This window comes from Crassostrea angulata, chromosome 7, assembly GCF_025612915.1.
Source record: "Crassostrea angulata isolate pt1a10 chromosome 7, ASM2561291v2, whole genome shotgun sequence".
Lineage (NCBI taxonomy): Eukaryota > Metazoa > Mollusca > Bivalvia > Ostreida > Ostreidae > Magallana > Magallana angulata.
The window spans coordinates 15,471,021-15,543,109 of record NC_069117.1 but is presented as its reverse complement, the minus strand read 5'-3'; the positions used below and the strand labels follow the sequence as shown (position 1 = coordinate 15,543,109).

The window sequence follows — 72,089 nt, the reverse complement described above, 5'->3', positions numbered from 1 at the left end:
GTTCAAAGAAATGCTAACGAACCAGGAATGTATGTCAGAGGAAACATAAATGATATTCCTGCCATGACGTTAGTTGATACAGGGGCTACAGTTACACTAGTGTCTCGGGAAAAGTTTGAAGCGATAAATAAAAAGTGCAAAATTGAATTAGCTGAAACGAATCAAAGTATTCTATCAGCGTCTGGTACGCCTCTTCAAATTTACGGTAAAGCACTTGTCAAATTTAAGTTTGGCAACAAAATATTATATCAGACAGCACTGGTTGCTGACATGACTGTTGATGCTGTTCTGGGCCTTGATTGTTTGAAGGCTAACAAGGGCATAATTAATTTGCAGGACAGAACACTGACCTTAGGAGATGAAACTCACTCACTAGAGTTTGAGGGGAGAATTGGAGGTTTTAGAATTGTAGCACTGGAAACTGTTTCCATACCATCCAAAATGGAAATTGTTACAAAAGGAGAAGTTGTTGATAACCAATGGCCTGAACATTTGATGAGATGCTCGGGAGGCAAGTTTCCTTGCAAAACGTGTGGAAAATTATTCAAGAAGAAGGAATATTTGATCAGACATGAGAAGAAATTCCATGAGAAAGAATCAGTCAATCAAAATGACAATGGTGTTGACAGCGGCGATGAAGGGTGGCTTACAGAGGACCCAGGTGATTTGCTTGGACATGTATCCAGTACAGATCACAGTTCCAGTGACGAGGGAGTCGAGTCCTGTGAAGAAAATTCAGAGGGGATCAAAGAGCAGTCTCAAGTAGCGTCAAATGAAGATAAGGGTGAAAGTGAGAAAGAGAAGCATAGTGCAAAACCAGAGAGCCGTAGTCCTTTGGAAAAGGGTAGAGTTATGCGAGAGCGTACAGAACCAGCTCCAGTGTTTGCACCAAAGAGATCAACACCATTGGTTTCAACCCAAAGCAGCGGGGTCTGCCCATCTTCCGTTCCGAAGTTCAGTTTTGGAAAAACGTACAAGTCGTCGAGCACACAGACGGAGAATCAGTCTAGTGATGGACAAAGGAGAATTTTGAAGAAGCGGAAGTTGCACAAAGTCGTGTCAACCTACACCAAGGATGACAAGCAGGTTGAAGAAATTGTGGAAGAGGAAGAATTCGAGTACGTGGAATGAAGGACATTGATTGATGTGAACAGGCAGAAACCTGTTATGCTTCTAAAACATTTTGTTTTGTTGAATAACTTTATCGAAAATGTATTATAAAAAAAGAAAAAAGAAAAAAAAAGAGTTCGTATTTTGTTTTACTTCATATGCAGGGTCGCATATATTTCGGAGGCGTGGGTAATGTAATGAAAATTCCTTTGATTATGTAAATAGAGCAATCAGGGTCAATCAAATATATTCAATCATAAGCTATTCCTTGGGTGTGGTTAACTGTCTCAAACGTTTTGATGACCCTGCGATGAGTCAGCAGAATTGACGTAGGGTATAAATAGGAAGCGCGTCTGCGCATAGGAGTTAGTCTGCTGATAGACGCAGAGGAGAGAAGACCTCAGAGAGCAGAGATACAGCGATTATAGTGGGTACGCCTTATGTTTCATTTGCGGGACCCCAAAATACTGCGGGTGGACCATTTGAAACATTACGGTATATCATATAGTCCGGGAGCATAGGCTCAGAAATAAATAAGTTCGGACTAGGTTCAGCACAGGGTCTGAAACGGTGGTCTGAAACAGTGGTTTCAGACCAAGTGTTGTACAAGGATAGCTGAAGGAAAATAATTAGTTATAAATCAGTTAGAATCATCGTGTTTGATTTAATTTGATGAAAAGTGTTTAAGAGTTGATTTTACTCCAATCATTTAAAAACGTAGGAAACGTTTGGGGGAAAATTATTATCCGTGGTTTGAACCCACATTACACGTTACACTGTTAATGCAAATACATAAATGTGAAAATTTGATAGAGTATTGCTAATACCTGTTAAAAAAACTTTGCATATAAAATGCAGTGGTATTAACTTTGATTTTATTATAATAATACGACCCAACTTCTTTGATATCACATAATCTTTTTAGTCTTGAATTCAGATTTATAAGGTACATGGGCAATCAAATATGTATAAAAGACCTAGTTCTATCCTCTATGTAGTTCTATTGACCTTTTCATGTCTGACGTACGTCGACTGAAGCAAGAGAGAGAGAGAGAGAGAGAGAGAGAGAGAGAGAGAGAGAGAGAGAGAGAGAGAGAGAGAGAGTTGCTTTACTGAAAATCTTGGATCTATTGACCTGCTATCGATATTGATTACAGAACTACACATGTTACCCTTCTCTGTGTTTCTGTTTTGGTATCGAAGCCAGGTAGTTGCATAGTTGACGTTTCTGGGACGTCAGATATTCTTCCTGCTTCGTGTTATGGTGCTATATAAGCAAGTTTCGCCCAGCGAATATGGACACATTTCTACGAAAAAGATGTGTCATTATTTTATGAAATTGATATCATATAAGATATTTTACGTAATAAAACAGGAATTGTACACTCTTCTGGTGGAATCACAGAAGATGGCTTACTACACCTTGAACGATTTTTCTCAGATCAGCAGAGTATTACTTGATTATGAAAGAGAGCATGATGCATAAAAGTACTGATACATATGTAAGTCAGATAAAAGAAAAAAATATGCAAGTGTGGATATTAAACATTATGATTTTCAAAAATTGAATTCATTAAAAAGGAACCCCCAGGCGGATTCGAACTCGTGATCGGGGGTCCTTTACCCACTTAGCTTTGGTTATATTATAAGTCATTCTACATGTATGTTAACATTTAAGAAAAACCATTTGAACCATCTTGTGACGTCTTGATGTAATGACCTACCTTAACAATCCTGTTTAATTATAGTTTTTTTTAAAATCCCTTATTTCGAAATTATATCAATCATCATAGGGAGGCACTTGCGTGCAACGAACTGTTTTATGTAAATATACAATACATGTAGTAACATCGTCAAAGAAGGGTAGGGCCTGCCCTCAAATCCTGACGATAGAAAAATAAAAAGTTAAACATTTACTTAACCAAACCAAAATTAAAATTTCTTATCCAAAGGGAGGGGGTTACCTTCTTATTTGATCTTTACATTAACTTTCTATTTTTACACAATTTCTGGAAACAATTTTGGAGAGGGTTCGTTTAGATTTTAATTTCTAAATTAGCACAGTAGATCGTCGACCAAATTAGGACCAGCTCCTTGCCCTCTTCCTCTGTTGCTACGTGCCTGTATACGACATGTAACCAGATCAAGAAAAACCATCTACAATCATACTTATGTACGCTGCTTGTGTGAACTGACCTAAAAACCAAGTTAAACTACAAGCGTCTCTTTTCTAGAGCGACCCGTAAACAACAGCAGAGTACCAATGACTCTATTGTGCATACCGTAAGAATTGTTATGCTTATTAAAAATCTTTAGTAGTTATTGATTTGTACGATTTAGTCGCTTTCCGTGGCATACATGTCCATGACCAACGTTGTTGTCGATATCGACGATATCGACAACAAAATGAGAATATCGATGTCGATATCAAATTTTGAAAAATGCTAGACCAATTATGATGTCGATATCGACGATTTCGCACACAACTAGACAATATCGACATCGATATCGACACACACACACACACACACACTGATGAAGTTGCAAAATCAATTATATTGTCGATATCGTACACAAAATGACGATATCGGCATCGATATCAACACTAATAAATTTCAAAACAGACTAACTATATAGGCGAAACACAAAATGACGATAAACTAAACAATAGCGAACTCTATAATTGCATTAAAAGAAATATAACAATATCAATAAAAATGACAATATCAATCAATGTATGAATATCAATAATAATGAGAAGAACGTTCAAATGATGGTATCTAGGATTGCAAAATGATATAATTGCGATCGTCTATATCGTCAAAACTTCAAATAAGCATGGTACAGTTTTCCAAAAAACTTGATTACATTCTGCACAAATGCAAGTCGATATCGATACGATATCGTCGATATAGACGATATCGACAATAAATATGGACAGCATTTGTTGTATACATATGTCAATCGATTTCAATACGATATCGTCTATTTCGACGTTATAATAGAGTGAGTTGTAGTATCGACGATATCGATCTGAAATATGGACAACTTCAGTTGTAAACAAAGGAAAACGATATTGCATTAAATGTGGACAGATTTAGCTCTGTACTTATGCAAATCGATATCGATACGATATCGACTTTAATATGGACAGCTGTAGTTGTGTACATATGCATTTAAGTTCTATAATATTGAAATTAGTTAATCGATATCGATACTATATTGTCGATATAATCTATATCGGTACTACATCGTGTCTTCTTTCGTGGAACAGCAATTCTTTAGATTTGGCCAAGAGAAATATTTTTTATGTCATATTGCTGAAAGGGGATGAAAAAATACAATCTAGTAGACATACAAGGATTTTTTCGTCTTTATCTTATTTAAAAATGATTTTTTGCACATACATGTAATGCATGTAACCTGAAATAGAAAATTGATAATTTTCACTTAAAGCAATATGAGCTGCAATTTTCACGAATAACTTTTTTTTAACGAAAATGTTATTTTCTACTAAGATGACAAAAATATAATGGTTTTTAAATTTCTTTTCGCCAAATTTTTGTAAAAAGGGCCGTTCAGGAACCTACATTGGAGCGAAATTCAATTATTGTCGTCCTGTACAAAAACTGATTTGCTTTATGTTACTTTGAAGAGGTATCTTTCCTCTGACAAAAATTAATGATGTTTTCCAACCTTATTTATCATAAAAGCTGAAGTTTTAAGCAGACTTATCGTACTAGCAGGTTTTTGCAGCAAAATAAAATTCTAAAATATACAGCTCATATTGCTTTAAAGACATACATGCTATGGAGTTACATCAAGATTAAAAGTGATTCAAGTACATATATGTGTAAAGGTGTTGATAAAATGTTAATATCAAGATGTGATCATGTGGTGTCCAAAGATTTCTATAATCCATCCCTTTTAATGTACCCACTTTGTTAATTTATATATAGGTGCTGATTAATAAAGTAATACATGTATATAATTAGTATACAGTTGGATATAGAAGTATATGTAGTTCAAATTGGCTATAGTGACAAAGCATTCCCCGGGAGAGTAAATGGGCGGGTGTCATTCGTAGATTGGGGCTTTTAACGTCCCCAAACTACATGTACATTCTGAGTAGGTTTTTATGAAGCTAATTATAAGTATTTCCATTACGCAGTTTGCATGCGCATGATATTAGTATATGGCGAGACAAGGATAAGTTGGAATGTATGTTTTAAATTCATCGCTTTGATAAGCTATGGTCTTCTACGAGTGAAATATGCAGACAGACAGACAAATATAAAACGTTGTATTTATCGCTTCCCATTCGCTCCCTGCACTGACCTTTGAGATAATTTAGATTTGCGGCAGCACGTACAACCCCAAAATCACGGGTGTTGCTAAAACGCGGAACGGTAAGCGGAACGGAAAACGGAAAATCTTATCTTATGTTATTTACTTCAAAGATTTGTTAATCATGCTAAAAACGATATACTTTATGTGATTGTTATTTTTCGAAAGATTAGTAATGATAAATTATTTATTCAAGAACAATTATTTCCTCAAAATTAACAGTACATGCATTGACCACTAGGCTATATTCTGTCCCAAAATATTCTCGATTCACATTTTGCAGAATAACTCGATATTTATATATACCTCAGAGTTCAAGCGATTCTCTTTCAGAAGCATTGAAAATTCTCATTATTCTTTCTTTTAAACGTCCTCTCTATCTCATCAGCTGGTTTTAACACACGGCTGAAAATAAAGAAGTCTACGGGCTTTTGCATTTCAACATCTATTTCAATTGCATCTTTTACAGGTATGTATTTTTTTTTTAAATCGTCCAAATGTGCTGCATGAATATTTTGGGATCGGCAGACTATAGTCCAAATTTATAACGGAAAATCAAACCAGGCAAAGTCTAGAGCTCTCTATTCGCATCATATTTTATAGCTGCAGGAATGAACAACTGCCAAGTAATGCGAACGTTAACAAAATTGCATTGCTTAAAATAATAGTTTCACTAAGTACAGGGTATTTTAATGTTTAATCAGAGACATAAATAACATATACTTTATGTCTCTGGTATAATGTATTTTAATTTTAAATGTCGTCAGTCGTACGGGTTATTTTTCTTCATCTCAAGGATACTGTGTCGTCTGTATGATTTAAGATCGTATGGAATACCGAAAATTCAATGTTGATGTAAGTATATACATCATATTTGAAATATAAAAATACTCATAAAACACATGAAACGCGTTCACTAACTGCGTACGTTATGCTGATATGCCAGCAATACCATATAAGAAAAATGAATAAAAAGTTACAGCTAATTTGCTTGTTTAATCGTGTTAATATTTCACAATTCGTATACATTTGATTTTTTCCGTTTCATACTTACCTAAAGCCAATTGAACACAATGCTATATTTGATAGACATTCATAAGAATATCGATAAGACAGCCACATGTTGATAATCATTCATTAGAGATATGAATAAATGAAACAAAGTAAATCGTTTCTGGCCAGTCTATACCCTTTTAAAGCGATAAACGTGATATGATATTTTCTGTTCCGTTCCGCTTTCCGTTCCGTTTTCCGTTCCGCGTTTTAGCAGCACCCCAAAATCCCAGTTTAAACCGGATAGATGAACACTTATCTAATGTGACACCCTATATATGATGGACACAAGTCAATATTAGTTTTTCATTGAGAAGTACTTGATTCCGTTTACCTATAGATGACTAAATATTAATCTACGTTTTAATCATTCACTAAATGTGGTAAGTAGTAAGGGTCACTAAATGAAAACCCAACAAACGATGGTGCATGGCCGAGCTCTCTCTCTCTATCTTTTTCTCTCACTTTTGCTTTTATCACGCCCCGAGGAACGTGAAAAGGATAGATAAACGAAGAGCAAGGACCAAGTGTGTTCATCTCGTGGGTAGAATATCATATAGAACAAACGATATTACGTATATTATAATCATTTTGAATTTGAACCTCAGAATAGAGTTTGCGTCCGACTAAACTTAAGCTTAAGTTTTTCATTCAAAAAGTCCTTTTCCTCGCAATTTTCATTCAACTTTTCGTTTTTGACATTGCGCTGCATGTCGAATTTATGATATAGCATGCTTTCAATTCACTAATATAATTTTAAACAGTATTTAATTTCAAAAATTTACTTGAATGCAAATTAGTTAAACCCTTTGTTGCACAAGTTTCATCTTCCAGTGTCTTCGATTAACTGAATTACACCACTTGTCTACGCTATTTTGAGACAACCCTCGTATATCTGGCACTGCGGCATTTGTACTATATGTACTAAAGGAGGTACATGTACTAACAAAAAGATTGACTATCAATCGTCACAAGGAAATAAATTTGATTAAAAAAAATATCTTATGAAATTATTGTAACTTTCTAAATGTAAATAAAAAAAACCCTTCAAATTTCAATACCATTGCAAAGAGTTGACTTATAATAAAATAAACAAAAAAGGTTCATGTTTTTATCATCTTTGAACAGGGTTTAACACCTCGAGTAATCGTACTTCTTGGCGGAAGTTGACTTATAATAAAATAAACAAAAAAGGTTCATGTTTTTATCATCTTTGAACAGGGTTTAACACCTCGAGTAATCGTACTTCATGGCGGTAGAGTAAGCAAAAATGCTTCGATATGCTTGTTACATACATGTATATACTTTCCATGAAGTGAAAATTATAGCCACACAATTGTAAAGGTTGATATCACCTTCATTTTCGAACAAACAATGGTTTTCGAGGGTTGTCAATTTCAACTATCCTCCCAAACACTGGGCAAACAGACACTATTTATTTTCATTATACTGAATGTCTTAGTTTGAAAGAAAACTTTACTGCAACGTAAATTCTACGGAGAACCGTGCGCGCATAATTTCGTTGTGTTACCCGTTGCCAAGCGTGTTGCTAACGCTGAGGGTAATAAAACGGAATGTAAACTGCATCTTAACAAATTAGATATCAGTATTTAACATGAAAGTAAGTATAATAATATTATAGTTACTACTATCATGTTTACTGCATAAAATAATCTTTAGCAGATTTCAAGCCATGACTGAGTGCAGGCCAGCAATGAAATAGACAGGCCTACGTCACATTACTGTTTGACACCAACAACCCAAAAGTCCAAGCTCTTGTGAAAATGTTTCTAAAACACTAACGCGTGTTATGGAGTCCAGCAACGGTCCCAGCAATACTTTATATATACAGAATGATGCTGCTCAAGAAATATTCTTGTGAGGAATTACGATGAATAGCAGTTGGTCTTAAAGTAACTGACAGTGGCGATTTATTTTGGATTAAATTGATACAAAAGTCATTAAACTCTCCAGTTTCCCCAATTCATATAAATGTATACATATACACACTCTTAAATCCGGTAATTGTGTGAAATTACTGTGTGTTAAAAATGTCGACAGATGAATGACCTCAGCTAATAACGCTATATAGATAATTCCATTGCTCTGGGGTCTGTAGAACTCTATGCTTGTACTTGGCATTTATTTTATTTCAAATGAGATAATCAAGCATACGTTGTAGTCTACTTATGTACGAAATAGTAATAAGCCTAGCCAGAAGCCAACATAAACAGCCCCATACTGAGAGGATGTAAACTATCTCTCCTTCTCTCTCTATTTATTTATACATGTATAAATGTGGTTTTAGTCTTTGAATTTTAAACTTTAATGAGTCTATAACCATAAGGACAATGGTATTTTGGTATTGTCCTTTATAAATGGTCAGAACTCGCGACATGGTTAGGACAACGACCCATAACCTGGTCAGTCAGTACATTCTATAGCGGACGTAATGAGTCAATGACCAGTTTACGAGATATATCAAATGGTAGCGCATTGTAAATCGAACATTGACACAGATTAGAATTTAAGGATTTTTCGAACTCAGCTTATGCCAGCGGGGGTTTCCGGATCTGTTTGTACCAAAACACACCGGTGCTCGCCAATAGTTGCCCATAGATTTTAATAATCTTTGTATATTTAAACAGACACATTCACACAGGTCATTACAGTATATATAGCAAATAATTTACAAATTTTTTCATGTACAAACGATTTCATTAAGGTCAGACGACACGTCCCTCAATTTTAGATAACTTTTTCCAGGAATTTGTTAATGGTTTACTACTACTTTGACAAGTTTTCTTGCAAAAAATTAGGGTACCTTACCAGGCATTTCTGCAAAATACTAGAGTATGCAATTTCCTATATAATCTTCTTGAAAATACACTTAAATTGCTGATATAAAAATAAATACATCTTCAGCACAGCGATATGCACTATATTAGAACAATAACTCCGCCGGAGCGGGGTTTTGAACTCACGACCTCTAGAATCTACACGCTTTTGGCGGTGAGCGGCCACGAATATAACCACTCGACTATCTAGGCATATAACCAAATCCAAGTAACTTTTGATCATTTTTAAAGCAATTATAAAATTATTATTTTTTATTGGAACTCTTTCTTACGAGGAGATACAAAAAAGATTCTCGAGGAACGTGTCGTCTGACCTTAAAGACAAGAGGCCAATATTTAGGCCTCAACGGTCACCTGAGTACCATTGCCCATACACAAAGTTGTCAAGGAGTCTCAAGGAGTCTCATAAATGCATTTAATTTAGTTTCATTATGGAGTAGAAGATGTAACGACATCCACCTTCCTGCCTGAACTCTTTCAAAAAGGACTTTTAACCCCATAGTTTAGCACTTAACTGTTATAATCTTCTTCCCTGAACTCTTTTCAAATGCTTTCACAAAATCTTATCGGTAACTATGATGGTGAGCATCATTATTTTTCTTTTGTAAACATATGAATTAACTCATTTCTTTAATTGAAATTCCTGAGCAGATTAAAATAATGAGAAAAATACATACCCCCTCCCCCCTCTTTTCAGCCATAACCCTTGTCTTACATGAAGGTGGCATGAAATATTATAAGACACAGGATAATTTTAATTCTAAATATTCAGTTAGTTTTAAATATTCTGTGTTTTGTGTCTGTAAAGAAGAAGATTTTTAAACATTATATGCATTAACACTATATGGCCATATTGCCCCCCCCCCCCCCCATCCCTATGACCTGAACCCCTGACCCAAGGGCGATGAATTGCACAATTTAGGTTGAGGACTTTGTAGACATCATAACCATGCATTCAATTTTTACCCCACATGTGTGGGAGTAAAAATGAAGATTTTCTAAGATTTAATACATTTTCACTATGTGGCTAAATTCAGGCACGTAGCATCAGGGGGGGGGGGGGGGGGGGCAGGGGGGGCCTGGCCCCCCTACTTTTTCTCGCAGCAACAATTTTTTTAAAATTTACATATAAAAAATGGAATTATCATAGAGTTGGCCCCCCCACTTTTTTGGGAGTATGTAAAAAATTGATATGAAAATAAGGAAATGAGAAGTGAAATTCAAAGCCAGCTCCCCCCCCCCCCCCCCCCCCCCCCCCCCCGGATTAGGATTTTGAAGATTTTGGAAACATAACTTTTTTTCTTTTTTTTTTTTTATATTTGCTTGTCAAGATTTTTTGGATGAGTCTGGCCCCCCCACTTTCAAAAACGATGCTACGTGCCTGAAATTGGCCCGGCCCTAGGGCCTAAGCGCTGTCCAAGGGGTCATGAATTTCACAGTTCAGTTAGAGGAGTAGTCCGTTGAAATCATAACCATGCACTCAGTTTTATTCAAATATATATGGGAGAAGAGAAGATTTTCTAAGATTTAATACATTTTCACTATATGGGCAAAGTGGCCCCTCCCTAGAGCCTGAACCCCTGACCTAGGGGCCATGAATTTCACAATTTTAGTAGAGGGCTTCATGGAGATCATTACAAAGTATTCATTTTATTTCCTTATGTGTGTGGGAGTAGAGTTTTTGAAAATTTGTTTTTTTTTAATATTTGGCTCAACCCCTGGCACCCCAGGGGTGGCATCGTCGGAACCCACGGATTTTCTATCCGTTAAAGCAGTGTAACGGATAGAAAACCCGTGGGTTCCGACGATGCAGGGGTGGTAGAGCCATGAATTTCACAATTTAGATTCTTCATACCATAGAGCTGCTTCATACCAAAGATTGTAACAATCGGCCTCGTAGTTTTAAGAAGAAGTTAAAAATGTATAATTGTTAACGCACGACGACGGAAGAAGACCAATTGCATTAGGTCACCTGAGTGACTGAGGTGACCTAAAAAAGGAGAAAGGACGATATAACCTGCATATAATGAAGGACACATTACATTTATAAACGACGAACTATTGACGGGTAAAGCGCGGACCGGGTAAGCTAATAATTGAGAGCACCGACTCTGATCGTGATACAGGATACATCGTATACATATACCTCAGTCCAATATACCTTACTGATTAAGACGGTTGGTCGGGTCATTCATAGATCTAAAAAATCCGCCATATTGTACCCTTCCGTCGTGTCCGAGGTTAAAATTTCTACTAAACGCATCGATCTCTACTGAAACTTTATTTACTGGGAACAGCTGGTGGTTCCATGGAAAGAGGAGGACAGGCGTGGTTGAGAATTGATATTAATGCTTTAGATCTTTCCCACTCTATCAGTTTTACAAAGTAAATACCAGTTGAATGTCACGCAGAAAGTACTAGTATCCTGTTGGATACAGCGGGATTAAGCACTAAAATTTACCCCGAGCTTGTTTGTGAAGCCCTGTGATTTCTTGTCCCTTGCCACATGTTGGTTTTTCGGTCAACGACCTTTCAAAGAATTACGTGCACGTCTGTTATTATAAGAGTTATCCCTTGTTCAACATTACAACAGACCGTGTTGTTGCAATGTCCAAATTGCATGGTGGTCATTGCCATTTTAAATTAGTCTTCCTGCAAAACAAGTATGTATAAATATACAAATTAAAGCTAACACATTTTTTGCTAGAAAATTCACTTAATTATAGCACTGAATGATTTATTTTTGACGTCGTCGTGTCAATAACTGCCGTCAGGTGAGCAGAAAAATTGAATAACGCGCGTTAGCACGTTATGATAATTTGTCTGCTCAACTGACGGCAGTTATTGACACGACGACGTCAAAAATAAATCATTTAATGCTAATATTTACATTCCCTTAGTGATGAAGTCAATTATTTACTTAAATAAATCAATATAAATTGTAGCTAACGGAGGGAGTAAATTAGTAACAGCAAGAACAGCTGTTTTTCAAAACCGGTTTAAGCTGGTTACTGAGTATCACATAGACTGTTGAGTTGAGATCGACGAGCATGAAAATATAACCCATGAAAAATAACAGTTGAAATTTTGCTTTTAACAACAAAGTCAACTTTTTTGTTGATTAATAGTAAAACATGGTGTTTTGTCAACACTCATAAAATATATTTTTAATCGATAACTTAAAAATCACTGTTTGAGAACTACTTATGTAAATTACACGTAAATTCATACGCAGTGATTAGCTATTGCATTTAGAGGCATTTAAAGATCACAAAATTTAATGGAAAAACACAGTAGAATGTAAATATAAGGACATAAATACGGTTTGGTTATTGGATCAAATCCAATGGATCAAAAGCACGTATATTTGATCACCTACCAACCTGCATTTGGATAGTAATAGTTTGTAACTAGAAAAATCTTACTTCATATTTGAAAGGTGGGCTTGATAAAAAAAATTCGTGGATTTCCCAATTATTCTCTTTTCTCTCATTATAGGACGGAATAAAAGAAAGATTGGTTGTTTGGACCGTGGAAAAACGCGAGTAAGCAAAGAATATTAATCTGGTGCTATACAAGTCAAACTTATATAAGAATAGAACTGGCACAACCGCGTGTATTCCGACCGATCCAAGCTTAGCATCAGATCTGTAAATGATGGTAAAAAAAAATGATACTGCAAGTATGTAAGCTTATACAATAAACACATATTATGCGGCTGTTAATGGGGAAGGTGCAGGTTAACATTATTATAGCATGGTGACTGATTCTTTGCCAAGCATTGTATCGACACACTGTAATAATATGATAGTAAAGACAAGCGAACTCTTGTCCGTTTAAGACTGTCCAAGTCAGCCCCCCCTCTCACTATCTCTCTCTCTCTCTCTATACACTAAAGTTTCTTCGTGTTGTTAGAATATTGTCAATGAATTTGAAAATGCAATTAATATCATCGACAGTGATCTTGTCCAAGCAGAAGCTATGTATGTAGAAAATACTTCTAAATGAAATATAAGTACAGCCCCGATCAGAAAATTTACAAAAACTTGTACAATCATTATACTTCACATAGAACACGTAGACCGATATCAGGGCTGCGTTCAAGATCGTAGCTGCTAGGTAGGGCTACGTAGCGGCTACGTTGTTGAACGGTAAGCTAGCCTAGCCGCTAGGTAGATATCCGTAGCCTAAATATTTTATGCTAAGCATCGAATTCAAGATGGCCACCTTAGTTACCACTTTGTAACGTTATAATGAATCTTAACATATATATTTCCGCTTGAAATTAACAAATTATGTCAATGTAATAAGTCTTTAGTTGAATATTTCCAACTTCAAATCTGAGACCTAGCGGCTAACCTAGCGGTCCGTTCAATAGACCTAGATATTTACGACCTAGCGGCTAGGCTAACAGCTACGATCTTGAACGCAGCCCTGCTTTGTTTAAAAACAATATTATCTACAAGTCTGAGTACCTGCCAATGCAACAAGTGCACTAGCTGCACATTCATATTTTATAGGTCGCCATTATCTTATCCCTCCTCGTCATAACACTGTGATTATATCTGTAGGTGGCCGAGGTTGACTGTTTAAGTTGATAATTAACTATGTCAAGGACAGTTTCCCCGACTACATTCGTTCTATTTTCGTTATGGGTAAAATATTTCTGTAAAATGAGGTAATATTGAAACTAACGGTGTAAAAATATTGCTTTGTCAGATTCTTTCCAGATCACACTCTGACATATTCTCTTTTGAGAAGTCGAAGTAGGCTATGCCTTTCCACATCTCAAAAGAGAATAACTCTGACCCACCGCCCCACACAATCCACAAGTCACCGTCAAAGAAAGGACAAGAGCGTACAAGGCCTGACAAATCCCCCGTACCCAAGATTTTGAAATGGCATATGAACATATAAAAAATCTTTACATTTGAAACTCTGCATCACATGTATAATATAGAACTGCATTCTCTGACAAATAAATGATATAGAATAATACATACACTTGGTACTTATCTCCTTTGTTTTATCTGATGCTTTCTAAGCATTACAGCATGATTTCAGATCTGTTTTAGCGCTATTTTTATCCGACATTGTATGTACAGAACATGAACATTACGTAATTGTTGTCATTATATAAATGGTATTAGATATTTTTCTCATAATCAATAAAAAAGCAAAACACGTTTTACTTAAGGGCAAATGAATTAAAAATAAAACTCCGTCTATACGATTCGAACACCCTCTCCATGGAGAAGGATGGACTATGAGCCTCCGCCTATCACAGTGAGCTACGTTGACACATTGGAGTACGGGTGAAAAAAATTAACTTTTTTGACAATAATTAATTAAAACGTTTTTGGTGAAAATCACAAATTTGACCCTTTATGGGTCTAGACTCCATTTTAATAAATCAATAATAAAAATCAAAATAAACTTATTCTTTATATAAAAGTACTTTTAAGATGGAGTCAGGACCCAGTCATACCTAATTTTGCAATTAAGAACTGCGAATGACCCAAGATTTAGGCAAAAAACGATGTGCATCTTAATTTGGAAACCAATGCCTGTCGTGTTTATAGAATGAAAGCACAATATTGACTTCCATCGTAAAATTTATAATGAAAACAATCCATACAAGTCACAATCTAATTAAAATTAGATCCTTCACGCTCTCGTATTTGATATGTCGCTGTGAGGTGACCCCGTATGGGAAGTTGGTAGATCCTCACAGCGACATATCAAATACGAGAGCGTGAAGGATCTAATTTTAATTAGATTGTACAAGTCAAAAATTAAAATTCTAACTTGAATTGAAATTCTTTCGTCTCCATTGCTCCGAGTGGGGAATATACAACGCCTTGTACGCCCCTGTTCTTTGAGCGTAATTGAACATCTTTTTTTATTTTTATTTTTAGATATATATTTCGTATGTATTACCAAAAAATAAAATTATGGAAGGATCCGGATTTTTTTTTACCATGAGGTGGGTGGGTAAGGGTAGGATGGGGTTCGAGGGATGGGGTGGGTGTTTAATTCATAACAACACTCTTGCAATTTGATTTGTAAATTCGTTTCTGGTGATAATTAAATTGTGCTGAACGACATCTTCTTAAAGATTACAACCCATATTGGTAATACAGATTCACATTAAGCCAAGAGAGATAACTGAAAAAATTCACTATTACTTGTACTAGTATTAAATAAGATTAACAATTATTCTACATTCTTAAAAGAACATACATTTCCTCACTAACATACAGTGCAATAGGTAACAAGAGGCTCACAGGCCTTGACGGTCACCTGAGTACCAAAGCTGGTCTGAGTCTCATGTTTTCATTTTAAGCTTCATTTTGAAGTCTCAACCTAACTGCAGGTCTGAAAAAAATCGGGTGGACGACTTGGGAGCTACAGTGCCTCCAACAGTAAAAAAAACTGCAATTAATGGTGCAGTTTGTTTACTTGTAAAAATCGCAATGCTTCACACCAAAAATGGTAACAATTGTCCTTGTAGTTTTCAAGAAAAAGTTAAAAAAGTAAAATTGTTAACGAATGACACACCATGGATGAAGACTGACGAAGACCAATTGCAATAGGTCACATGAGTGACTCAGATGACCTAAAATAAGTCTCTGTTGCTAATGTTTTTATAAAAAAAAATTTAATCATTCAGATCCTAACACAATATCTAAACGTGTCTGGAGCCATTCCACCTCTGCTTGAAGACCATGGGAGCTCCAGAAATCCATCATTTTCCTGTATCTCTTCTCAATGTCAAATCTCATGATAAAGTACAGCTTGTTCAAACAAAGTGGACACAGAAATGATGGTCTTTTGTCAGCTTCTTGTAAATGGTTGGAACCATTCATCAGGCATTCAAAGTAGATACAGTGGCTCAGTCCATACATGTGGCCGATTTCATGACACATGACTTTACAGGCCCTCCTTATAATGGTTGGCTCTCCGTCCTTTTCTCTGTTAGTGTGTAAAAATCAAAACTATTATTTTTTGTTTTCAAAAGCACGTCTAATGGAAAATGTTCAATTCTAAAGGATGAAATCTACTTTTGAAATTGCTACACATCATTTTCTATGGAGAAGTTAGACATTTAATGAGTTTTGGTGACATAAGATTAATTAAATTAAATCATTATCATCATTTAAGGATAACATGCTGAGTGCACCTGTATAAAATGTAGACACATATGTTCATGGAAAAAAACTTTCCTTTTGTATTACATATATAATCATTACATAATACTCAGTATATTATTAGATGTTAACTTACTCTTCTGGCTTATATACAGTGTTTTGTGAGGACCCAAAATTGGATAGATATCTAGCTAATGAGTACACTCCGCAGCTATTGGCCAATTGTGCATGACCAAAGACAAAGTTCCACGAAGGTTTTGGGTACAAATCACACATTGTTATTCCTGCCACACAAAATGCATCTGATGGAACCTCCATTTTATCTAACACTGCAGAGGCATCAACTTGGAAAGTCTTTGAATCTTCATTAATTCTGTTAGGTACAACTTTAAGCATATTCTTTTTCTTGCCAATTTTGATTGGCACATCAAAAAAGATGGCAGCATATATTGACAGTGATTCAAGGATGCTCTTTGGCACCGGTTCCTCATCAAATATCAAGGGGGTAAGGTAAATGAACTTCTTGCTATAGGTTGGTCTGTTTATAGTCATGCCAGTGGAATATCGTTTGAAATTTTGACCTCTTTCTTTGTGCTCTGCAAGCCATTCTCCTGATTTGGATTTCTTTTTCTGTGTGAATGAAACTGGATCTTAAATAAAATAAATTATAAAAAGAATTTTGAAAAGGGAATTGGCAAAGTCAACAATGATTAATTTCAAGAAAACTTTACTTTTTATTTGCAAATTAACCATATTCATACACCTAGAATGCAAATGCAGTTACACTAACATAAACATATATATGTGTTCTAACTATCAATACACCTTTTAGTAATTTTAGTAATAAAAAAAAATATAAATATTCAATGATACATGTACCTAAAAAGGCTATACTTGTTAATGTGCTCTCTCTCTCTCTCTCTCTCTCTCTCTCTCTCAAACTTACCAGGATACATGAATCTGGCATTTTTCTCATTTGGAATTTTTTCATGTGCAGTTTTGCATTTAATGGTACCATTGCATGCAGTACTAATATCTTTCTTTTTTTCCTAAAATTTGCAAGGAAAAAAATCAAGGATCTCAATGTACCCATTTTGTGTAGCACTAATCTCTTCTAAATCAGTATAATAGTACATGTATAAATATCTAATTTGTTCAGTTATTTCATATACCTGTATCTTAATTACATGTATAACTGTGTTGGGGACCTGATGTTTTGTTATTACAGTGTATACATATATATGAAATACTGATTGAAACATGAAGTTCCTTAGATGGGCTTGTTACAAGCACTTTGTTTACGAGATATAGACTTTACTGAAGAGTGTATCAACCTAAGAGAAAATGAGGTCCCTCAGTAAATCTAAAACCTCTTGAGGATCAGTCTTGCACAATGTGTGTTTACAATAGAGAAGGATAAAAAAGCTGCATTTAATGTACATCTATGATAAACTTTAAAAATACCATATGATGGTTTTTTCTTCAAATGTTCGCACTGTAAATTCATATTCCATTTGCAGTTATTCTTTACCAAAACTGCCTATTATCACCATTATGGTGATATCTGTCCCAACTTAAACTCTATTTTTCCTTTCAATAAGCCAATAAATTGAATATCACAAAATATTATGTTTATAATATCCCATTTTTTATTGATATAAAAATTACCATAGTTGAATCTAGTCAACTGATTGGTTAAGAAATATTTCTGTAATATTTATTTATCAGTCTCAATGACCAATGTGTTTCTGATAATATGCGAGATTTTTAAGTCGACTTAGAAGATATTAACTTTCAGACAAGGAAACTGTGACTGCAGGTTTGGGCAGTATTTCTCCCGGGTACTACTAAACAGAGAACTCTAGAGAACTTTAGAGAACTCTAGAGAACTCTGGGGATTTTTTCATATTTAAAGTATTTAGAACCTATTTTTGCATTTTATATGATAAAAAAGTTGTATTTTAGTCGAAATATATATTAAAAATATTTGGATTTAAGTAAATATTAATTATTTCATGCAAAACATCAAGTTGGGGGAGACTACCGGTAAATTATTCAAAGGAACTCGATCCCGAGCAGTTTACAAGTCCATTAAAATTACTCTTTTTAAAATTCTTTCAACATTTAATATAATTCTTATTATGGATTTTATTTAAGGTTAATTATATTTTATAATTTGTAGCGTTAGTGTCTTTATTCTCCGTTTGTGATTTGTTATGATTTTAATAAAGATACTGACTTTTTGCTTGTCGTCAACTTCAAATCTTGATACTTTTACGGCTGAGTGTAATAAAACAACTCTTCTCCATGAATATGCCTTTACAAATGGACAATCGAAAGAATATCCAAGATCCACTATGACACTAGAAATTGTAAATATTAATTAAGATATAAAGGCTTTAAAAATAGTGCATAGATTGCCTTTTCCTTACAGAAGAAATTAAAGGGGCATGTTCACGATTGTGGTCAAATTCTATATTTCTGTTTTAATTATTTACAATATGCTTTAGGAATACATTTTTAATGATCAAATGAAATTTAAGAGTCATTCGTTAACGGTAAAAAGCAAGATACATTTTTTCTTTACAATGATAATAACGTACGTAAGTTGTTATATTTATAACAACAGAATATGATCATTGAAATGTGATAGCTTAATATATATTATGTTGTGTTTTTACGTGCATTATTATACCAATGGCTTGAGGTAACCTGTATATAGAAACAATGTCTAAATGACATTAGATCGGGATCGGAGTTTGACGATCACGCCGAATAGATTTCCTTCGGGAATTTGTCTTTAATTAGTTTAAAATCAACTTTAATGAGATAATGTATGTAGAATAACATGTTACTGAACAGATACATGCATAATAAAGCATTTATTAGCCCTTTTAAATGAAAAAATCCCAGAGTTCTCTAGAGTTCTTTAGAGTTCTCTGTTTAGCAGGACCGATTTCTCCCACCCCATTTCATTAATTTATAGCTGACTGATCAAATAAAATCTGAGAAGTCAATTTACCGTAATTATCTGGCAATAATATTCCACCACAACTAATCAAGTATGACTGTTTTTTATACATCCAAAGAAATGCTTCAATTTTACAATAAAAAGTAACCAATTAAAATTATAACGTTTTAATTGGGGCCTATATCATATGGGCTCGTTGCGTCCTATTTGTCTTTTCACTTTTTACCATACCTATACTAAACAGTTTAAAACCTGAAACAGTGTTAGATACAAATGGGAGGAATATAAACAAAACATATGATGGTCAAAAAGTAAGAAGACAATAAGTTTACTGATAAATGTGTATGATTTCTTACGGACAAAACTTCAATTCCTATTATTTGCAGTAATTTAGCATCAACACTGGCGGTCGACGACTGTGCCATTTTTGTTTATTCAATATAATATTCTGTTCATTCAATCATAATCCAAACCCGGGGTAACGTCGTGCGGAACACCTTGGTTTTTTTCCTTTACTTTTATTTTGTCTCTGTAACTTCGATCCCGACGTTATTAGAGACCCATGGGCATAAATGGTAACCGTAGTTTATGTAGTACAGTTCTGTGTAAAATAAAATGAGTAGAGATAGAAAAATTCAGCTTTTGGTAAATACAATTTTTATATAATATATTGACAAACAATTATGAAATAATATATCATTGAGAATGGCAGTATCATTCAACATTCCATGGGATTTATATGATGTAAAATAAGACAAAGTATACAAAATTCAAATTTCATTCAACAAAATATAAAAATGCTTAAATGAAACTTTTTTGCTTATTTGTCAAGCGACTGCCTAGGCACAAGAACTCCTGACCCTTGGATCATGAATTTTAGTGGAGGCCATCTTGCTATCATAACAATAGCACGTTAGATTGCCATGTACAGAAAAAAAAATCAAAATGCTTGATTCTCAGCAATGTTTGATATCTCTCAATTATCTGAGAATTTTTGATAACTTTTAGCTATCTAAGATTTTTTTATATAAGTACATGTAAATATATTATATTTTGTAGAAGGTTGCAATACCTTATTACGATGAAAAATAATTCTTTACTTTATTGAATGGTATGTAATCATTAGAGTCATTATACTTATAATACATGAAATTTAGCAGGCTAAAAATTGGAGAATTTTACAAGCAGGAATAAAGTTGTGATTAAGAATAAAGGCCTGATGCCATAGATTCTCAATTTGCCGTGTCCTGCCCTTTCCTAATGCTAGACATGGCAACATAAACCAACTACAGCAGATTGCAGTAGATCAGCTAAATAAGCTGCGAAATCAACATGAAATTTCTCATTTTCTTTCCGACCAAAGGTCTTTTCTTTTTATTCTTCAAATGAAATGGCTTGTGGTAGCTAAATGTTAAAGGTTTTGGAGACATGAAATGAAACCATGTTAGAATTACATGCTAATAATTATGATTGTTTAATTCAATTTAATTACAATTAGATGTTCTGAATCTGCTACCACATCTCAAATTAAGAAGAGATAGAAAATTTGGATCATCTAATTTTAATAAGATTGATGTTAATCATGATTTAATTTCTTTGTGACAAACTGAGAGTAGTTTTAATATAAAGTTGACATACAAGTAGACTAATCGAGAATAACCCAAAGAATTTTTTGAACTTAAGGTTTTATTACAAACTATTGTTTTTGTACACTTTGATTTGCACTAACTAATGTCACAACATACAGAAAGTTGATGAGAAATTACACATCACAAAGACATGTGGGAAAACATTTACAAAAGTAATAAATTTGTTTCCTTTTTTCACATATAAAGATTTGTCTTTCCTTGTTTTCATTTAAAGAAAACATCAAACCTGAGAAATAAAATCAGAAAATTTAATGAATATCTTTTTGTTTGAAAATAATACCGGAAGAGCATGCTTGAACAGGGATAAAAATAAAGATAAAACAATAAAAATGTTTACAAAATGTAGAATAAAAAATCAGCATCATGTGTATTTTTAATATTTGCCGTTAAATAACAAGTTTTTATTTAAATGCTGCTAGAATCAAAAAGTCTAATACCGGGTAAATTACTTTTTCTCCTCTTGAAAAATAAATAATACAAAAATTGTACAAGTACATAATTTCAAACAGATTTTCAGATCTGGAAGAAAAGAAAATTTAATGAACAAATTTATTAAAATGATGCACCATCGTGAAAAAATATTATTTACACACACATGCAGTCAAAAAATTGATGTACATTTTTTACAAAACTAACTACTGGTAAATAAACTGAAAAAGACTCCTCATATATAAATTAAAAAAGTACTTTCCTTCAACAGTGGGCATGGAAGAATATCCTATTGCACTCGCATATGTACTTTAGCCATCATTGATTATACATAAATCAACTCCAAAATAGATTGTTTAATTCATTAAAGCCTTTTGATACTGAAATCTAATACAAGCCTGATAACAGTTTACTTCTTTAGGGTTACAAAAAATAACCAATACTAGCAACAGGTATAGCACTAGTTGGAATGTAACAAAATCAAATCGTATTTTTGGGGAGTCTGATTAAAGTACATTTTCACACAACATTTTGAGTATAATTCTGGAAGGGCCATAACTGATAAAAAAAAATCCATACAAAACACTTAACAGCAGACTATCTTGCTTATTATTTGTAGAAAAAAAATATAAAGGAACAAGTTATTAAATGATGATATGGCACCTTTAATAACTGGTGATGCATGCTTCTTTGAGATTACAAAATGAAACATTCACCCAAAGTTTGGAGTATGAAAATGAAATACTGCAATCAAATACTTTTACAAAACATATTGGTGGTCAATTGGGCATTGATGAACACTGTGTGTTCCAAACCACTGCATCCACACTCTTTTCACCTTTTCTCAGAACCACAACATTCATCATCAAATGGACTTGTTCAAAGGACTTCAATGAAATTATCACAAAAACAGAAAAAATAAAATGAACTTTTAAAGCAAAAATTAAACTACTGATAATGAATATTTGTTCACAATGCCAAGTACATAGACATTTACTGCATATTCATTTGGCCCCACTTCTCTTTCAAACACATCTCTAACTCTACAGAATAATGATGAGTACAATGTACAAGGCAAAATTAACACACATTTTTTCAGGGACACAGGATATTAGCTTGGAACAAATACATGTTTTAACACTATTATACAATGACACAGGGACAAAACAACCAGATGCCACATTAATGTTGATTAAACAGAGGTTTCTGAATTCAGGCGCAACACAAACTTGTTGGTCTTTGGATTGATGACTTCCTCTGTGAGGTTGAAATGAGGCAGTCTCTTTACGGTGCATAACAATGAAATGTCATTTTGGCGCAACTGAAACATGGAATTGTGCTCCAGTTCCCGCGTAAGTAGCTGATCTGAGACGAGAATCCACTTCTCCACCTCTTTGTATTCTTTGTCGTTCATGATCACAACACCTTGTGCCAAATACCGCTCTACGAAGGCTTTTGGCGTCATGTCATGGCTTATACAACTGGCCAAGTGGTTGAGCACGGAATCCATGGTGTACCTGGGTTGTTGGCGGGTTATGCGAAGATATTTCTGTAGAGCACGTGCCATCGATGGAAACACAGCTTGAGCGGCCTCATTGGGGTCCATAGGAATGGCTGCTCCACCTGAAAATAAACATACATACTGTTAATGCAATCATCTGAATCTATATTAATAACACACCCCTTTGACTGTGATATTTCATTTTCTCACTGACAGCGATTACTGGTTACGTATACCATACAACAATAATTATTTCCATATATAAATGCATGGATGAACAAATCTTTCAATAGGTATGACTTTGCATGTTAGAGGAGATGCAAATATTCCTGTCTGGGTCACAATAATGTTATGACGGTAAAAGTATGTTCAGAAAAATAACATCTGATGAAGTCAGACACTGAGCTAACCACATTTATCAATATCACTTAAAATGAAGATAGGAAGTCAGATAATTTTTATGTCTTGCACACTTCTGATTTCTGACCTTTCACTTAACGTGTATTGTATTGCATTAGGGCTGAAATTTAATTCCTTTCTATTTGTAGTTTAAAAGTCTGTCTAAATAAAAGCAAGTGCTGGATGGAATTTCTTTATATCAACCCGATCAATATTTAGCATAGAAAGAGAATATAAAACTGTTAAGTGCCCATTAAGCGATCCTAGCATTTAACTTCAGGGTTATTAGAAAATTTTTGCTAGGACTGGGTGCCTTTATTTCAAGCATAAAACTTCTTTGGAATTTATCAAAAAAAAATTGACTGTAAAATTATACAAAGAAAAAAGCCCCTTATATTTGTTGATCCGACTTCTAAATTTCCCTACAATTCCTCCACACTGCTTCAATACAACCCTTCGGGATCCTTCTTCCACTTACTTATAAGCGGGAGTGTTATCACTATGAATTACCCTGATATTCTTCCTATTTGTATGTTAATTCAGCACACAAAGTGAGTACATGCAGAGAGCAGCATTGCCTAGCCCCTGGTATTCCCCCAAAACCATGCGGCACTTCTACAACACTCGCATTCTACCTGTGCTGGGGCTTCTTTGAATGTCAGACGTATCTAATTAAAACCCCATCCCTTTATGTCTTGTGTTTTACATCCAACTTCATAAAGCTCCATTGCTTTCTAGAGTAAAGACGTAGTATATAATGAAGTTGAACCTTTGTGGGAGACAGCACACTGTCAGACTCCAAGGCCAGAATCAAACAGAAAGGAGGGGGAACTAATTATATCTAACCATATCAAACATTTCTCCAGCTTTATGTGGATCCTACATTGGGCTTCATTTTCATCAAAACAGGGTATGATGAATTTTCACAAGCCTGCCCTTCAACAAAAGGTCTTTGACTTTTCATGCAATATTTTTGGCCATCTTCTCATGATTCATTTTAATAATGTTAGGTAAACATGTCTCACACTCATAGCATAGCTTATAGTTATAGGAGCTATCTTGAAGATGTAACGTACTTAACTTAATAAAGCTGATTTTTTTTTATCAACTAGTCCATCAATTGCAAGATTTTTTTTATAACCAAGTAATTTAATATAAAGTAAATATGATGATCCACCATGAAAATGTGCATGTGGGGCTTTGTTTTGGTCATAGTTTTACTTCTTTTAAACTATCAATTAAAGTATAGAAATAATAAACAAAAAAACATGGAAAATTTTAGATAAACCATGTTATATATGTTAATTTATCTGTTAATACAATGTACTGGTTTAGGGGCTATTGAATAAAATGTATAGAATTAGACACTTGTATTTCCTTGATAGAATTCCTCAGAGAGATAAAGTGTCTTAATCAGATCATAAACACTTCTAAAGGAAGTGGAATTGTCTTCAATTAAAATGAAAACAACCAAAATCAAATCATATAAACCATCTGCATATTCTGAGCATAAAGGTGCATAAACCTTGTCAAGCTAACAGGCCAACATTTGCATGACCAGCCTATCGATAACAATGAGTCATAGGCTGTTTTCTTGGAGCCCAGCTAAGCCACTCTGTTCTCCTCCTGACTCCTATTTGCTCTATCACTGAATCTTGTTGTCATAGACAACAGTTGGGCCCTTGTGATGCCTGTACACGACCTTTTATTTTTAATCTTCTAAAACACCAAGGCACGAAGGAAACAAAATCCCAGGATGCTAATGAGTCTTATGTTTTTTTGTGTCTCTTTTTTATTCTATGGCAATATCAGGTCTACCGCAAAGATGCTAATGCACAGAGCAGCAAATATCAATCCATGCTGTCAGAACAGGCAGGGTCTGCATTTAGCTTTCATTATTGATGGCAATATGGTGATGCTTTATATGTGTTTTGTTTTTATTACTCTAAACCACATAACAATACTGCCCCTAATTTAACGTTCTATTGCAATAATTTAAAGAATGTACACTGTTAAGTTAACTCTATTCTTATTTTAAGTGTCATTTTCAATCTGGCTGTGACCAGTACAAGGGATTCCTTTCTTTATCAAGGACTGCCTTTCCTGTTTGACCCTAATTACCACTTGACTGGACACACCACTTGTGCAAGTTCTACCCCTCCATCAAAAGAAATACAGAGAGATTTAGATGTCACTTCCTGTGAATCAGCACATCATCAGGTTTCTCCTTGTAAATCTTACTTATCTGACCATAAACCTTCCTGTCCTTCAACCCAAAACACTGACCACAGTAACACAAATGTTTACCATGATTGTGTTGAATCCCCTCAGCACAGTGTTGAGCATATCTTTAGTAAGTTAAAGAAATAAGACTGTGCTGTTGATATTCTATACAGAAGCTGGTGTGTACAAGCATTCATTCAATACCTGTATTGACACGATTTAGCAATCTTCAATTTATTTTATCGAACAATTCACACTTGCAAGTGTGTGAGATTTAAAAGTTTTTATCATCTTTTTGCCCCAATGCCAGCATTTAAATCAATGTGTTCAGTTAGCAAAATTAAGAGTATCTGTACATAGACGTATTTATTTGCAATGAATTAATGAAGCAATTTTTGTATCCTTCTGTTTGCATATTCTGTAGACATTGTTCATGATTATATATTAAGTCTTAGTCCATATAAACATGATAAAAGATAACAGATTTAGGACACCACCAGAGCCAAAAAGTACATTAACTTCCCTTCAAGTCATATTTTGATAAACTAACATATATATCAATCTTATTATTATGAATAGCAATTACTTTCCTAGAGTGCTTTTACCCCATTTAGCATCAGCAGAGGTTAGAGCAGAGGGCAATTTAGTACTACCCATTACCTACTTTACAGTCCAAACAAATCTGTTTCCGATTGGCTTGAGTTTCAAAATATTACAAGTACTTAACAACAGGCTTATTGTAAATACCTGCTTCCTCCTGCATACGCTTGATGTGGGTAAACGCCTCCTCTGCTGCCACTATCAGACGAGCCCTTCGCTTTCGTACTCGTCTGCTATACTCCTCTTCTTCATGAAATCTGCAAATACCAGAGAATTCAATCCCATTAATCTGTGTTTAGAATTTTACTGAAATTTCATGATTTTTTCAAAGATACTTAGCCATAACATTCAATTACCGGTACTGACATAACAAAATAGTTCTGCTATAAAAGTGCACTATGATTTTACAGGTACCTCTGTCAATTCATTTCAGCAATAAATGCCGGGTTTTTTTACTTATTTTTTCAGTACATGACTATGTACATGTAAGAACAAAATTAACAAATCCCACCTGTCATTATGACTTGCGTCCCTCCTTCGAGCTGCTGCAGCAAATATTGCCCTGGATCGACTCTGTACATTCTGTGAGTTATTTCCATCTATATCATAGAACTTGATTCCTGACATTTTGATCGGCTTTTTGTAGGCGTTTTCTAAGTATGGATTGTAGACAATGAAGTCCCTGTAGTATTGCTCCAGAATCCAAGCAGCTGCCCTCTGAATACTAAGAGCACCGATGCTGTAACACTTGGACTCTCCGTCAGGAGAGCGGACAACTTTGACAACAAACATAGGCTGCAACTGACGAATTTCTAGCAGAATGACTGCAATGTAATGGATGAATAAAAGTGCATCGACAAACGACACAGCGAACTGAACAATCTCTTTATACTCTGTCATGGACTGAGATGTTGGAGTCCTGGCAGAGGTTTGTTCCTTGATGATTCTGACACCATAGAAAAGCCAAAAGGCAAAAGTCAGGACAAACACGAGAAATAAAACTACTGCTCGGAAAAGAAACACACGAGGCATGGTGGCTTTGGGTTGCCTGAAAAACAAGGCAAATGTTCCCATTGCCAAAATTAAAAGTTTGAAGGCAAAGCTAATGAGAAGTCCTTCACAGTCTGGTTTACAGGGACCAGAATCCCAGTCATTGATACCAAGTTTTGGTAAAATCACCATAGCTATTGGTGAAAGGAAAGCTATCACAGACAAGATACTGGCTAGTGTGGTGCCAACATATCGTGCACATCCAATTCCAATCGTTTCTTCAAAGCTTTCCTTGCCAAACTTTCCCCTCATGTCCTCCATGGAAAATCCTGTTTCACTTGTATTACCTAGAGAAAACAAATCATGTCATTAATTCTTTGTATGTTTTTTGTTTAATTAGTTCATTTATAATAGAAGAAATTTTGGGTTGCTGTTGTTTTCTCATAAAACATCTTCAAATATTTACTAAACCTGTACAGTTTCAACTCAGTGATTTATGGTTAAATGCATTTGTAAAAATTTTTATGCATTATTACATTATGTCATTTCAGGAAGGTCCTTTTTAACAAGAAAAACTCTTAAATTTGATAAAGTAAATTTCCAATGGAATAAATCCTACCTGTAATAGCTGTGGTATTGTCTCCCCAGTTGTCGTCCTGAGGGATGACCTGTACCTCTATTCTCTCCTCTCCCATCATCCTGTCCTCAGCATCCGACATGTTGCCTGGAGTTTTGATGGTCACGGAACGCTCATCCATGCTCCGTTCCACAGGGCGGTGACCTCCATGGTCAGAGCTGGTGCCACGATGGCGACTTCCGTGATGTCGGTGATGATGGTGGCTACCATGACTACGGCGCGACCTTTCTGACCTGTCACTCCTCCCTGAACGAACTGATTCTGCTCCATCCATTTTGATTGAAATTTTAGTTCCTGAAAGATTTCATACAAATATACTAGCATACACCTCCTTGCCAAAGTCAATAAAGTAAATTTAAACAATGAAGTGTGTCAAGCCTGTAGCTGCACTGTTGAAATTTTTTTCTAGGGATGATGAGAATACAGTATACCATTCATCACACACTTTTCAACAGGTTCATGAAATATAATCAACATTGAAAATAAATATTTGGGTAAATGATTTACACATGGGGTATAATGCATAATAACATTTTTCCCCTCGGAATATTTTTCTTTTTCCAAACTCTCTTTGTCTGCACAAAAAGCTTGCAGATTTTTTTATTTCCCTCGGTGAATATGCACCGACTATACAACATAACCGTATTAACTGTTGTTACATCCCAGCATGCATGATACCTTAATAGCTTTTACAACATCTAAAGAGCATACCGACTTCTTGTACTTCCCTAAACTTAAACACATTTGACTGAGGGTGTGAAATGACTAACTACAAACATCAGAATGCCAGTAATCTTATCAACACAGTCGTTTGAAGTATATGGGAGACATTCATTCTATAACTGAAAGTCAGTAATCTTATTAAAAATCACAAGATTAAGCTTAAACCTCATTGTTAGATTATGTTACCTGTATATAATGCAATGATTTTACAGGTGTGAAGGGGATTAATGGGATCTTGACAAATCTTGACACAGAAAATCAAAATCTGAACTTTACAGGAATGTGGAATCAAAACAGTCAAAACCATTACAATCTTTCAAAATTTGGCAAGCTCTTCAGTCTTGACAAATTCTAATCAACTTCTCCACTACTTAGAACATGAAAAAAATATATAAACTTAAGAATCTTTGTTTTATATAAGGCCCTTGTAAGGGGATTCTAATGGCTTTTTGATGTGTGAATTCAAGCAGGTGCTTCAGAATTTATCTTATGCTGTATTAAAATTGTATAATTAATGAGATGAAATTTAATATGCATAAATCCATTTAATAGAAATCTCACATGATAAATTGTTCCAATTTGGAACAAAACAAAGCAGTTAACCCATTGTACATTTACATCAATAAAACCCAAGGGACTTTTAAAAGATGTGTTCCAAGTAAGTCAGCTGTTCTTCAATGTGCCTTAAAATATTTCATGTAAACAAGGGCATGTTCCTCATGCTTCATTTGTAGCAGATAGAGCTACAATGCATAGAATGTGTGATTGGAATTCTAAGTAATAGAGAGCTGAACTCAGGAAAATGAAAACTTATTTATCTTGTATACTGTAGAAGCAGAAATATTCGTTGAGGATTTAATTTCGTTATTTTCGTTGGCAGTATAAGTCACGAAGTTTTATCCAAAGAATAAATGAATACAAAGATATTACAATATGACGAAATTAAATGTCAACGGAATTCTATTTGGTTAAAAAACAACAAAATTTTGACCCAACAGAAATATGTGCTTCTACAGTATATATCCTCACATCCTTCATATACTGTGGAATCGTTTGAATTTGTGGGGGCCAATTATCGTGGATTCCTAGCCTAAAATTTAACAGGTTTGTGGGGACTTAATTTCGAGTATTCTCTTAACCAATATAAGAAGATATGACTTTAAAACCATAAGTTATTAATTTGGGAAAGATGTTAATTTGTGGATAAGAGGTACCCATGAATTCCATGAAAATTGAGCCACCACAAAATCTAATGATTCCACAGTATTAAAACAGTCAGTCTGAGTCTACCATGGTTCTTTCTACACAAGCTTCTATGATAACAAATTAAAAATACTTGGTCACTTGAAGAAGTGTTCACCTTCATACATTTTTATTCTAGTAAGTTCTTTGTTAGAAAATATTAAGTCTGTTATTTTTAGAATCATACCCTCTCTCATCTTTTGGCATAATCAAACCTAATCATAATCAAACAACGTACGGTACAGAATAAAGAAATGTAGTGATCACAATTATAGAGATGTGATTGTAGTTTTGACTTAAAGTGGATGCACTCTGAATTTGTATCTTAAAGAGGGTATAATATCCCAAACACACTATTCTAATTTTCTGATATCCTGCAAAATAATCTTGTTGTCATAGTTGAGAACTATAGCTATGTACATGTTATGTACAAAGTCAACAATTTATTTTATTAAAAAAGAACATGATTATAAAAAATAACAAATTTTGTTTTTAAAAAGTGTAAAAGAGCAAATAGATCATTTATGCCTATTTTGCTCCCTTTATCTTGCACATCACTGATCTAAATTTATATGGACAAAATAAATGTTTCATTAATTTAGGCCAATTACCTAACTGAGATAAGAAAATACATTATGTTTTCTTTCCTTTTACATCAGTACATCGCGGGGATTACAAATATTGACGTAATTTTCAAGAAATTACATTTACAATGAATGTACAGGTACGTACAAAATATTCAGATACAATCAATTACTACCGGTATGCGAACGAACAACCATAGTATTTTACACATATAAAATCATAAAGATGGAGTTACAAAACTGCACTGATACTGTACTTAGCCTGACACGGATGTTAACTTACAAATGAACTGCTACATATATTCTGAATCCAATACTATAGAGAAACTTAACGTGATTCACAATATTCAAGTTACATTCAAATCTCACAACAAAGCATTAGTCAAATCCCCGCTCAGTTCGCACTCTCTCGTGTATTTTTCTTACCTTAAGTTTATGATCACCTTATTTTCAAAATCTGCAAAGGAGATTCTTCATGTTTCGGTTTTACACACGATAAAATATCCCATCATTGTCTGCCTATCTCTCAACCACCATTTTTAATTGAAATCTCCGACAAGCTTGGTCTTCGGTAAGTTTCGGGCGCGTTTATTGGCACTTTGAAGAAGAATCCCGAGTAGTTATGTTTTACGCCCTCTGAATAATTTTGAATGTTTTGAATTCAAATAGAGATATAAAGTCGAACAGTTTTGAGATTTCCTCTTATTTGTTAAGCATTTCAATCTGAAACAAAAATACATATATTCGATACAAAGACATCAAAATCTAGAATCAAAGAACACGGTTTTTACAGCTTGGGGCGGTAATCACAACAGCTGTAAAAATCACATCAAAGCGGAATAACTCTAAACAATCACACCTGGCGAGAAGAGCCGCAGGACTCAGAGAGGTAAAGGTGTCAAAGGTAGTTTATGATTGGATTTAATTATGTGGTGGTATTTTAATGACTGCATCAAAAGCTTGTTAATTTACTTGCACATTATCAAAGTTTCCCAAGACGTTTTACTCAGTAGGTCGTAAATAATGTCTGAAGTTCAGTTTCTAAAAAGTTTTTGTAGACTCATATGTTATAGATTTAACTATTTTAAATATATTTGAATGATTTATCGTAAATTTTAAATGTAATTTTAGATATATTCAGAATACATGGCACCCCCAGCACCAGTTGAGTTCAAACCTGGCGTTCCGGACTACAGTTCAGTCCATGAACCTCTAGGGGAATTGTTTGATCCAATAACAGTGAGCAAAATTAAAATTGTGTTCCCTAACGTAGACACAGAGATATATTCTTTGTTCATAAAGTGACAGATTAATTTGGAATTTTCTGAAGCAGCTAGAAGTTTCAGTGTACTACTGAAAATTTGACATGGTTTATACGGTCATCTTAAAATATACCTTAAAATTACCATTCAGATTTATTATTATATACATGTATGCATGTCAGCACCCAAGCTATTAAATACGATTTATTTTATCTTCTTAGATTTATTCTGGGCCTATTTTCAGTATGTGCATTTTAATTTTTTTTCCCAGTTATATTAATATATATTTTAAAAAAGACAAGGTAAAGGGATATAAAGGTCCTCAGACTCTGACCTGTATAGATAAAAAAAATATCTCTAAAGCACAGCACATTCTACTACCTTTGGTTTATCACAGCGGTAATGCACTTTATTAAACTCTTCTAGTCAAAACTATTTTTGACACAGCCCCTTGCTTTAATGACATTGGCCTAGATTTGGTAGATTTATCTGTATTTTGTACTGCATGCACAGTGATATATATCGTTAATCCACTTTTGCCTGTATTAAAAGGGTTTTGTTGAGTACTGGTATTTGAGAAATTAAAATTTATTTTAAAAGTATTAATACAACAGTGTGTAGATAATTAGACAGCAAATTAAAAGTTGATCCTGATGACCATATAGGCATAAAACATAGGGGTTACTTATGAAAGAATGTCTCCAAAACTTCAAACCTTTAATGTTAAAGCTACATTATTCAGTACATGTATCTATAACTTCCAATCAACAGTATACAGTTGTTGACTGGGGTCAAGGGCAACAGTTGATATGTCAGACCGGCTCGCAACCTGTTGCCCAAAGCCGAACATCCGACAGATCAACTGTTGCCCTCGACCCCAGTCAACAACTGTATATTGTTATGCCCTTTCTAATCAATAACACGTTTTTGCAGAATGTGATGTCATCGGTCAACAGTCTTTTTTAACAGCCGATTTTAACAGTTCCAATCTAACAGTTTCAGTCCAACAGTCAAAATGCTTGACCTTTTTTTTCATATAGAGTTATATAGTAATGATTTACAGGGGTATAACAATTCTAAATATACATGTAGCTTTTCATTTTAAAAGAACATTAACATCATTACAACCGCTTTTTGTTCATACTATTCACAACTTTCTGCATGTCATAATTACATGTAGCTATATGAAAAAAAAAAATTAAAATACTAGTACAAAAAAATTAATTTAAGATATCTTGGTCTTGTTACTATCATTTGAATTCACTTCTTGCCCTAGTTATCAGAATACATGTATTGTGTGTAATTGCACCATATAATATTTACAGAGTCCAGGGGACTGGAAGAAGTATCTGCTTAGTGAGGAAAAGGTCGAACAGTTTTGGAAAGATGGGTTTTTACTGAATGTTCCACTGCTAAGTCCAGAACAATGTGATAGAATCTTGGAAGACTACAAGATATTTATGGTGATTCCATTACCAATCTATTGTTTTAAAGGGGAGACAACTTGTCTACTCTGCAGATATTATTCAATTTATTAATGTACAGAACAATTTGATGGATGAACTACACAATATGAATTTTAGAACCTCCGTAATATCTAGCCATATTAAACAGTTTAGTTTATAGAGAGTCATTACACAATGTTACGTAGACAAGTATTCATCAATATTCATGTTTACATGCAGGGAGAAATAACTCATCCAGGAATGGACATGATGTATGAATACCATAGCAACCAGAGTGGTGATCCCAACAATGTTCTGATCCATGGCCTTGGACATTGGAGACTGACAAAGCTCTTCCATGATCTTGTCTTTCTCCCTCAAGCTGTGGTGGGTAAAACTGATTTTTTGAAATGTTTACATTTATATATTTTTTTAATTAATATATTAATATCAATTATAATATAAAAATATTGAGTGTTTTTGAGATATGAAAGTCAAATTAAAAAAAGAACCCAAACAATATTTTCATTTCATGAAATATGCTGAATATGTTCTGAAAATGTTTATTTATTAAATGAATTATTACATCAATATTGAGAAATCATATACTATACTCTGTCCCGAGTTTTTGCTTCTACCACTTTTCACTTGATATTTCGATAATAATTAATACCTTTGTGCTCAAACTAGGTTCATCCACTAATATGAAAAATGTCCAGATTATCTGTTTTGAAACGCCCCCTCTACCGCTTCAGGTTTCAATACACATCCAAAAATAGAAAGTCTACAGGGATTTTGCATTGCATCAGCCATTAATAAGCCCGGATGATAACGTTGAAAAATTGTGCGAGGTGTCTCAAGCACCTTCGAATGGAGAAAAGATGTAAACATTTCCCATTATAAATTTCCGTAAGAAATTTGTTTTCCTTCCTGTAAACTTTTATGAGTGAAAAGGGATAATTAATCAATGAAGATATCTTGGATATTTTCCATTTCATCGATTTCAATTGTACTTCTTTCACAGGTATGTGTATTTCTATTAAAAATTATGAAAAAGTGATAGAAGCAATAACTTGGGACAGACTATAGATGATTAAGTACATGCAGTTTGAAAACCCACAGTAATAAGTAGATGACTACAGACCTCTATTTAGTAAAAAATGAGTGATACATGATAATTTTCATGACCAGGTTCCATCTTCACAATTACTTGTGAAGGGTAAGAGCCTTCCTGTGAGATTTTGGCATGATCAGTTGTTTGCCAAACCACCTCACCATGGTGGCTGTGTGGCATGGTAAGAGAGCTAGCTAGCAGCTTACTCCCCAACCTAGCCAAAAGGACAAAGCTTGTGCGAGAAGGCTGTCAAACATAAACTATATATGCACAAACTCTGGTACCCTAGCAAGCAATTTGTCAGCCGGTGCAGCCTTTTACATGTACAAGAATGCATGTTTTGAATTATTGTTTTCTACATTTATGTAATATGTAAAATTACTAGAATGAAGGATGATGAGAACAAATGACAAATTCAGATATGTAAAGATATCACAAGTTTTTTTTGTATGTTAAGCTACAGGTACAGTTGTTTTTATGATTAAAATTAACCTAAATAGTTTATTTTATCATTAAGCATTTTGAATAAGATATTTTAAATTAGAACTTATTCTGACTGGTAATCCCAAAATATGGAACGCTGATTATATTGATTGTGTGTTGTCTATTGCAATAATGTACATAAATTTAGTATCTGTCTTTGTGAGCATTACTGCTGTGTATTATTAATCTTTCAGCTGAACACTTGGCAATATTTTTCAATTAACATGTTTTATTAGTCTAGGAGTGTATACTGGTTCAGATATACTACTTGTAATATATGTCACAGCTTTCTCCTTCATTCTATATCCCTATTGATTTAAAAATTTAACTAAAAATCAAATCTGCTATTATCTATTAAATAGACAGAACCCTTTGTGTATTATTTTGATAAAAACCAATAAATCTTTTAATAAAAGAAATACTTTTCATTATTTCAATATTATAAACCTTTTTACATCGTATAAATGATGGAAAGATAAACTGGTTTTATTGCTGCCATATTTCAGGCATCAGGACTACTCCTATTGGACAAGGACGCAACCCGTGCAGCACATTACAGTAAGTGTCCTCACCCTCAACTGTGTTATGGTAGATTGGGCTATGGATATATCATTCACTCGTAGGCCTGTTCAGCAAAGCAGGTCCTTGCCGTGATCATTTACATTACGGGTGTAGGGAATTTCGGCAAGCACTTTCTAACCCCCACTCTGTTGAACAGGCCTACAGATAACTTGATCAGTTTAATAAAAAACAACTAATGACACATGTAATATTTATTAATTCTCAATTTCGGCCACATTCTTTCCTCTTTTTCCCCTTCCTTCCTTTTATGTTGGATATAACATTTAGATTAAAAGTTACAGTACATCCCTGATTTAGAATTGTGTTCTGACCTATCAGTAGTCTAGTCCAAGGGTTTGTATAAATTATTTTTGCTGAATGGTTTGACCAGACCTGAATTGAAGTTTTAAGTTGCGTTTGTCCTTTTATGGAGAAATCAATTCAATTTGCAAGATGTTATTGTTGGAAACATACACATGTAAACAACTGCATTTAATTTCATCTTCAAAGTTCATAAAAACAATAGAATAACAATAATTATAATTATGATAAGGCATTTTACAATAACAATACAATTTCATCGTAAACTTCAGATACACATTGCCTTGGAAGACCAGACAAAAGAAAACGGTACCCTGTACTATATTCCAGGCTCCCATAGGTAAAGCTACACATATTAACACATTTACAAGGTAAAAAGTGCTCTTGTTGGCTTATGCTAGTGCAGAGTCTATCAGTTTACATTAACAGAAATGATAAATGGCTAGCAGATAACTGAACAGATCAGTAAAGTGAATAGTACCGTGTGTAATGCCCAAAAAACTACAGTGGGGCCTCAGATATCCGGACGCCAGATAACCGGACGCTTCAGTTTACGGACGATTTTATTAGGGAACAGATTTTTTATACGTTATTTTGTCTCATTTATCCGGAATTTCGCGTTCCGGATCCGGGCGGTCTGTTTTTACCACAAAACACCAATTTACTACTAATCTTGCTTCATTTAACCGGACGGTAAAATTTGATGATACCCTACTCAGTACAAAAGATTACCCCTGTCAATTAATTTTCACACCTTTTTTACGTGCTAGACCCTCATGAGTAGCTTGTATAAATACACTGACTTCCCAAATCTCTCTCAAAAATTGGAAAATTGCCAACAACAGTGTATCACACTGCATTCACACACATATCACACTTGGACAGAAAGAATTCAGCTAGATTCGGTTATCATTATTGTCCGGTTAATATTTCATGACAAAATAATAAAATAAAGCAGAGTTCTTTATCTCTTAAAAACATTCACTCTAGCATGTGTTGCTATATGGTATGAAAGGCAAAAAAAACTAGTATCAACACTGGGAGCCATTGCATACAAATACAATATCAATCATGACAACAATAGACACATTTCAGATATCCGGACGCTTCACCTATCCGGACGATTCAACTTGGGAACGAAAGCGTCCGGATAACTGAGGCTCCACTGTACATTAGATTAATATGAAATGGAAAGTTTGATTAATGTTTCACCAGATACATGTATACTATTGATTGACTAATACCGGTAGTTATCATTTGCAAGGAAACCCCAAGATATATACAAGTATACCAGTATAACGCTTGTGTATGATTGGTATGTCATGAATTGAATATGTGTAGTATGTTTGTAAAAAGAACTATTTTATGCCCAAAATTTTCAGCTCTTTTAAATACAAGTGTCAAGTTATTAATTTATATTGAAATGACAGATAATGAATATTTCCATCAGGTGGACAAGAGATGGAAAACCACTGCCCGTGACAGACTTCAATTTCAAGGACATGGAATCCATCATGGTTTGTAATTTTGAAAATAAGTGAATACTAGTAAACTCTGTATTGCTGTATTCAAGAATATGATCATTGAACAATGTATTTTGTTGATCAAGTTTGGTAATACATACATGTATTATGACTTTAAGTAAACATACTTGGCAATGGTTTAAATATTTTTTAATGTCCTGCAAAAATTTTTATGTCAAGGTCATGTGAGTCATTCAGATGACCTACTGCTAACTGTTTCTCTGTCATTGTCTGTTTTGCACCGTGCAGTTTTACAATATTAGGATTGCCCTGACCAAAATATTTGTTTAGCATCTATAGGAAGAAGGGAACGTAAATTATGAAAATCATTGTCAATACTTTCTAGGGACAGCTAGGATATATACTTATTGAAAATTGATTCAATCTATTAATATCTTCTTTACTACTGGGCATCTAGCAGGCAAACTAAGTGCGTGGTTAGGATATAATTAAGCAAGAACACCACTACTGAAATTGTGAAATTCATGTCCATAGGGTCATTGGCTTGGGAAGGACTCTTGTGGTTAAACAGCTAATTTCAAATAGAAAGTTGGCAGTTGTTATTGAAATTTGATGGAAACCAACTTTCAAGTAAACAAAATAAAATTTAAATATATTTCAACATTACCACCCTGACAAGCACTATCTCTGTAAGGCCAATTTCTTTCAAATGAAAAAATCATTAAAATATTTCATTGATTTCACTGAACAGACAGTGTTGACAGAGGAAGAAAAGAAAGAGTTTAAACCTATACCCTCTCTGCTAAAGAAAGGAGAAGCCAGTTTTCACACTGGTATGGCAGTTCATGGTTCCTATGGAAACAAGTAAGTGTAGCTTTAACTTATAATATATATGTATATGTATAATTCATTTGATAAAGTTAGTTAAAAATCAACTTTATAATATATGTAACAGTAAATGGTTAACAAAAAGAAGGTTTAGTTCTCTAGATTTTATGATGTGATTGTTTTGAAATCAGGTCACCTAGTCCTAGAAGATCTGCAGTTCTGAACTACTTCGCAGATGGAACAATATCCAACACAGACGAAGACCTATTAAAGGGGATCAAGATCCCCAAGGTGTGTCTCCTATACTCCAGACTTTTATTAACATGTCAAATGATTTGGTTTAAGCATTTCTTATATTTACTACATGCTAATGCTCAAACACAGACTCTTACAATTCAGGTTCTCACCTTAAGGAGGCTTTTTGGTCAACAAATTAAATATCAGATCTGCGATACATTTTTAGATATGGTTTGTTAAGCTATAAAATATTATATAGTTAAGAAAAATTCAGTATATTTCAGCTTTTAAATTTGACAATTTTTCACTATCTAAACAAAGCTCTTGATCTTCTTCTCAAGGAGGTCAATACAGTCTAAAAATGACCGTGGCCATCCAACCCCTTTTAAATTATCATATGTTGCATGTAGAGGGTGATTGTAGTTACATACATGTATAATACAGTCATTACGAAATATATATATTGATTTTATAGATTTAATGCATTACATTACCCAATATCAAAACACCCATAAAATCCTGTGTACCCCTGTTTTCTCTGATCAGTACACTTGTTGAGCTGTTCATAGACTAACACAATTCATAAAATCAAAATCATAAAAAATTCATCATCAGAAAGCTTATCAGAATGTTAAGTTTTAGTATCATATAAAATTTCATGAAGATTTCCTTACATATTATCATTATCATTAAAGTAAAGATTACTATTTGGTCAAAAAATGTTCCCCCAATTTTGGGATCCAAAGGAGGGGGATGCATATTACTGATAAACACCAGTGCGTATTATATTCAGCGAGATGCAATATGTTAGTTTCCAGACTGTTTTTCCTGGTAAAATTGAAGTACATATAATTATATAAAAGAAAGAGTAATTGCATTCTTTCTTCTAGAAGTAACTAACACAACTGTTGTGCTTGTGAGAATTGTAAGCTTCTTTGGTACAAGTTTTAATACATTGTACATTTCAGAGCAAATGTTTATTCCATATTATGATCTGTCCTACTTTTAATTTTATAATTCATGTACATATTATCTCTATTTTTATAGGGTGAAAAAATGGATGGACAATTTTTCCCACTTCTGTTTGATCCAAAATGGATGGAGTGATTCCCAAATTTTAATTTAGGATCATTAAACATGATGCTTGATTAAAAACTGCAATATTTGACATACTACCAGTAGTGATGGAAAAATTCTGTTTAATTACCAGGGAGTGATTAATATGAAAAACAAGTATTTAAAAAGTGGCTTATTTAATACTATTATTTGTATGATTGTTGTATATTCCTCAAGATAATTATGTGATCAGTGTTACAGTAGTACTGGGTTATACAATATGTACATGTATTTGACTTGCAACACTTAATGTAACTCAGCTAGGCAGCCAATATGGAGAATACATGACAGAAACAAATAATTTGTATTCATTTGGAATACAATACCATTTTATATATAAATCAGTTATTGGATATAGTTATACCTCCATTTTTGATGGACTGTATTATGGTGAACCGGTGCTTGCAATATTTTATAGTCTAGATGATCAAGTTCAATTAAAATTTTCTGTAAAGCCAAATGTTGTTGTTTTGTTATGGATGTATTGATAAGTCAACATATTACCAACCATAGACATCATGGTCATATCTTTTCCATCACATTATTTTGGTCATTACCATGTAATCCATCCAAACAGTCTACTGAAATTAATAATTATACTTGGTAATTCTTTGATACACGTAGAGTATTGAGCAATGTCATTACATCTTAGAACAATAGTTTCTTACGAATAAATTTTTTTCCATTACATCTAATGAGCAGGTTCAAAAACAGAATGTGATGACAGAAACCAGATTTAATCAAATTGTTCTGTGGATTATTAAGGCATTGGCAGGAAATGAAAATTTTGTAAAAGAGCAATAATTTAAATACGAGAAATAAAAAAATTAGTTAATGTGGATTTTGCAGTACCGTACATTGTATAGCCTTCAAGGTGGAGAAATGTTCAAACAATACTTCAAGACCATAAGATTATCCTGAAATTTCCATGTGGCGAAAAGTTTATTCTACTGACAGCCATACTCTGTCCAAAGATATCCTGGAGTCACATTTTGCTTAATTGTTCGATGTTTGTATTTAAATCCTTTGGGCATCAAACGATGTTCAAAAGTATGAAAAATTTCCAAGATTTCTCAGTTGAAAAGCCCCCGTTAGCTTATCACGTTTCAATACAATGCTAAAAAATGTGATGTCTATGGGGATTTTGCATTGCAGCAAGCCCAGATGTTAACATTGAAAAATTGTGCGATGTATTCCGAATGGAGAAAAGATGTAAACTTTCCCCATTATAAATTCTGTAAGGAATCAGTTTTCGTTCCTGTGAATTTTTCTGAGTGAAAGATGATAATGTGTCAATGAAATTATCCCTTTCAACTATTTCAATTGCACTTCTTTCACAGGTATGTGTATTTCATTAAAAATCGTCCAAATGTGTTGCATAAATATCTTGGGACAGACTATAACTCCAAATTTCAGCTGATTGTTTCATGTAACTTTTTACAGTGAGACAGTATTTTAGGTGTATGCAACTAATCACTTTAACTAATCAAAAATCATATAACAGTAATACAAATGCACACAGGTAATGTTTTGCAATATTTATTAATCACCAGTTTATTGCCTGTTTGTGAGGTTTTACACATTCTGATAATGAAATATGGAATAAAAAATAAATATTATGCTAAAAATCCCAATCTTTTACACTGGGACCCTGCCATAAGCACTTGAGAATCTTTACCCATACAAATACAGGTATAGTACATGGAAGTGCAGAAAATAAACATACAATCACATGTAATACAGGAAGGGGGAAAACTCTCACACATGACCAATGAACAAAAGCACACTAAATCAACCAACTAGAATAAACTATCTGATGATGACAGACAATTTCATTATGGTAAGGAACTCCCGTTTATACTAGTATTTGATCTGAGCTACCAGGGGGAGGAAATGATAGGATTCTTTTCAGATAATGACTTTTTACTCTTTCATTTGTGAGCAGGATTTACAACCGCTCAATACAACCATCTGCATGTGATCACAAATACAAAGGATTTATTAGGAAGAGGGTATTTTTACATTATATATACATAGGGCAAAATACCACGTTCACATAGTTCTATAAGAGTGTTGCTAACAAATACACATAAACAAAAAATAAATAAATACTGACTAGAGAGAATACATGGCAAATATCTATCATGTTGTATACATGTATATATACACTGGATACAGAAGCTGTCATGTGAAAGTCCAGCTAGCCTCCTACACAGTTACTCTACTATAAAGATGAAGTGGCATTTACAGCAATTACCTACATGGCAGTGCATGGTCTACTTTCTGACTTATGACATAATCATCAACTCAAAAGACAGTTAAAAACTGAAATTTAAATACCCAAAAATAATACTGCACAATAAACTAACCATCAAAGAAAAATATAAATGAAGCCAAAGGAAATAAACTGTACTATGTCAATGTTATCATAGTTGGAATGGGTGTAAAAACAGTAAAAAATGCTGCTTTCTAAAACTTCACTATTGCACATTGCCACACAACTTGTGTTTTAATGATTTTAAAAATGTATCAGTTCTAGGAAATTCATATTAATGAGAATATCAAGGAAAATATTATTGCTATATTGATTAGGTGTGGTCCCTAAGTAATATTTCAGATTGAAACCCTATTTTTATGCATTGTACAAAGCACTTGAAATCAATTGTTTTTGACACTGTAAAATGGCTTAGGACCCATTCGAACTGGTTGTGGTCTCGACATCCCCTCCAGGGTTGATAGACCACTTGATGATGGCAACTCTAAACTATGACGGACATTAACAAGGGTCAAAGATTCAGAAGATCGCGAGTTGGATTGTCTTAGTCCTAAAGTTGGCGAAACACTGTGAACACGCTGTCGACCGACCTGTCGTGGTTCTTCATCAATCCCTTCCTGCTTACTTTCGAAAAAATGCATGAGCTCTTTAATGCTCCCTCTTCTTTTGAGATGAGATGTGGCTTCCTCTAGAGAATGAGAATGTTCTAATGTCAGAGACCTGCTCATCACATCCTCTGGACCACTACCTCTGGATGCACCTTGGGGTGAAGTGTTTAACACTGAACATGACTTGGTCATTCTTTCGTTTTTCTCTGAGCTAACCACCACCACGCCACTCCCAGACGCACCTTGTGAGGTTGTTATAGACTGATTGTGGCTCTGAAAGGAAACATGCCTTGTTCCCCTGGGAGAGCCATCAGATTTGACCCTTAGAATTTTGGGTGAGTTTTCCTCGGAAGACTGATGCCGAATACTTCGAGGTGAGCTTTCTTCGGAACACCGACGAATTCCTCGAGGGGAGTCATCTGATGAAATTTGGCTAAAGGGAGAGGAGTCTCTCTGAGATTTTGGCGAACTTTTTGAACTAAGAGATCCCTCTCGAGCAAACTTTGGAGATCCATCAACAGATCGAGAAGACCTTGTCCTCATGTCAGACTCGCACATGGATGACTCACTACCAGTCCTTGTCTTTGAAACACTCCTATGTTTAGGAGGCTTCCCTATTGCAACAGATTTATCAATTTTTTCACTTCTTATTCCAATATTTTTTGAAATTTGGAATTCATAACCCACATCTGTCGAAATGCTTCTCCTGTTTCCTGGGACATTGAAATTATCCAATGCAGGACCACATGCACCAATCTGTTCAAATCCTGATTGCTCAATCTGTGAATAAGACTTCTGTTTTCCAAACGAAGCTCTAGCATTCACAATTCTACTTGTGTCTTGAGGGGACTCTGGGGTCGGCAAGCAAACTAAATTTTCTTGAGATGTAGTACTGGCCATTTTGAATTTTTCTGCACTTTCTTTACATGACTTTTCAAACAGTTCCTTAAGACTTTGCAACTTTGTTGACTTGTGAGCTTTTGTAAACCTGACATCTTCTGTTTGACCGTCTTCCTCTGTGAAATCATCATGACGTGATGAAGCCATCTGCAGGACAGATTCATCCAGAGAACTACGGTTAGGGGGCTCTTCTAAAGCTGGAAAATTTCCAACACATCTTTCTGCTACAGATTTATGATGAACACGACTAACTAATTTGCTACTGGTTATATTTGACTTTACATCATCGACAAAAACATCATCATTCAAGTCAGAGAAATCAAGTGCTTCCATTGGTTGTTTGCACTCTTTTCTTGATTTGGAGGTTGGCAGAGGAACAGGGGCTTTTTTCTTAAAACTTGCTCTATGCTCCACTATCACCTCGTTTTCACCTTTCTCTGAACTCCCTTCACTTGAGAGAGTTTTTGATTTAGTTTTCATGACACGTGGTCTACGAACTTCTAGGAACTCCTGTTCTGGAGGGGGAAGCTGAGGAAGTGGTCCACTGACACTGCTGCAGATGTCAGTTTCCATGGCAGTCTCTCTGTCACACGAAGGTTTAAAGAAGGCATTCTGATTCAATGATGTTTGAAGTGTCATATTGAACTCTTTGTCTGCATTGATTGCATTCTGTGCCTCTTCCTCAGAATTATCAATGGGATGAACCATTTGACTAACTGGTTCAATCTGTTCAACCACAAACGGTTCTGCAGTGATCAGTGGCCCTTGTGACAACATCTGAATGTCTTCTGCTGGTCTGGTTATGGATGTGTACCCAGTAGCCAGCACTGAAGCATCAACGTCCATTCCATGAGGATGGTCGTAATTTTCATCGATTACCATGTGATCTGGGAATTCGCGAACATTAAGTCCTGGTTGTATGGTGTCATTAAATGTAGAGCTATGATCCTTCACTTTGAATCGATCTTGCATTTTCTCTCTTATTTCATTGCTGAGATTCTGATGTGTTGGAATTCCAAAACAACTTTCATTGATGTCAATCTCATCCATCATACTGCTATGACCTCCAAATGAATTTGTATCATTTAAAGAGTTGTCGCCTCCATATGTATTCATATCTGAATTGTCATAATAACTGTCAGACAAGTTTACAGGGAAGCTTGCTTCACCTCCCAACAAATCATTGCAATTGCCAGCTTTTTCATTTTTATCACAGCTTAGCTTGGAAGCACCAGTTATGGGAACTTGATCTGAGTTTTCAAACTTGGGGAATCCAGACAACTCCAAAGGGGGTAGAACTGGCATATTCAATACAACATCTTTCCCATCAACCTTGTGGGTTTTGTTGATTTTCTTTCCAATCTGTGCTGGTTTGTTTGTTTGCTCCTTGTCCTGGATGTCATTTCTTCCCACTGAATGTCCCACAGCTAGGTTGTAACTTTCACTCCTACATATATTCACTTGACTATCCATACTGTTTTCTTCATGCACCACAAGACTTGCTCCAGATTCACATAAATGCATTTCAGAACTTGAGGAAGTGTCTGTGCTTCCCTGTGTTACAATACTACAGTGTTTTATTTGAGGGAGATCACAGTCTGTCAAACTTTTTTTGATCATTGGTTTATGCTCCACGACAGTCCTTTCTTCTGTGCTACACTCTGGGCTGTGGTCCCTCTGGTCAAATGTCTGCGGCACTTCCATGGAAGCTGGTAATGTCACAGATCTCTTTAACTGGTGTTTATTCCCACCATGACCATTGTCTCTATTATCAGTTAATCTACACACATCACCAGTTGGTGCAAGCTGGGTTTTCCAGAGTTCATTAAAATTGGAAAGGTCATGAATCTTTTTGTCAAAAGAAGAATCTAAGTTTTCATGGTTTGATGAAGATTTTGTCAGTGGTGTAGTTGACTTCCCTTCTTTTGATTTTCCTTGTGGTTTGTTGGATGATTTATCTAAACCAGCCATTGCTCGAAAATCTTGGTTAAGCCCAGCCAAATCTTCCCATCTTGGCTGGTTGCGAGGAGAACGTGGACTAGAAGTGGATTTTGTATCAGTGTTTGAGGAAGAGAGCAATAAATGTGGAAAATCTCTTTTAGCTGACTGCTTTGGAATTGCAGAAGGAGAATTGTCAGGTTTGGAGGTTTGTTTTACCCGGGCCTCTGGACTCGAAAGACTAGATACAGTTGAAGAGGATGAATTAGAGTCAGATCTTTTAAGTGTTTCTCTCTTCTTTCCTTGTTGTGAAAGAAAATAGAGATCATCATCAGACAAATCAAAAGTCACTTTTCCTCTCCTGGACAGCATTTTTCTCTGTTGAGAATCGTAATCAAAGGATTGGTCTGAGCTAGCTGGACTCATTAATGGTGAAACGTAACCCCCCTGAGCAGCACCAGGACTAGAGATTGGACTGTCTTGGGCCCAGGGCTGGGTGGGGGTGTCTGGTTGTGAACGTTTTGGGCGTCTCTGAACAGGACTTGACATGGGAGAACTTCCTGTCCTTGCCATGACTGGACTCGACAAAGGTGACATAGAAATGAGGGATGAGGCAGATCCTTTTAGGTTTTGCTTGGGAGATTCTTGGGGTGAGATTATTCTGGATTCTGATGAAGCACTGTGAACTTGCTGTACAGAGGAAAAAGCAACTAAATGCTCCTCAGGAGTGTGTGTTTTGGTTTGATATGATGATGAAATGTTTGTAGATTCAGCAGACTTCCCCACATTTAATGAAAAGTTTTGGTCTTTGGCACTACGTAATGGAGCACGAATTAATCTTGGAGTTTCAACAACTTGTACTTCAGCAGCAGGTCTGTCCACGAATGTATTTGAGTCTTGGTTGGCAGATTCATACATACTTGTTGCAATCTCTTCCTTGAAGTCACCAGAATCGATTGACAAACTTTTTTCCTCTTTCAGTTTCTTTGCTTTTTGGACTTCGTTCTTGAAGGCCTGGTCTATCTGAGCATTGATTTCTATCAATGTTCGTGTGAGTGGTGATTCGGTCAGACTGTCCAGTGAGGCACTCCGACGCTTTCTGTCAGCACCAGAACTGGTTTCCTCACTGAGACTGAAACTGTCTATGGAAGTAGATACTTCACTTAAAGTTATGGAAGATAACAAGTCAGTTTGGCTTCCAGAGGTTAGGTTTTCAAGAGATTTTTGAATGTCAGAGGGGACACTTAAACACTTCGACATTCTAGAACATTCATTAGTTCTACTCTTTGAAAACTCCACAGAGGAAAAGTTTGTTTCACTTTCGCTGTAGGAATATGAGGTTACAGTGTTGTCCAAAGCTTGATTAATAGACTGTGTTGCCTGATCAATGGACTGCAGTAGATCCGTGTCATCTGATGGAAGAAAAAACATTGCATTATCCACATTGTCGTAATTGTCCGATAATCGGTTTGCGTTTTCCTCTGCCTTTAAGGTAGAAGATGACTGGATGTTGTCGATAAGTTCACTTTCACTGTTTGAGATTTCTGCATAGTCGTGATGTCTGGAGAAATACTGATGTAATGGAGGTTCATCTGGAGTTGTGGAGGGGGTGGAAGATGAACTGCTTAGCCAGTTCTTCCTTCTAGCTCCAGGACTCTCTGGTAAATCGATCACTTCGTCCTTCCTCTGTAGTTTGTCACTAATGTCTAAGGTCTTTCTCTGTTCTTTAGGAGAAGCAGACATTTCCTTTGAATCTCTCTGTGGTGATTTCCTAAGTCTCCGACTGTCACTTGAGGGGCTTTTGCTCTTTTGATCGATTGGTTTTAGCAAGTCTTTGTCATCCATGTGTAACACAAATTTTTCTGCGTCAATGGAAGATGACATAAGATTTTCTCTCAGTCCCTCTGTTCCTCGATGCTCTATTTCAATAACACTTTGTGAGATGCCCTTTTGCTTTGACATTTTTGGACTCCTGCTTTTTTCGCGGGAGTCATCAAGTTTAGGACTGAGAGGTGCTGAGGGGGTCCTCCTATGTGATACAACTCTCCTCTTTGGCTCAGAACGAACAAAGGTTTGCTTCTGTTTCCTTTTCTCAGGGTTTTCATTCTCAACACAATCTACAAAAACAATTGACACATATATACAATTTTTACATCAACATGTCTCAAAATAATTTGTATTTCACTCAAATATCTGGTAAATTACAACTACCAAAAACAAATACCTTTCAGATCATACACATCAATTGCCATTTCTCTAGATCCAGCCACAATGTAGCTAGGGTAGGTTACAGCCTCCTCTGTATGCATGAGGCTCCTAGGGGACTCTGAGGATAGAGATCTCTTGTGACCTAAAGGTCGCCGGCCTTCTTCTTCTAAAACAGTTACAAAAATTACAATTACAGGGTAATGTTTGCCTATAACATACACAAAAATACAATTACTGTAGTTTCATTAATATTCAAGGGTATCAATTTTTGTGGATAAAATGAAAATCACAGTTTCACGGATACGTAAATTCGTGGCCAGTGACCCTATCAATACAAATTATTAGTACAAATTGCATTTCAATGAAAATTTAATTTCATGGATAAACTAAACAACGAAATCCACGAAAATTGGTGATCAACGAATATTGATGAAACCACAGTAATCTTTTTTTTAACACATACACAAAAATAATAATTATTTATTATATTTCTTCTAAAAACTACACAAACTAGCAATTATTTTCATCCTAACAGTTCTTGATTCAGTAAAATTAAAAAATCTTGATAACTCTTTAAAAGCATAGCTGTGTGCATCTCCTTCAAAATACACACAATAACTTGCTTTATATACACAGTAAGAAGATTTGACTTTACCTTGGAACATTTTCATGAGCATGTTCTCATCCACAAGCCTGGACATCCTCTTGGTACTGTCAATGGAGGAGGACTGAGGAAGGACAAGGAGAGACTCGGCACTCTTCGCTCCTCTTAGTCGCCTCCTCTTCCAGGTCTGAACATCCTCCTCTGTGATGGCCTTTCTCTCCATTCCAGTGCCCAAGGATTCTACAAAGCCATTACACAGAAAATATCAAACTAAATATTCCAATACTTGAATGATTTTTAAGGAATGTGAATTGTAAAAAATCTAAAAAAAAAAAAAGGTCATATTAATAATTGATATAGGAATAAAATTCAGAAGGTCCTTCTTACGTGATAATCCACTTTTGTGATTTTTGTGTTTGATGCTGCTTTGTCGGTTTCCCTTAGAAAATATGGACCTCCATCCACTAGGAGATTTTTTGGCTTTCAAATTTCCAACCTCCTTAAGAGGCATCTTCTTCCTACAAACAAACAATGGATAATTTGTTCTTGTGCTTTCAAGTTTATAACTTAAAAAGTCTTGTCTTCCTAAATACAAAATCAAAGAAAATATCAACGAAATAAAAAGTCCTTTTAAGCACAATGTATGCTATACTCTATATCTTACCTGTAGCCAGGTAGATCCAGTACTGTGTGGTACTTCTCAGGTAAGCCTTTGGGCCCACTGCCCACATCAATGTATTTCTGGTGTGGAGGACGAAGACTGGCCGAAAGGGCCCTCTCCCTTGCTTCTTCCAAGGTTATCAACTTTGTGGGCGTGGAAATTGCTAGAGATTTGGGTCTTGGCTTTTTCCTTGAGGCTAAAAATAGTTTGTTCAAATTCTATGAAAATGAAACCTACCTTCTTTTATTCTCTAAAAGTTACTTCCATTTACATGAATATACTTAGCTATGCAATTTAAGCAAAGTAATCCTTACGTTTCAATTCTGGAGAGGAATATGATGGAAGTTTGTCACTGAAGATAAGGTCTGCATAAACAATCAAGCATTCAGTGACGACTGCCTGGATCCCCACCCCCTGCAGGGCTGCTGCTCCTCCCCCACACTCCAGCTCCTTTGACCTACAACACAAAGTGTGAGGGGTGAATGTACTGTCCTTACTGCATGATTAGGGAATAGATGTGAGCCAACATCAAAGAGAATTGAAACCACTTGTACCTGAGAAGATTTGGGGCCCACACAATGGCCAGATTCTTGGAATGCATACCAGTTTCCTTCCCAAATGCTGCAACTTTTGCTAGATGGCGCATCAAGAACTCAGCAGTCCTGGAAGTAAATGAAAATCGTATAATGCAGAACAATTACAGTACACACTTACACGAAATGGAAACCAAAATAAAAATCATAACTAATATGATATCCAACATAAACCGAGTACAGAATCACTCAATGTACATGCACTGTAAATCTAGACTTCGTTAAGTTACACACCTGTAATGAGGTGGAGGAAGTTGTTGGACGACATCATGGATCTTCCACAGTTTATTGTCTTCATCTCGCACTGCGTCCTATAAACAGACATAAATTGGATCATCTAATTCTCTCAAGTGTTCAAAACAAATACAAAATCCAGAAAATAATCCTTGCTCCAAAATAACATTTCCACCTTATGGTTTTTTCAGTTTATCAATAAAACAAATAAACCAACAACAAAAAAATAATAAGTCAAATCTTTGTTTACAAAAAAAGCTAGCCTTCTGCACATCTCTATTCAAGGTGAACTTCATCTCAACTGAGTCTATACCATGCATTAAACACTTGCAGACTTGTGGACTTACAGCAAACTTGTCGTAGAGCTGGTAGGTCAGCAGAGGATTAGGGAGTTCCCTGAAGTACATCTTGAGCAGTGAGCTGATGCAGTGAATGTCTTGTAGGTATATCTCTTCTGTTAGGTCAGGAACTCGATCCTCATCAAAAGCAAGTCTGTCGTCAACAGAAAACAATTAGCAAAGGGTGGGATTTAAGTGTATCTGATAGGGTGTCTCTTCCTGTTATACATTTCTTACAGTTTTGTTTTTTTGTTTTTTTGTTTTTTTACTTTTTATCGCAATTCATGACAAATGATTACTTAACAAAGAATGAACTAACCTTAATTTCTGTATGTTTGATGTGATTCCAGAAAGTCTGTATATCCCATCAACAATGCCCATCTCCTCAATAAATGCAGAGCAGCATTTCAGCACAAGAGGAACTGAAAAGTCAAAAGAATTAGCACATATTTATACTACATCTCAAAAAATATTACTCATGATTTTGCCAGTCAACATAACTCTGTGTCATGTTTTAAAAGTTCATTTTGTCTTAATTGAATGGAAAATAGTTAGGAAAAAAAACTTAAGTGTGACCTAGACCTTTAGGTCAATAAATATACAGGATGAAAGTCATAAAAATGATATTACTCCTATGCAACCTTGAAAGTCATTTGGCTTTTTTCTTGAACACTATGACATTGAACAGACTGATTTACCATCATGCCCTGAATTGAGCAGGTGTTCCCCCAGATCACAACCGAACACCCTCTCCTTGACAATCCCAGACTGTTTCAACTGGTTCCGTGGAGGACGAGTGTTGAAGAACATCCGAAGAAAGGACAGAAACTTCCCATGCTTACGGACTACTGCAAAATCAGAGAACATTCTCCCTTAGCATTGGTTCATTTTATTATGATCATAACAAAAAATGTACCAAGACCAATTTGTTTTAGATTTTGCATATCACTGATGCATATTATGCATATCACTCATATGTGTGTACTGTTAAGCTTCTAGTGGGAATACAATTAAAATACAAGTATGAAATGTTTAAGATACTGTGTGCTTATATTGAAGCACATTCACAAGTGGGATATCAATAGGGTGATAGAGTGCAATAAAAGTACACATTTTAAAGTATTTTTTTCACTGTTATCTAGAACTGTAGACAATCAATTTTCATTTATGCATAATTACATCCATGATGTGCAATGACGTTTGAACAAAAATCATTATGCATTAAATGCATATCAATAAATCTGCACTTTGTGATAGTTAATGATAAAAGCACTTCAAACAGACTATTTTAATGGCTGTAAGCTATAGAAAACATAGTTATTACATTTATACAGCTTTGAAGTACAAATAACAGATCATTAATCAATAAAACATGGAGTAAAACAGCAACACCTAAAGCATACAAGAACTGCATTTCTTGGTAATCTTGTTAGTTACATTCATTGTGCAAATATTTTTTTTCTAGCAAAGAGCTTTTAAAAACTTTAAGATTAAAACAATGGATAAATGATTATTTATAAAATTAAGGAAACTATTTAATTTGTCTCCAACTTTCAATAGTTTATAAGGCATTTCATGCAAAATGAAACTACAATGTATACATTCATTATCGGTTATCTTAAATGTCCAATGAGTAGGAAGGAAAAAAAACTCTAGACCATTACTTTGGTGTATTTGCTATGGCATAGATTTTTGCTGTCTATTGCAAAGAATGACTAATTCACAGGCTCCAAGTATTCCTGAAGGCTACAGACAGGAATAGAAGAAGAGTAGTAATGTGAGGCATGCTTACAAGGTTTCTTACTATTGCTGTTGAGGGGCACCATTGATTGGACAGAGGCTGGGATTTTGTCCCCTATCACTTCCACACACTCTGCAGGGAAAAAGCCCACCTGTGAAAATAACCCCAACAACATTAAAATTATACAATAAAGAATATGGGAGAAACTTGGATATCATATATTGCTTTGGACCTCACATTTTAGTGTATTTAGGAAACTTTATAGCATCAAGATAAAAAAAACTAAATGATTCTAACTTTGCACTACATTTCATTTTGTTAAAATCAAAAATAATTAAATCTGCAAAAAATCTGAATCTAAAGAATGAAGATGAATCAACTTTTATTTAATATAAAAAAAATTCACTGCAAATAAATGTTTTTGAATAAATAAAACAAGATAATCTCTCAGTAATATTATCAACACTACATCACGTCATCAAATGTCTTTGTGACATTTAAATCAAATCTAACCTGATTAAAATAAGAAAGCCAAAGAAATTTCTTTGCTCCTTTGACAATTCCCCCAACAATGAACTGACCTCAAATCCTCGTTTTCCCCGCCACCAAATTGTGTCATCAGTGGAGGGCATATCAATCACAGACACAATGTCTCCAACCTACAACATGCATAATTGATCTCACATAACACAAAAAGATTAACAATGGCACTCTCAATAGTGATCAAAGGTGATATATAATGCACTAATCCAATGTTCATGAAATCTTAATGATGTGCAACTGCATTGATGCAAATGAATAAAGAGTTAAGGTGAATCACTTTATGGCAGTGTCAGACGGGGCTTACCTCTAGCGAGATTTCGTCGATGGCCTGGGATGTGTATCTTTTGACTGCATGGGCTGCAGCGATGGCTGGGGTATTGATCCCTGAATCATCCACAACCAGTAAACGGTTTCCACGATTATCAATCTGGAAAGATTTCACAAAATCCTTCAGGATGTCTCATAAAATCACTGCCTATGAATGTTTGAATACTGATTATACTTTGTGATCAAATACCGGTAGGTTTTTTTCCCCACCATCTCTTTCACATCAAATGTGAATAGTACTTAAGATTTCATTGATAGTAAGGATGGTACAATACATGCATCATCAAAATATTCCATTTGCAATGACTACAGCAGAAATGTTTATCATACAATTAGAAGAAAATACAATGCTTATTACCTCAAACCAGTTGAGCACAGAGCCACAGTTGATCATACTACCAGCTATGTCAGAAAATCTCTTCAGGTAGGCCTGAAGAAAAAGTTCCATTTCCTACCAAAATGAAAAAAATTAACTTAGATCAATGACCCTTAGATTTTGATTCAATTCAATCATGTTCTAGCTTACATAAGCAATGTATACCTGTAAAATATTTGTATCCCATAAATGTCCACACAAGTTAACCACAGACTCATTAAACTACACAAAATACTACAATACACACAAAAAACCCCAACCCCTTGTCCGTTCTATATATAGTTGACATTGGCATACCATATTAAAGAATGACATACCTTGGGACTTTTTTCTTCATCAGATTTCTGGAGTTCAGGCAACCTGCTGAACTTGCGGTCAAAGATACACTTGTGTAGCTGCCTGTCAAGCATGCAGAAGTTCTTGAGGGTGCGCTTGACCATCCAGCACTTGTTGCCACAGGTGATCTTGATGAGGAAAGCCCCTCCCTCCTCCTCCCCCACGACATGGTGAAAATTCTCCTGCTCCTCATCACTTAAACATGCCTGCCAGACAGATAAAAGTTTAATGAGGCATGTGAATTGGCAAAACAGATCTATCAAATATTGATACAAAGCAAGCACAGCATGGTGTGTACAATTACGGATATCCCAAACTCCATCAAAATCATCTGTTTATTACTCACTGGTGAAATTGTTATCAAGTGATCAATATATTGAAACTTAAAAAATTAGAAAAAAAAAGATTTCTCCTAGGATATTATTGCAAAATTTAAGTTGATATTGATACATGACTAACATATTGCTGTACAAATGCTTTGTAGGCTAGAAATACAAGCTTAATGCACCTGAAAATTGGGAAGTTCTACCACGTCATAATGAAAATGGGCACACTCCTGCAGCCTGGGGAACCTGGTGGATCCATCAACCGAGCTGTAAAAAGCAGGTGGATTCTTGTTTTTTCTATGGTATATTAGATTTCTTAGCATAAAGTACTTCAAACAAAACTGAAACCTGCTCGTTTTTTCAGTTTTATTTGTATACATAAAGTTTGTAATAGCACTTTCCAAGATACTTTGAAAATTAAAAAATTATTAAAATAAGCCATTTATCATTTTCAACTCTCTATGCCAATTAAATAATCGGCTAAAGAAATTTCATTACTAAATAATATGATGCAATACCCAACATGTGAAGTAACATATATATACATTTTGACCCTGACCTTATATTTAAGGTCATAATATTATTTTAGCTAAAGTTTTCTCATTACAGCATATTTGATTAAATGAATTCATTGTTTTAGAATTTAAAGATGAAATTTGTTTTGAGAAACCTGAGTTCTTTACCTGGACACTCTCCTGATCCTCATACAGGAGGAGTTACTCTTGAAGGAATCCAGACTGCTGGTGTCGGAGCTATCATACATGTGTTGAATTCCACCATGCTGAATGAAAAAAAAGGAAGACCAAAATCAATTCCTGTCCCCCAGACATACCATCCCATTAGCCCACACTCTGAATTTAGAAACATTCCTGTCTTATTCAACTACACCTTTGAGTCTTGGAATACTTTATCAATAATATCTGTCGGTAAATAAACAAACGATCAGTCAATAAATAATTTCCTATGTGAAATGACGTAATCCAACTGGGAGCCTTACTATCAGGAGAGCATACTTTCTGTGTCAAACAGAACGTTCTCATGGAGTGCCTAAATCCTGTATTAATCAGTTAGGTACATTTATATTTGACATATTGAATAGGATTGCCTTAGAAGTTAAAGTGATGTCTGTCTGCCCTAAAATACTTGTGTTTGACATTCAAAAGATTTGCGTTTCATTTTGTTTCATATGATTGAACGTTCCTTACACATTCCTACATTTCACAACCTAAGTTGAACCCAAGAGTTATGGATTTCCATCTCATTACCTCTAACAATTTCAAGCAGGACTTTCATTTCGCTTAGACATTGCTTTGGATCAAAAATAAGCTCTTGAGTGCAGATCTAGCAAAACGATTGCATGACAAAAGGTACATTCATTCAAATTCTTACAAAACCAGTTCTCAGGTTTTTCTGATTAAAAGGACTAACTGTTCTACAAAAGAGCTGATAGGAAAATAGCTGAGAGTGCAGCATACCTTTGAGCAGTACATTAGTGGATCATTACCTTGGAATAGTACATTAGTAGACCATTACCTTGGAGTAGTACTGTGTGCCGGTCCCCTCTGATCGGATTGTAGCAGTGCTGCATTTTCTATAGGGCTGGTTGTCATCTTCATCTACTCGTACATTTCTGAAACATGGAAAATCCTGCATCATTCACCCATCTTTCACTAGCTCCTATAGCCATGTCTCTATCCTTACCCATGGCTATGTCCAATACAGCGTAAGATTACATAGGTATTTCCCTAATTAGCTCCCAGTGACAGAAGATCCACTATACTAACATTCCTATGAACACCCCGGTTACAAGGGATTTTTCCAACAATTTTTACATGCATTTCTATAATTTTGGCATACATGAAATATTTGTACAAAAAAGTTTACATATAACAATGAGATAAATAAGCTAAAATCAATGTGAGACTCGTGACAATAAATAAGAATTTCTTCCTCCATACAAATAGTTACATTAGAATTCTTTGTACAGCTGTTGTGCTATTTAACACTAGATTAAACAAAATAACTTTTTTATCATTTCTTTTTCAGTGACAACATTTATCAAGTAGATAATCTTTCTCTGGAGTCTATTAAATACAATATAGAGATTCAGGTTTTTTGGCAAGTTTACTCAAGGGAACATCTGGTCTCATCTCATTCTACTGCTCTACCCTTCCTACCATCATATCAGCTTCCACTGTTTCGATAAAAAATACATATATATCTCCCTCCGATGAGCGACACAATATTATATCAACTGGTGTTAATGCCATCACACCCAGGTCATATCAAGATGTACCAAGCCATTTACCAACACACGTTTTGTCTTTCTCAGCTGTTCACATCCAAAATCTCAGCTCCTCCGAAGCTAGCTTGAAAATACGCAGATGTCCCGAAAACGAAAGAAATAGAAGCCAAGGTCGAAACCCCTGCATTGTAAACATTTCCCCCTGAAATTTTCTCTTATTGGATGGATAGGTTACTGTTCCTGACAGGCTGATGGAGAAACACATCACATTCATGCTGCATTGCTTATCACTAGTCATGTTTAAAACACTTCAGAGGGGGCTACAGTTCCCTCTCCGTCACTCATTTCAAATTGTTCCATGAATTCCATGAATGAAATCTGAAGTTACTGTTTCTTTAATCCATGAAATGCTGAGGCTGCATGTCTCAGGAATAACTTTCCTGGCATGACAACCATCTTAATTTTCCTCTTTATCAAACTTCACTTTCTACCGCCCTCGTTTCTACCTAAATAATGCAGCCTGGTGGGCCGTGATTGAGGCAGATTTCTCAAGAAACCAATCTACTGGATACATTGTACCTACTTAAGATGGAGTCTGTCAGCTGAATGACAAATTCATTACATGGAAAATATATGGTGAATGATTCTTTCACATTTCTGAAATGAAGATTAACTAAGATCTGTCTTACTAAAGCAAGCATTGCTGCATGCATTGTGAACAATGTTGTATATAGTAATTCACCAGCAGGCAATCAAATTAAAATGCAGCAAACACAACAACCTTCATGCTTTATGAGATGCATGTTCCAAGGTAATGAATTACTTTACAGTCTACCTGTGACAAATGGCCTCTGAGCTTGAATACTCTCAATCCAAATCAATTAATGAAACTATTTAGCAAAAAAAAACCAAACAAATTGTTCCAGTCATAGAAGTCAGTAAAATTCTCTCTACAATTTAAGTATGGAGTATGGAACAAAAAATTTACTTCAACTGAACTTCTTTTTCTACATCATAAACTAATCAATTTAAGAAAATACAGGTCACTTAATCCATAGCTGCTGGATTTGCTTAAACATACATCAGTCAAATTATATGTACCATACTACTAAATTTTCATTCTACGAAAAATAAGTGGAAAGTGTTTCCTTGTATCAGATGAAACATTGTGCCCTGCTAATTCAAGTCCATTTTGGTTTACTGCCATGCATAAAGGAATCGAGTAAACCCACACTGTTTCTCTGTGTTATAGTTCTCGCTTTCCTTTTCAGTGACAGTTTAAAAGAGAGATAAGCGACTAATATTTTGGATATCATTTTAAGTTTACAGAATACTCTAAAATTCTGGCAGTAAAATAACCAGACGCATTAAAACTACTACATGTACATGTACATCAATCCCCCTCCCATGAGATATTTGGTGCGTGGATGTTGAGAATGTACATACACAAAGGTGTTTGGTAACTTTGGCCTGCTGCCTAAAATATCTTTTGAAAGGTGAGGGATATGTTAACCTATTGCTGCTGTTAAAGTCTGTGATGTTCAATTAATGATTTCCAGAAATGACAAAAAACTCTTTATGACTAGATAGCTCCGTCAATATCGCCTCATCCTTACAATACAATAATTCAGGCATCCCCCTTTATCTGATTGAAAATTGCATAATCCTTCCCTCAGCTCTCTCTACCTATCACTATCAGCTTCATAAAATGAGATATATTGCCCAAAAAATATTTCTGTACTTCTTGTAAGCGTAATAAAATATACCTTAGAGTTATTCTTAGGCTTAATGCAAGAAAGAAAGCAGTTGTTCTCGGTCTTATAAGACCTTTCAATGCCAAGAACTTTATAAATTGACACAGAGGTCTTTCTTACATTTAAATTATGTGTAGTATTTGTAGTCTTACATTACCATTAATATTTATCAGGAATATACAGACTATATATCAGTTAAGATCATGCTGGTGCCAACTATTTATTTGAGAGTATAAGAGATAAATTTGAGAAAAAAAACCCAAACATTCATGTGACCAAGATCAACGGTACAAAAAAATGGTCTAGATAGTGAACAGGTCTCCTGGCAGGCATCAGGAGAGTCGTGTAGGACTAAATGTAAAGATCTCCTCACAGGCACCAGGAGAGAGAAGTATAGGTCTAAGTGTATAGGTCCCCTGGCAGGCATCAGGGAGAGTGGTGTAGGTTAAAGAATATAGGTACCCTGGCAGGCATCAAGAGAAAATGACATAGGTCTAAAACAGTGTATAGGTCTCCTGGCAGGCATCAGGAGAGAGTGTTGCAGGTCTAAGACAGGCGTGTACCTGAGATCGATCAGCGTCATTCGGCGAGGACGTAAACATGGCCGCTTGCGCGGAATCTGTGGTGTGCTGTATATATTCTGAACCTCAAAGGCCATGACAACTTATAAAAGTTGACATCCCATTGTGATCAAAAGTCTGAGCTGTGGACATAAAGGTGAAAAACACAAAACATATACATTGTAAATTGAAGCAAAACAAAGATATACATAAAATTCAGCTGTGTCATTAAAAAAGAACAAAAATATGCCATACATTACATTTCATGGAAAAGCATATCTGCATTTAAGCTTTAAAAGTGGGAGACAAAAATCAATCAAATGAACACAAAAATGCTATGACATTTTTTATGATGACTAGGAACTATTTTATATTTTGTTGCATACAAAAAACTTGTGGTCTGTTTCCACCAAGTGTAAATTTCCAAAGCCAGGAAGAACAAACGGAGTATTTCCTTCCCCTTTCAAGATTCAAGCATAAAGGATTTCCTCTTCAAATTACAGACTCGCTCAAGAAACTCTAACTACCGGTAAATTGTTTCCAGAGGGCATATTAGCCAGCAAAGCATTCCTCCCTTTTTTTACACTTGATTTAGTTTGTCCAATTCCATTACAAACATCTCAGCATTGAATCGGTTTTTTGTCTGCCTCTTCCTGAACTATCAACACAAAAACGTCAAAACCACAAAGTGTAGAAGAGATCTGACTTGGAGTGATTCCCCACCATTGCAAAGAGTTGCTTGAAAGTGATTAGATAACTCAGATAATAAAGATTACATTTCAAGTGCTTACAGAATCATTTGTCTATTGCTACTACACAGATAACCCTTTAATCTGAAATTACTTCTTTGTAAATTTATTTAGATTAAAAAACTTACCTCTCACTCTTAGCACCCACTTTGATGAAAAAAAAAGTGAAATTTTCCCCTCAGCAAAAAAAGTAAATCCACTTGTTATTATGTAAACACAATAATGTCCATTTTCTCTCCGATTTTAATTAATGATTGGAGTTTATATTCCTCTTGAACAACATTTTACAGGTTATTTCCAGAACCACCAGGAAACCACTTCTAAGCCTTAAACTGGCTGAATTCTACATAATTTCCCTCATCAACAGCTTAACATGTCATATGATGTTATTTGTTTACATACAGCTCTTATGATGAGGGCAAATTAGTTACTTGGTGCAAGCAAAGAGTTAGTCACCAATCAACCTAGCTTTCTGTTCATCAATAAACCTTGATGTCATGAAGAACACAGTTACTGCTTATGTTGGGATGCAACCTGTACTTTTATATGTACCAGAAGTGTTCACATGTAAAGCTCGCCCATTCTCTATAATTTGAAAAATGGCCAACCCTTCAACATTACAGTGCAGAATTTGTTTAAAATATGTAGTAAATGTAAAGAGCCATTTATGAATCAAATTTGACATGTACATGTATCAACAGCCAATCTTAATATATCAAAAAGATCGAACTCTACAAAGAGCAAATTCAGGTTTCAAACTCTTAAACAATATCAAAGTTCACTTTGAAATATTTCGATGGCTATCATCATGGGCATTAATATCATTAATATCAGTTACACATGTGGTGCAATGCCAGAAACTTCACTCCTTCATCTCTGCAGTCCCAGGTGTACAATCAGCATGTGCAGTGCATGTCAGTCATGCACACAGCAAACAATCACACGTCCCTCCCCAGGTGTTAATCTGGCACCCTATTCCTCCACAGCCTCCAAAAGCCATGCTTGGATTAGCCAGATTTAACACACAACTATGTGCTGAAAGCCCACATAGCCAACTACTTTCTTCATCTGTGCCATATTCCCTGTAAGCTAACCATTTCGCAGTTTTGGAGCAAAATTAGCCCTGGAAGCAGTTCATGGCCTTACTTTGCTCTTTTTACTTTGTAATAAAACTTCATTGTCTTTGTTGACTGTATCAGGATTTATTTGCAAAATACAAATTAAATTTTGCTCTCACATACTAAGATAGAGTATGCATGTGAATAGACATACGCATTAGAAGTTTCAATTCAAACTATTGCACATGGCATTGCACTCATATGAATAAAATCATACATTGGGAATGAATTTAAATTTTCTAACATAACTCAATTTTCCTCACATTAAATTAAACATTAATTGAACATTAAATTGTTCAAATTTTCCAACATAACATCTTGTCCATGATTTGTTTTTGAGGCAAATCATGTCATAAAGAAAGTGATAAAAGTTCTGATTATTATAAGCCCTTCCTTGCAAATCAAAACCAACATTGAATTCTACTTCTATTTCAAATTTCAAGTGTTGTAATTTCCCAACAGTTGCCTTATTCTCCATGTTCAGTAGTTACAAAGTTCATACTTAATGTCAACATCCTTCTTAGTAAAGTGCTGCCAAGACTCCATTGTACTTCAAAACTGATTGATAGCAGCAGTGAGAAACAGTTACAAATCTATGTAGTGTTTACAAATAAAAAAGGATGGAAATTAATGTAATGCAGGGCAGTCGCGTGCCACTTTCATAGATCTGGTTTATAATCAAGATTCTCTCAACTTTTTATTGCCAAGCCATTTTGTTTAAAACTTGAGTTGATATTTTTTGGCAAGATCTTCTAGTTCATCATATGTTTATATGTAACATTGACAGATATTGACAGTTATTTTTTCCGCCTTCCCTCTCTCTTTATCCCCCTCTCACTCTTTTTATTCTTTCTCACTTTCTCTTTCTTTGACTTGATTTTTTTCATAAACTGTAAATAATTAGTATAATAACCTTGCCAAAAAATATCAATTTAAAATAACCTCACAAGATTAAAAGCCACTTGCACGGAATAAAACATGCAATCTGCTCTACATTGGCAATGCAAAATGTTTCCCTTCCATCTCACCGTGTGCATAATCAATGAAAAGAAAATGGAAACTAATTTTCCAGCAGCATAAAATGTTTCCCCAGCCCCTTGTCTATGTGGGTGTCCCAGTCAGCAGTGCAGTACTGCACCATCAAAGGATGCTAGCCAGCCACAGAGACGGAAGACAAAGAATTTCACAGCTTACCAGACCCTGCATAATCTGATACGGCCTCAATCAATGAACAGTACCAGCCTACAACACTTGGACATGGTGCTTTCCAGGGCCTGATCTCTATAAACACATGAACACCATGTGTATGAACCTAACTCCAGACACAAGACACACACATGTTAGAAATGCACTGTACATGGTGAATATATGTAAGTATATATATGCACTATCCGTCCTTTAGTTTAATTGACACACAGTGTAGAGACAATTAATTTTCCATTTAAACTAGCTGACTAAGGATAAATATCAACAACAAATGAAGTACACATGTAATTTATCTTAAGAAAGGAGATGGTATTTCCCAATAAACTAATTCTCAGAGTAACTCATTTTTATTTACCAAAAAATAGAGTAGGTACCAATATACTTCCTGATGCAGTTTATATCAGGATCTGGCTGATGACAAAAGGTAAAATATTCCCCCATGGATGAATCATTTATTACAAACAGTACCATCTCCAGACAAACACTAATTAATGGACAGACATTTGTGCCAGTTCAAGGAGAATATGCAAGTGTCAATACACATCCCAGCAAATAACATATCACATCTGGCCACTTGGTTGCAGTCATGTCTACATCCCGACTGATTTCAAGTGTGACTGTCAATGCTATCACTGCATTTCTCAAAGGACATTACCAACATAGGAAACTCATTTCATGTACTACATGTATACTTGAATATAAGAAGGTCAATTCTAAAATCTCAGCACTTCCTTTTTAAACCCAGCATGACACTTCAGAGAACATTCAAACAAGAGCTAACAGGGTTTTCTTGATCTAATTTTCATATAAACTATCAAATTGACTTGCACCTTGTGCCCACATTTTCACTCCATCATCTTTAATACCCTAAATGCTCCGAGTCAGATGTAACACTGCACTGAAATGATCCTTATCATGGAAATTATTCATCAGCAGAATGTTTCATCGATACTAATTTTTCACCTGAGTCCATACTTCCACATGTGATTTAGCTGTATCTAGGAGCAATACACACATATACACACCTGCCATATGGTGAGATCCAGCAGCTTACACATAATTAACCACAACATTGAAGAGAGAAGAGAAAGCTTAATGGTTTGACAATGCATCCAGTTCACATCCATCAAAAACACAGAATTTCTCCTAAACTCAAAAACATAATCTTCCAAAAACAATCCTTCCTCTGTTTCTCTAGATCAACATGAAGTTAGTCAGAAAGGTAACACCCCTAATTATGCACCCTTTTACGATTCATCATTTTGGCAGATGGACCCCCCAAAAGTCCAAATTGATTGTAAGTACCGGTACACAAATATTGGGGAAAAACAACCCTCTTTGTTCTCTTAAAAGAAAAAGCCACCTTTGACTTTCCAAAGCTATTATTCCATGAAAACAACACTTACTTCTGCACTGGCATAGCTTCTCATTACAAACAATTACTCCAACTGCTGAGAAATCCAACTGGCTGTAACACCAAAATAATCATTCTTGGAGGCAAAAAGATGCAGAGGCAAAACCCAGCATTTGCTGTTGGACATTGCCCTGTTCTCTAACTTGCACACATGTTGTAATTGTGGAATTGTTTGGATGAAGAGCACAGGAAACCATTAAATATCACAAACACTCATTTTTCTGTGTATCATAAAAGTCTGACTGATTGGCTAGGGGCCTCACGTAGGGGAACACCTACTAGAATTATTTATACAGAACCACATCAGCTGTTCAACTGATTTCATGTCAAATGTGGAACCTTTTCTTGAACATACTGCTTTACAAGCCACTCCTTTCACTGAGAAATTTTCATTATTCCTTCAATGTCTGCCTATATTGCAATTAAAGAGATAGTAACTTTAACTCTACACACAAGAACTGAACATAAAATTAATTACATTGAATAACAAACAGTGTTCTGTGCCAAAATTACACGATCAAGTTGCCTTGTTTTCAGTGTGTTAATGTTTTGGTACATACCACAGAACATCAAATGAAAATCTACCTGTCAATACAACCACATCTGAAATGACCTCAGCAGATGCAGAGCCACTTACCTGTTGACACCTGTCTTGACAGGTGTACCATCTTTTTCTGACTTGCACCACAACAGAACCAGCAGTTGGTCCAGGACCATGGCGGCACACATCTTCCATCAACTGCCAATCACCCTGTCATGTCAGATCAATGGTCAGTGTGAGACTGTGAGGCACAAGCTTGATCATATTGTCTATATCCCCAAACGCATCTCCAACACATTGAATCAAACAGGAATTCAGGCACTATATTAGTTTAGACTGACAAATTTGATAAATGTGAAAAAACTTCCTGTTTTCATTCCTCTCATTATATTTTCCTTTTCTCCAGAATCCAAACTTACATCAACCAAGTTAAGCTACAAGACAGCTAATTCCATTTCACAATGTGACACAAAATTTCTCTCCTTTTTTTCTCCCTGATGCCAGACCCACTGGAACATTGCAATGAAACAAGGCCACTAATTGACAAAGGAATGTCTTTAATGAAAATCTGTCAATAAGATCTGAGTCACTTTAAGCAGTGTCTGGTTACTCAGCCTCTAGTCAATCCGAGTTATGGAGAGAGAGGGGGAGAAAGTAGAGGTGATTCCATTGAAAAATCAATATAAACTAGCCTCTGTTGCTCTCCCAGACCAGGGCAAAACTTGATTTGAATAATAAACATGTAATAAGTGCCAAATTAATCTGTCAGCCATTGTCCAAGGGATCTGTGAATCTGTCAAAATAAAGTACATCATGGCTGCACCACTGCCCTCCAAACCACTGTCACTGTTGTATTCCTTCTCTCACAAGAATCAGTGACATGTAGTGATCAGCACAGGGGTAATTCAAGTCTTTCCTCTGCCTCAAGAAAACACCTGAAGTTTCTTTCCGGTTTTTAATTTTCAGGAGATTAATTAATTTTGAATGACACAGGTATACAGATGAATCTCTCTCACAAAATGCAAGATCAATCTGAAAATGACTCCAGTGGCATTATCTTACTATCCGGAACAATACATTGGTATGAATAATTAATCTGCCATGTCTTTAATTCTTCCTAGCCCAATGGACAGTTCCAACCGCACACTGTCTTCGGCTTCCTCCTACATCAGACAATCTCACTCAGAGAATGCAAGTGCATCAAGTTGACAAGATTTTCCAATCCTGATCAGATGACTCACAGATCAATAGTAGCATATGAAGGTGGACCGGGTTCATTTTAGTTTAAATACTATTACATTACAGAGGATTTATCCCAGAGAGATTTTCTCAGAATTCAGTACAGGATTGACTTCTCTTAGTTGACTCCTTGAGATGGACTATAATTGGATACCTATCAGTTGTACTAAAAATGATGCTATTAGTATTGCTAACTGATAACAAATAACTGCATGTGTAGTTAAGAAAATACACCAAATATCTGAACATTGTACCAACACTTTATTCTACATTTTGTGACCTTATTGACTTCTCCTCAATAACAGGCTGCACTATTAAAAAGGGGAGATAACTCAACACACAATTCCCTAATTCAGGTCAGTGACCTCAGACTGTCACAAATCAAGGTAAGACACATAAATTATGACATAGTAGTTGTGCCCAGATGACATCCATCTCCAACCATTATCTTCTGTTTATTGACAGTTCAAGGACTCCCTACCCTTCCCCAGGAATTAAGTATAAAATTTTACTCCTCATCTTCATCAGATTAGAAAAAGCCACTGATTTTTATCGACTCAGTGCAGGAGGCATGGGGCTTCAGCTTCCTCAGAAATGGAATCCTTATCTAATCAGTTTCTAACAGAGGTACCCTATCGGAATTATATAAGCTGGATGCAATATTGAAGAAAGAATTCTGAATCTATAAAAAGGAAAATGTTACACCCTCAATTTGTAATCAATGTAATAATGTTCCTTGATGAGGAACATTCCACTGCAAAACTTGTTCACCTTCCAATCAAGCAGGAAATAAGATAGATAAACAAGATTAAACCAGATGATATGGCACCAGTGCAGAGGAACCTTACATGTTCAAACAGTTTGATATTAAATTGTACTTGCCTTCAAGACTTGAAATCACATGATACAGTACAAATCCACACAAAGAACTCAAAAGTAGGTCAGCCAGAAGCTAATGAGCTTCAAATGATTCTGAAAACACACTGGGAGTAAGGTCACAGAAAGAACACTTCTGAAAGCTTACTAACCTGAGAGGCTCAGCACCATATTGTACAGTAGTCCAGATGGGCAGTTCCCACCTTATATCCAAAATTGAACCACACACAAGGGACGTTAAAACCTTTACAATTTTTCATGATCCATCCCAAAAACAATACTACATCTGCAGAGCCTTATCACAAGTTTGGCTTTTTTCCTCCCTGCGTGCTACTTTATGAATGGATCAGATTTTAAATGCACAGTAAGGCCCGAACGAGGATCATCTTTGGCAGAAGATGTAAAACTACAGCATGCATTGAGTTTATTTATAAAGTGAAGAAAGGATACAGGAAACAAAAAATACAGTTCAAATCTATTTTGAAAGTGATTTTTGCTGATTTGGCAATAAATAAGTATTTACATTGTATATTCTTGAGTACACTATATATGCTGGGAGTATATGAATTGTTTCTGAGCATGCAGCAGTAAGTGACTAGTGTGCTGGAGTCAAGTAGTCAGCTTCTGAACACATAAAGTCCAATTATTCTCACATGGTCTAAGCTTTATAGCTAATATATATTTAATGAAGCTGAACCATCCAATAACAGAAGTTGGTCTCTAATGAACAAACCAATAATTTTGGCTTTTTAAACTAAACAACCTAATTGTGCATGTGTCAGAGAGCTTTTATGCTTTTCTTCAAATTACTTCACTGTAATCTTGCTGATTCAAGAACTACACTGTTTTTTCTCCCTCATTAGCAGCCACTGTTAAGATGGTTTTTTTATAATAAAGTATACCCACTCTTTGGTCCATTGAAGTATAATCAAAGGGGTTCCTTTTGTTTTCTTATTCTCTACATCATAAAGTATTCATAATTTGGCCGAGTTTCTTTGAGCTACATTCCTCGCCATACATTCCTTGCCAATATTGTTACATCTACTACATGTATATACCCATTTACATTTTCCAATATTATTTCATTTTTTCATCACAGATACTTCATGTTTTAAACAGAAAAATAAGAATTGCAAGTTATATGAAACTCATACACCTGCTTGTGTAATACACACACTCCCTTAAAATATTATAATGATGATGTTTGAAAAAAAATTAACAGAACTAAAAAAGAAAAGGCAAGGATATACTCCATGTCACCTTATTTGATAATTAAAAGCACATAATTACTTTTATAGGTGAAGTTATAAATATCCATCTCTGTCAATTTCAAATCTTGAGACCTACCTTGTACATGTTGCCATATCATAAGTCACTTCAATCAACAAGTGATTCCATGGTTTGCCATTGTTTTCACATCCTTCCTGTTATGTAGAATAAAAAAAGAAATGAAAGTAGGAAATGATACATTTATTTACTATTGTTATCATATGACATAGGTACTCTATAGGTGTTATAAATAGACATGGCTTTACCTACCTACAATGCTATAATTATCATGCAGGGATAATTTTGTCACCTACTGTCATTTACAATATACATGAAATGGAAAACTGTTACATAATTACGTCTACTGCGTATTTATTGAATTCTCAATTAGAACCTGCTTGTGTTATGTTTAAAAGGAGTATATCCATACTGAAAATTAATTAATATGAAGAAAAAAAATTAATTCTACTAAACAAAAATAGCTGTGTGATTAGCCTTGCATCATTCAATCTGCTTTAACTAAAACAGATTCTTGTAACAGGAAAACCCATGTTTCGGTAAACAAAACTAATGATTTTGATTAAAGTGTCCTAGAACAGATCTGCCAGAGTAATTAATCAAACCAGAGCATGTCTCATGCAAGTCAGATTGTTGAGAATTTGTTCAACTTGTTCTAATTTGTATATAAATTATGATTTAAAATAAATACACGTACCATAATACCATGTTCATTCTAATAACCAGATAACATGCATTTTCCACATTAGACCTAAGATCAGTCTTGAGTTCAGAAGTTATTCATGTAGTAATGATTTCCTTCTTCCCATTTTAAAGCATCAACTCAACTATACATGTATGTATTTCAAGAATAAAAATGAAAATGGGACTTGAAGTACATGAAGGTCAAATGTAAACCAAATTTTCTTGTTCCTGAAAGTTAAAATATATTTATCATAAATTGTGTATTTTTGAATACCATATGGATACAGGGAAATATTCTTCCTACTTTATTTTTGTCCCTTTTCCCTTCTTATAATTGGGTAAATTTAAAACTGGATGAATTCAAAACAATTCTTACATTACTGTGTTAGTTAAAAGTAGTATGTAACATATATTCCAATTGTCTGGGTGAATTAAAGATAGAGCGAAACAGTTTGCAAGTATAGTAAGGCAGAAAAAAATGGGACCAAAATAACCCTGTATTAATTATGCAAATTATTTACAATATATAAAAATATACAAAATAATGCCACATATAAAAACTTGTTCGACTTTTTGAAGTTTTCATTCTTAATGAATCTTGGTTTAATAGGCAGAAAAGTATTTTAGTGTTGCATGGACATTTTTTTTCTAGGAAATTGGTATGAATTTTTTTTTAAAGCGTTGCTCAGAATCATGATAAAAATATCTAAGTACATGTGTAACACATTTTTCAGTGATCAGTGATATTAGGATTAACAAAGAATTTTTCGAAGGTTGCCTTAAACGTCTATAGAAAACAACCATAAGTGATTAACAAGTGAGTGACACATATTGTTTGACATGTAAGAGCTATGACCAGATGTTGCTAACAATTTCATCACTTCTCATACCACAAGCATAGACAGAGTATACAAATACATGCAGCCTGAGTGGGGTATTGCTTTTAAACAGGCTGACAAATTAAGGTCATGAAAAAGAAATGAGGACATTAAGTGTAGATTTTTATCAGTTGTAATGCTGAAGAATATATTTCCTTTCTGCAGACTGAAAGGAATTCTTTTTGTACATAATTAATACTGCACTTTACAAAAATAGAAATACTGACTATGTCATCTGTTACACAAGAATAAGACACTCCTCTTACTTCATTGCTATCTTTTTAAGATATATTTTAGGATAAATGCATAAGATATACCGGTAAATAAAACTTTAATTTTTGGGATATGCCAGAATTTTTAGCATTTGAACTTCGCAATTAATCTTAAATTGTTGATTAGTATTTTGTCATCAAAAAAATGTTGCAGTATTGAATGTGTAGGAAATAAATACATTTATGTATACTAAATTCACTTCAATATGCTAACTTCATTTTAACTAACAATACTTTCTGTAATATTTAGTTCATTGAGTACACAATAATAAGTATATGAACAAAAATTATCTATCATTGTTAAGTTGCTCTTAATTTATTAAGCATCTTGAAGAAAAAATCATCAATGCCTTTGACACACATTGTGCAAGTTGATAAACATGTGAAAGATTTTCTACTTCAGACAGTATGACCATAATCTTATATCAAATACAACATCAGATACATCATAAAACTACAGTGTTCGTTCTGCATGTTTTAAGAAGACTGTGCCCAATATGCAGTCTCTAGACATAATTTGGAATAAAACAAATATCAACAGGGACTTTATTCAATATGTTTGTACAACATACCAAGAGATACGTTTCTTCATAACTTACATGTGTATACACAGCCCATCCTTTGACCAAAGGGTGTTGTACTGAATGACACACACCCATAGAATCCATATATAACCAAGAACCGAGAACGATAAATCGTACAGTATTTTAAAGTTAATCGATGGCTTTAACTAAAAACTTTTTTTTATATAATACATCTTGTTTGTATTTTTTTGGCATTTTAATTTTTAATATGTAAGGAAATAAAGCATAAAGCCCTAATGAGATGAGACACCTATGCATTCTTTTTAATTTGAGAGCTCCGTGTCCCAAAAAGAATTGCAGACAATAATTCATATTGCTCTTTCTAACTTGACAGAAAATTTACCTCTCTCACTCTCAAAATTTCACGCTCAAGCAGCTATTCTTTTGTCCGATGTCTGTCAATCCCTTGGCCTTTCCTCCATCTTGAAAATTTATTACTTCTAAAAAAGAAACCATGGACGGTTACATTCATTCGTCCCGGTTTGGATGCTTTCTAGCTTTATTGTTTTATCTGCTACAAAATACATCTATATTCATATCATAATCATAATTTGCATGTACATGTATTTAAAATGACGAAACAGCGTAACGCTATTTATTTTAAAAAGATAAACATTAAAAAAATCTTTTTATTAAAAAAATAACGGAACTGCTTTATTAACAAAATAACGGAACTGTCAATTTATGAAGAAAAACATACATGTAATGCAAGCTATGCTCGTTCCAGAATGTTTTATATATTTCTATTTGGCATATTTGATATCTCTCTCTCTCTCTCTCTCTCTCTCTCTCTCTCTCTCTCTCTCTCTCTCTCTCTCTCTCTCTCTCTCTCTCTCTCTCTCTCTCTTCATGACGTACACTTTTCATGTACGTCACATTGTAGAAGCGTAACAATTAATTTCACGTGATGCATTGTTAACAACAGAAAAATACAGTAGGTAGATTTCATTCATTAATCTTATAGCAGTTAACACATTAATGGTAAATTGTTCTAATTATCTTTTACGTGTTCTTGTTCTGTAAGATTTGTTTTACTTTAGACCATATCCGCAATGCCAGAAAAACCAGGGAAACACGATAACAAAAACGAAGCAAAGGGGGATCCGAAGTTATCCCAGGGGAAAACTTACGACATCCTCCCCGAGATCCCGGGGGACAGGAGGACGAGGCCAAAGAAAACCGCAAAGAGGTCAGGTTTGGGCAAGATGTATGACATCCTGCCAAGCATTGGTCCTAACGTGTACACCTTCCAGGAGTTCCAGAAAATATACGAGGAAAACGAAAGACAGGTTGAGGAAACAATGAAGCAGCGTATGCATGAACCACCAGGGATCTTCAGCGATATGGGCAAGTTTCAGAACCTGGGTGATGTCTCTGTGAAGAGACCATCCTCCCCCCCTCGGGATCTTGTGAAGAAGCGTCGCGGGCCGAAGAGGAATCACCATCTCGATACATAAATGGACTTAGTTATTTTTAAATTGTAGAAACTTTAAAAGTAATCAAGAAAGTCATTTTTTTTTAATTAACCTGATAAAATTATCATTTGGTTAGTGCATGAACATTTGTCAAATTCCATATTTTTTCATAAAAAGTTGCACACTGTGCTTTTAATTTTATCGTCATTAGTTATTTTTGTTATGGTACATTTAGTTTTCTTCACGTATCAGTACTACATTCTGAACGTATTACATGTATTTGCTTTTAGTCGGGTAGGATTAAATAGTAGAATTGCTTTTAGCAATTCTGTTGCATTCCTCTGATGGCAATGGTTTCATTAGGTAAACAAACTCCGTCTAGACCATGAACAGAGGTCGTAGTATAAATACAAAGTGGTGTTTTTTTAATTCTTGCTACTGTTTGCCAGCATATAACGTTGGTAAACAAAGAACACATACTATAGTATGCAGCTGCATATCATTTACATTAATTTATTCTCCTTTTTGAGCTAAGAATTTTGCTAATTTCTTTTTTTTATTAGCCTCATCTTTCATGGCAGAAGGTAGGTATGGTGACAAGCGTATCTCGAGCTGAATGCTTGAATTTATTTAAGGAATAAGGAATCATTCTTTGAGTATTATGAGGTAATAATTTTGGTTGGGGCGTGATCAAATCCAAAAAAGCCCGATTATGTTAGGATTGATTACGTCCCCGACCGAAATTATCACCTCGTAATATTCAAAGAATGATTCCAAATTACTTATATTTATATAATATTCAGAAAATATACGATCAAAAATTAAAATATTAAAATTGCAAACCTGCTGGCGCCCCAACAATACGTCAATTGAATTTATTGGACTGTATAGTACAAAATTGACTCGTAGTGTTATTACAGATAAAGACACTGGAAAATGTAAATATACACATGAACATGAACCAGTATTTTACATGGTATCATTGGAGCTCCGATTTTTTGGGAGTAAATATTCCAATATAAAATCAAAATGGAACCAAGTATAATTTTACTTCAAAACCGTTTTAAACAAAATACAAAACATGTTTAGTCGAATACACTTTTCAGACGCAGATGCTATTTTAAACAAAATTTTGTACTTAACATGTCAACAAAATATTTTAATACCAGTAGGGCATTTTATAAAAGAAGAACGTATGATTTCTCTATACATAATTTTTATGAGCACAAATCCATTTAAGAAGGCTCGATGATCGTGGCCATATTTAGACTATATTGATTTCCTTACGAAGAAGAGCTATATATAAAAATATTTTAAAAAATACCAAAATTTACAAAGTAAAATATAGGGATTTTTTTCCTTCACTAAATAATAGTTCGTAACTAACCAAATCATCTCTTAAAATTTTAGGTAGATCTGATGGTTAATTTGTTGACCATCCATCCTCCCTAACTAAGACTATGGAATAAAATCCTTCACTCTATTAAAACACTATTTTAGGAATAAAAACTTTCAATAAACACTATTTTAGGAATAAAAACCTTCAATCTATTAAAACACTATTTTAGGAATAAAAACCTTCAATCTATTAAAACATTATTTTAGGAATAAAAACCTTCAATCTATTAAAACAATATTTTAACAGACCTGAGGGAAAGGATCAAGTAAGCCTTTCCGTCCTTTTCCTGTCGTTAGCATCGTAGTTTTTAACTTTTCACATGTTCGGCTTCGTCTGTAGAACCTCTAAATCAATACCAATCAAACTAAGCATAGAACATACACTCTCGTGTAAACGGAATTCAAGTTTGTTCGAACGAAGAGTCATGCAAGTTTTTTTAAAGGGGCGATGAAAAAAGTGAAATGTAATAGCAACTATACCACCGAATATTAAATTTAGATTAAAGATTTTTCATATTAGCGTAGATTTAATTTGATTCAATT

General features: G+C 34.8%; 5 protein-coding genes across 21 annotated transcripts; 2 read left to right on the top strand and 3 right to left on the bottom strand.

The window, feature by feature from the left end:
• Window positions 1-15,550: 15,550 nt before the first annotated feature.
• Window positions 15,551-20,004, bottom strand: LOC128157291 (archaemetzincin-2-like). 4 transcript variants are annotated; one of them, XM_052819768.1, is made up of 4 exons: window positions 19,847-20,004; window positions 17,466-17,568; window positions 16,656-17,169; window positions 15,551-16,343 (listed from the first exon to the last, which is right to left on the bottom strand). In XM_052819768.1, exons 1-4 carry the CDS (start codon window positions 19,913-19,915, stop codon window positions 16,034-16,036), a joined length of 996 nt encoding a protein of 331 aa, XP_052675728.1. In that variant the 5' UTR covers window positions 19,916-20,004; the 3' UTR covers window positions 15,551-16,033. The 4 variants fall into 4 exon arrangements, with proteins under 4 accessions (XP_052675728.1, XP_052675730.1, XP_052675729.1 ...); XM_052819770.1 differs by having other exon boundaries at window positions 16,656-17,149; window positions 19,847-19,865; XM_052819769.1 differs by lacking the exon at window positions 19,847-20,004 and adding an exon at window positions 19,542-19,624 and having other exon boundaries at window positions 16,656-17,149.
• Window positions 20,005-21,373: 1,369 nt separating this feature from the next.
• On the bottom strand, window positions 21,374-31,049 carry LOC128192604 (vang-like protein 2). Its single transcript, XM_052865402.1, has 5 exons — window positions 30,894-31,049; window positions 27,901-28,212; window positions 26,803-27,628; window positions 26,439-26,548; window positions 21,374-23,191 (listed from the first exon to the last, which is right to left on the bottom strand). Exons 2-5 carry the CDS (start codon window positions 28,190-28,192, stop codon window positions 22,761-22,763), a joined length of 1,659 nt encoding a protein of 552 aa, XP_052721362.1. The 5' UTR covers window positions 28,193-28,212; window positions 30,894-31,049; the 3' UTR covers window positions 21,374-22,760.
• A 181-nt stretch (window positions 31,050-31,230) lies between these two features.
• Window positions 31,231-39,778, top strand: LOC128192605 (phytanoyl-CoA dioxygenase domain-containing protein 1-like). 2 transcript variants are annotated; one of them, XM_052865404.1, is made up of 11 exons: window positions 31,231-31,356; window positions 31,599-31,706; window positions 33,055-33,192; window positions 33,415-33,561; window positions 34,366-34,469; window positions 35,278-35,329; window positions 35,926-35,993; window positions 37,104-37,170; window positions 37,889-38,001; window positions 38,157-38,256; window positions 39,250-39,778. In XM_052865404.1, exons 2-11 carry the CDS (start codon window positions 31,614-31,616, stop codon window positions 39,307-39,309), a joined length of 942 nt encoding a protein of 313 aa, XP_052721364.1. In that variant the 5' UTR covers window positions 31,231-31,356; window positions 31,599-31,613; the 3' UTR covers window positions 39,310-39,778. The 2 variants fall into 2 exon arrangements, with proteins under 2 accessions (XP_052721364.1, XP_052721363.1); XM_052865403.1 differs by having other exon boundaries at window positions 31,273-31,371.
• Window positions 39,779-40,841: 1,063 nt separating this feature from the next.
• On the bottom strand, window positions 40,842-69,166 carry LOC128192064 (uncharacterized). Of its 13 annotated transcripts, none has more exons than XM_052864478.1 (22): window positions 69,077-69,138; window positions 66,376-66,452; window positions 57,889-58,028; window positions 54,860-54,956; window positions 54,010-54,107; window positions 53,509-53,593; window positions 52,982-53,206; window positions 52,647-52,739; window positions 52,266-52,388; window positions 52,000-52,077; window positions 51,470-51,569; window positions 50,376-50,525; window positions 49,997-50,099; window positions 49,687-49,831; window positions 49,340-49,416; window positions 49,067-49,174; window positions 48,827-48,969; window positions 48,516-48,708; window positions 48,239-48,369; window positions 47,903-48,091; window positions 47,264-47,413; window positions 40,842-47,156 (listed from the first exon to the last, which is right to left on the bottom strand). In XM_052864478.1, the coding sequence occupies exons 3-22, from the start codon at window positions 57,981-57,983 to the stop codon at window positions 41,977-41,979; spliced, it is 7,563 nt and encodes a 2,520-aa protein (XP_052720438.1). In that variant the 5' UTR covers window positions 57,984-58,028; window positions 66,376-66,452; window positions 69,077-69,138; the 3' UTR covers window positions 40,842-41,976. The 13 variants fall into 13 exon arrangements, with proteins under 13 accessions (XP_052720438.1, XP_052720445.1, XP_052720446.1 ...); XM_052864485.1 differs by having other exon boundaries at window positions 51,482-51,569; XM_052864486.1 differs by lacking the exon at window positions 57,889-58,028 and having other exon boundaries at window positions 69,077-69,166.
• Window positions 69,167-69,587: 421 nt separating this feature from the next.
• LOC128157312 (uncharacterized) lies at window positions 69,588-70,331 on the top strand. Its single transcript, XM_052819807.1, has 2 exons — window positions 69,588-69,667; window positions 69,774-70,331. The coding sequence occupies exon 2, from the start codon at window positions 69,786-69,788 to the stop codon at window positions 70,188-70,190; it is 405 nt and encodes a 134-aa protein (XP_052675767.1). The 5' UTR covers window positions 69,588-69,667; window positions 69,774-69,785; the 3' UTR covers window positions 70,191-70,331.
• Window positions 70,332-72,089: the final 1,758 nt, after the last annotated feature.

Bases quoted from the DNA above. Each gene is read 5' to 3' on its own strand.
- LOC128157312 (XM_052819807.1), top strand. From the start codon at position 69,786: ATGCCAGAAAAACCAGGGAAACACGATAACAAAAACGAAGCAAAGGGG.
- LOC128192064 (XM_052864478.1), bottom strand. From the start codon at position 57,983: ATGGCCTTTGAGGTTCAGAATATATACAGCACACCACAGATTCCGCGC. The intron at 53,207-53,508 runs GTGCATTAAGCT...TCTGTCTGGCAG, and splicing joins TAGAACTTCCCAATTTTCAG to GCATGTTTAAGTGATGAGGA. The intron at 51,570-51,999 runs GTCAGTTCATTG...TTATTTTCACAG, and splicing joins GGGGAAAACGAGGATTTGAG to GTGGGCTTTTTCCCTGCAGA.
- LOC128192605 (XM_052865404.1), top strand. From the start codon at position 31,614: ATGGCACCCCCAGCACCAGTTGAGTTCAAACCTGGCGTTCCGGACTAC. The intron at 31,707-33,054 runs GTGAGCAAAATT...TAATATTTACAG, and splicing joins AATTGTTTGATCCAATAACA to AGTCCAGGGGACTGGAAGAA. The intron at 37,171-37,888 runs GTTTGTAATTTT...TTCACTGAACAG, and splicing joins AGGACATGGAATCCATCATG to ACAGTGTTGACAGAGGAAGA.
- LOC128192604 (XM_052865402.1), bottom strand. From the start codon at position 28,192: ATGGATGGAGCAGAATCAGTTCGTTCAGGGAGGAGTGACAGGTCAGAA. The intron at 27,629-27,900 runs GTAGGATTTATT...TGTTTTCTCTAG, and splicing joins CAATACCACAGCTATTACAG to GTAATACAAGTGAAACAGGA. The intron at 23,192-26,438 runs GTATTTACAATA...GTTTATTTTCAG, and splicing joins GCGTATGCAGGAGGAAGCAG to GTGGAGCAGCCATTCCTATG.
- LOC128157291 (XM_052819768.1), bottom strand. From the start codon at position 19,915: ATGGCACAGTCGTCGACCGCCAGTGTTGATGCTAAATTACTGCAAATA. The intron at 17,569-19,846 runs GTAAGAAATCAT...TGCAAATTTTAG, and splicing joins TAGGAATTGAAGTTTTGTCC to GAAAAAAAGAAAGATATTAG. The intron at 16,344-16,655 runs GTAAGTTAACAT...ACACACTAACAG, and splicing joins ACTGTATATAAGCCAGAAGA to AGAAAAGGACGGAGAGCCAA.